Source organism: Zea mays, chromosome 5, assembly GCF_902167145.1.
Source record: "Zea mays cultivar B73 chromosome 5, Zm-B73-REFERENCE-NAM-5.0, whole genome shotgun sequence".
In the NCBI taxonomy this organism is placed as follows: Eukaryota; Viridiplantae; Streptophyta; class Magnoliopsida; order Poales; family Poaceae; genus Zea; species Zea mays.
Window position 1 is genome coordinate 204,465,558 of NC_050100.1, and position 71,354 is coordinate 204,536,911.

Genomic DNA, 71,354 nt, shown 5'->3' on the forward strand with positions numbered 1-71,354 from the left:
ACAGGAAGAAAAAGAGTTGGCTGTGTACAGTCAGGAGGCTGCTTCGGTCTGGAGCACCGGACTGTCCGGTGGTGCACCGGACAGTGTCCGGTGGTGCTCCGGACAGTGTCCGGTGCGCCAGGCTGCCCCGGCCGAAGAGGCCACTCTCGGGAATTCGCCGACGGCGTACGGCTAAAATTCACCGGACTGTCCGGTGTGCACCGGACTGTCCGGTGAGCCAACGGTCGGCCGGGCCAACGGTCGGTCGCGCGATCTGCGCGGGACACGTGGCCGAGCCAACGGTTGGGAAGGGGCACCGGACTGTCCGGTGTGCACCGGACATGTCCGGTGCGCCAACGGCTCCCGCATATGCAACGGTCGACTGCGCTGTTTAAGGAAGGAAATCGGGCACCGGACAGTGTCCGGTGTGCACCGGACTGTCCGGTGCACCCGACGACAGAAGGCAAGTTTGGCCTTCTGGAATTGCTCTCAACGGCTCCTAGCTGCCTTGGGGCTATAAAAGGGACCCCTAGGCGCATGGAGGAGAGTACCAAGCAACCTTTGAGCATTCTTGATCATCCACACTCAGTCTTTGCGCATCCGTTTGTTATTCTAAGTGATTCGAGCTCCGTTCTTGTGAGAACTGTGAGATAGTCTTTGAGCTCGATTCTTGGTCGTGTGTGTGCGCTTTTTGCTGTGGATTTGTGTGTGTTGCTTCCCTCCCTTACTCCGTATTTCTTTGTGAATCTCAAGTGTAAGGGCGAGAGACTCCAAGTTGTGGAGATTCCTTGCAAACGGGAAATTGAAAGGAAAAGCATAACACTGTGGTATTCAAGTTGATCATTGGATCACTTGAGAGGAGTTGAGTGCAACTCTCGTCCGTTGGGACGCCACAACGTGGAGTAGGCAAGTTTTGTACTTGGCCGAACCACGGGATAAATCACTGTGTCTTCTCTGTGTTGAACTTCTTGTGGTTATCATATTGTGCAAGGTCTTCTCTTTAGCCACTTGGCATTAACTGTGCTAACGCTTAATCAAAGTTTTGTGGCTTAAGTTTTTGAAGTATACAGGATCACCTATTCACCCCCCCTCTAGGTGCTCTCAATTGGTATCGGAGCCGTTCTCTTCAAGAAAGGGACTAACCGCCCGAAGAGATGGATCCTAAGGGGAAGGGAATCGTGATCAACGATAAGGAGAAGGAGTCCTTCGTCAACGAGCCAAAGGATGACAAGTCAAACGACTCGGGCTCGGGTCATAGACGAAAAGATGGGAAGAAGAAGAAGACAAGGCGCATCAAGGAGATTGTCTACTACGACAGCGACGAATCTTCCTCTTCCCAAAAGGACGATGACAACGACTACAGGAAGACGGTCAATTCGAACTTTTCATTTGATTATTCTCGTATTCCACATAGTTCGAATTCGCATTTGCTTTCCATTCCTCTCGGCAAACCTCCACACTTTGATGGGGAGGATTACGGATTTTGGAGTCACAAAATGCGTAGTCATTTATTCTCTCTCCATCCAAGCATATGGGAGATTGTAGAGAATGGAATGAAATTTGATAGCTCGGATAGTCCTATGTTTATTAACGAACAAATTCATAAAAATGCACAAGCTACTACTGTGTTGCTAGCCTCTTTGTGCAGGGACGAGTACAATAAGGTGAGCGGCTTGGACAATGCCAAGCAGATATGGGACACCCTCAAGATCTCTCACGAGGGGAACGACATCACCATGCTCACTAAAATGGAGTTGGTGGAGGGCGAGCTTGGAAGGTTTGCAATGATAAGGGGCGAGGAGCCAACCCAAACATACAACCGGCTCAAGACCCTTATCAACAAAATAAGGAGCTACGGAAGCACGCGATGGACGAACCATGACGTCGTCCGCCTAATGCTAAGGTCATTTACCGTTCTTGATCCTCATCTCGTGAACAATATTCGTGAGAATCCCAGGTACACGAAGATGACGCCCGAGGAGGTACTCGGAAAATTCGTAAGCGGGCGGATGATGATCAAGGAGGCAAGATACGTGGACGACGCCTTGAATGGACCGATCAATGAGCCTCAACCAATTGCTCTCAAGGCTACAAGGAGCAAGGAGGCGCTACCAAGCAAGGTGGCGCAAGTTGAGGCGGCCGGGCTAAATAATGAGGAGATGGCCCTCATCATTAAGCGCTTCAAGACGGCGCTTAAAGGTCGCAAGGGACAGCCAAACAAGACCAAGACAAAGGAGGACAAGAGGGAAAAGAAGAAGCACTACAAGAAGGTCAAGGGCGAAGCACATATCGGAAAGGAGTGGGATTCGGATTGCTCCTCTTCCGACTCCGACAATGAAGGACTCGCCGCCACCGCCTTCAACAAGTCATCCCTCTTCCCCAACGAGCGTCACACATGCCTTATGGCAAGGGAGAAGAAGGTGAGTACTCGAGACTCCACTTATGCTTCTTCTAGTGATAATGAGTCTAGTGATGATGATGACATAGACTATTCATGCTTATTCAAGGGCTTAGATAGATCTAAGATAGACAAAATCAATGAATTGATTGATGCCTTGAATGATAAGAATGTGCTTTTAGAAAGGCAAGAGGATTTGTTGTATGAAGAACATGACAAGTTTGTAGAAGCACAAAAATCACTTGCGTTAGAGATTAAGAGAAATGAAATGCTTTCTTGTGAGTTGTCTGCATGTCATGATTCAATTGCTAGTTTAAAGAGCATAAATGATGATTTAAATACTAAACTAGAAAAATCTAGTAAATCAACATCTTGTGTAGAACATGTTGAGATTTGCACTAGGTGTAAAGATTTCGATGTTGATGCCTGTAGTGATCATTTAGTTTCAATTTCCAAACTAACTGAGGAATTGGCTAGTCTTAATGCCCAACTTAAGACTAGCAAGAATGAATTTGATAAACTAAAATTTGCAAGGGATGCCTACACGATCGGTAGACACCCCTCAATTAAGGATGGACTTGGCTACAAAAGGGAAGCCAAGAACTTGACAAGTCATAAGGCTCCCATCTCCGCCAAGGAGAAAGGGAAGGCCCCTATGGCTACTAGTGCTAAAAAGAATCATGCCTTTTTGTATCATGATAGGAGACAAACTAGAAATGCTTATAGGAGTTATAATGCTTACGATGATTTTTCTCATGCTATGTTTGCTTCTAGTTCTTCATATGTGCATGATAAATTTGTTGGTAGAAGGAATATTGTTCATAATACGCCTAGGAGAAATGTTTTTAATATTCCTAGGAAAGTTAATGAGCCTTCTACAATATATCATGCTTTGAATGCTTCCTTTACAATTTGTAGAAAGGATAGAAAGGTGATTGCTAGGAAGTTAGGGGCAAAATGCAAGGGTGATAAAACTTGCATTTGGGTCCCTAAGACAATTGTGACTAACCTTGGAGGACCCAACAAGAGTTGGGTACCTAAGTCCCAAGCCTAAATTTGTCTTGCAGGTTTATGCATCCGGGGGTTCAAGCTGGATTATCGACAGCGGATGCACAAACCATATGACGGGGGAGAAGAAGATGTTCACCTCCTACGTCAAGAATAAGGATTCCCAAGATTCAATTATATTCGGTGATGGGAATCAAGGCAAGGTAAAAGGGCTAGGTAAAATTGCAATCTCCAATGAGCATTCTATCTCTAATGTGTTCTTAGTGGAGAGTCTTGGATATAATTTGCTATCTGTTAGTCAATTATGTCATATGGGATATAACTGTCTATTTACAAATGTAGATGTGTCTGTCTTTAGAAGAAGTGATGGTTCACTAGCTTTTAAGGGTGTATTAGACGGCAAACTTTATTTAGTTGATTTTGCAAAAGAAGAGGCCGGTCTAGATACATGCTTAATAGCTAAGACTAGCATGGGCTGGCTGTGGCATCGCCGCTTAGCACATGTGGGGATGAAGAACCTTCACAAGCTTCTAAAGGGAGAACATGTGATAGGTTTAACTAACGTGCATTTCGAAAAAGATAGACCTTGTGCAGCTTGTCAAGCAGGTAAACAAGTGGGAGGAGCACATCACAGCAAGAATGTGATGACCACTTCAAGACCCCTGGAGCTGCTGCATATGGACCTCTTCGGACCTGTCGCCTATCTGAGCATAGGAGGGAGTAAGTATGGTCTAGTTATTGTTGATGACTTTTCCCGCTTCACTTGGGTGTTCTTTTTGCAGGATAAGTCTGAAACCCAAGGGACCCTCAAGCGCTTCCTCAGGAGAGCTCAAAATGAGTTTGAGCTCAAGGTGAAAAAGATAAGGAGCGACAACGGGTCCGAATTCAAGAACCTTCAAGTGGAGGAATTTCTTGAGGAGGAAGGGATCAAGCACGAGTTCTCCGCTCCCTACACACCACAGCAAAATGGTGTGGTAGAGAGGAAGAACAGGACGCTAATCGATATGGCGAGGACAATGCTTGGAGAATTCAAAACCCCCGAGTGTTTTTGGTCGGAAGCCGTGAACACGGCTTGCCACGCCATCAACAGGGTCTATCTTCATCGCCTCCTCAAGAAGACTTCGTATGAGCTACTAACCGGTAACAAACCCAATGTATCTTACTTTCGTGTATTTGGGAGCAAGTGCTACATTCTAGTGAAGAAAGGTAGAAATTCTAAATTTGCTCCCAAAGTTGTAGAAGGGTTTTTGTTAGGTTATGACTCAAATACAAAGGCGTATAGAGTCTTCAACAAATCATCGGGTTTGGTTGAAGTCTCTAGCGACGTTGTATTTGATGAGACTAATGGCTCTCCAAGAGAGCAAGTTGTTGATTGTGATGATGTAGATGAAGAAGAGGTTCCGACGACCGCCATACGAACCATGGCGATTGGAGAAGTACGGCCACAGGAACAAGATGAACGAGATCAACCTTCTTCCTCAACTATGGTGCATCCCCCAACCGAAGATGTCGAACAGGTACCTCAAGTGGAGGCGCTTGATCAAGGGGGAGCACAAGATGATCAAGTGATGGAGGAAGAAGCGCAACCGGCACCTCCAACCCAAGTTCGAGCAATGATTCAAAGGGATCATCCCGTCGACCAAATTCTGGGAGATATTAGCAAGGGAGTAACCACTCGATCTCGATTAGTTAATTTTTGTGAGCATTACTCCTTTGTCTCTTCTATTGAGCCTTTCAGGGTAGAGGAGGCCTTGCTAGATCCGGACTGGGTGTTGGCCATGCAGGAGGAGCTCAACAACTTCAAGCGCAATGAAGTTTGGACACTGGTGCCTCGTCCGAAGCAAAATGTTGTGGGAACCAAGTGGGTGTTCCGCAACAAACAGGACGAGCACGGGGTGGTGACGAGGAACAAGGCTCGACTTGTGGCAAAAGGTTATGCCCAAGTCACAGGTTTGGACTTTGAGGAGACTTTCGCTCCTGTGGCTAGGCTAGAGTCCATTCGTATCTTGCTAGCATATGTCGCTCACCATTCTTTCAGGTTGTACCAAATGGATGTGAAGAGCGCTTTCCTCAACGGGCCAATCAAGGAGGAGGTGTACGTAGAGCAACCCCCTGGCTTCGAGGATGAACGGTACCCCGACCACGTGTGTAAGCTCTCTAAGGCGCTCTATGGACTTAAGCAAGCCCCAAGAGCATGGTATGAATGCCTTAGAGACTTTCTAATTGTTAATTCTTTCAAGGTTGGGAAAGCCGATCCAACTCTTTTTACAAAGACATGTGATGGTGACTTGTTTGTATGCCAAATTTATGTCGATGACATAATATTTGGTTCTACTAACCAAAAGTCTTGTGAAGAGTTTAGCAGGGTGATGACGCAGAAATTCGAGATGTCAATGATGGGCGAGTTGAACTACTTCCTTGGGTTCCAAGTGAAGCAACTCAAGGACGGCACCTTCATCTCCCAAACAAAGTACACGCAAGATCTGCTAAAGCGGTTTGGGATGAAGGACGCCAAGCCCGCAAAGACTCCGATGGGGACCGACGGACACACCGACCTCAACAAAGGAGGTAAGTCCGTTGATCAAAAAGCATACCAGTCAATGATAGGTTCTTTGCTTTACCTATGTGCTAGTAGACCGGATATTATGCTTAGCGTATGCATGCGTGCTAGATTTCAATCCGATCCTAAGGAGTGTCACTTAGTGGCGGTGAAGCGAATTCTTAGATATTTGGTTGCTACGCCTTGCTTCGGGCTCTGGTATCCAAAGGGGTCTACCTTTGACTTAGTTGGATACTCAGACTCTGACTATGCTGGATGTAAGGTCGATAGGAAGAGTACATCGGGGACGTGCCAATTCTTAGGAAGGTCCCTGGTGTCATGGAACTCTAAGAAACAAACCTCTATTGCCCTATCCACCGCTGAGGCCGAGTACGTTGCCGCAGGTCAGTGTTGCGCGCAACTGCTTTGGATGAGGCAAACCCTCCGGGACTTTGGCTACAATCTGAGCAAAGTCCCACTCCTATGTGATAATGAGAGTGCTATCCGCATGGCGGAGAATCCTGTTGAGCACAGCCGCACAAAGCACATAGACATCCGGCATCACTTTTTGAGAGACCACCAGCAAAAGGGAGATATCGAAGTGTTTCATGTTAGCACCGAGAACCAGCTAGCCGATATCTTCACTAAGCCTCTAGATGAGAAGACCTTTTGCAGGTTGCGTAGTGAGCTAAATGTCTTAGATTCGCGGAACCTGGATTGAATTGTAGCATACATGTACTTATGCTTTTGATCATGTTCCTTTTTGCATTTTATTGCTTATTATGGTGCTCAAGTTGTACAAACACTCCCTGGACCTTACAAGTCCGTTGCAAAGTGATGCACATGTTTAGGGGGAGATATGTTACAACTTGACCCTTTGAGACTAACCATGTGCTTGAGTTTGATGATTTAGTCTCGAAGAAGGATTGAAAGGGAAAAGGTGGACTTGGACCATGAAAGACTTCCACTGCACTCCGATGAGAGGGTAACTAATTCCAAGTTCATCTCATGAAATCTTATTGCCATTTGCTCTTAATTGAAGACTTTGGTGAGGCAATGGGGTTAAAAGGGCCAAGATTGGTCCCGTTTTGGTGCTTGATGCCAAAGGGGGAGAAAATAAAGGCCACAGTGATAAATGGATCAGCTACCACTTGAGAGATTTTGAAAATAGTAGAATAGAGTTTTTGTGTGTCAAAAGCTTTTATTGTCTCTTATTGTCTCTATTGTCAAAAGTTGGCTTCTTGTGGGGAGAAGTGTTGATTATGGGAAATAGGGAGAGTTTTTGAAATCTTTGATCAATCTCTTTTGGAACGACTCTCTTTATGCCTCAACATGTGTGTTTGACATAGAGTTAGAGATTTGAGTTTGATTTGCAAAAACAAACCAAGTGGTGGCAAAGGATGATCCATATATGCCAAAATCGAATCAAAATCAATTTGAGTTTTATTTGAAGGGATTTTGCACTTGTTCTAGTTGCTTTATGTTGTGTTGGCATAAATCACCAAAAAGGGGGAGATTGAAAGGGAAATGTGCCCTTGGGCCATTTCTAAGTATTTTGGTGATTGAATGTCAACACAAGTGCTTTAATGTGAATCAATGCCCATGGATGAACAAAGTGCAAATCAAGAGCTAAGGTATGTTTCTAAGTCTTAGTACATTGGTTTTGTGTACTAATATACCTGTCTAAGTATTGGAAACAGGAAGAAAAAGAGTTGGCTGTGTACAGTCAGGAGGCTGCTTCGGTCTGGAGCACCGGACTGTCCGGTGGTGCACCGGACAGTGTCCGGTGGTGCTCCGGACAGTGTCCGGTGCGCCAGGCTGCCCCGGCCGAAGAGGCCACTCTCGGGAATTCGCCGACGGCGTACGGCTAAAATTCACCGGACTGTCCGGTGTGCACCGGACTGTCCGGTGAGCCAACGGTCGGCCGCGATCTGCGCGGGACACGTGGCCGAGCCAACGGTCGGGAAGGGGCACCGGACTGTCCAGTGTGCACCGGACATGTCCGGTGCGCCAACGGCTCCCGCATCTGCAACGGTTGACTGCGCTGTTTAAGGAAGGAAATCGGGCACCGGACAGTGTCCGGTGTGCACCGGACTGTCCGGTGCACCCGACGACAGAAGGCAAGTTTGGCCTTCTGGAATTGCTCTCAACAGCTCCTAGCTGCCTTGGGGCTATAAAAGGGACCCCTAGGCGCATGGAGGAGAGTACCAAGCAACCTTTGAGCATTCTTGATCATCCACACTCAGTCTTTGCGCATCCGTTTGTTATTCTAAGTGATTCGAGCTCCGTTCTTGTGAGAACTGTGAGATAGTCTTTGAGCTCGATTCTTGGTCGTGTGTGTGCGCTTTTTGCTGTGGATTTGTGTGTGTTGCTTCCCTCCCTTACTCCGTATTTCTTTGTGAATCTCAAGTGTAAGGGCGAGAGACTCCAAGTTGTGGAGATTCCTTGCAAACGGGAAATTGAAAGGAAAAGCATAACACTGTGGTATTCAAGTTGATCATTGGATCACTTGAGAGGAGTTGAGTGCAACTCTCGTCCGTTGGGACGCCACAACGTGGAGTAGGCAAGTTTTGTACTTGGCCGAACCACGGGATAAATCACTGTGTCTTCTCTGTGTTGAACTTCTTGTGGTTATCATATTGTGCAAGGTCTTCTCTTTAGCCACTTGGCATTAACTGTGCTAACGCTTAATCAAAGTTTTGTGGCTTAAGTTTTTGAAGTATACAGGATCACCTATTCACCCCCCCCTCTAGGTGCTCTCAGTATCCCCTGCATTTTGGTTTACCTATTATGTTAATAAAGTTAGTTATATAGTGGGGAAACCTTTTATTCCACTTTCCTCTTTATCTGAGAAGCTGTGTGGTCTGTGTTGGAGATCAGTGAAGATGCTCATCTGTTCAGTGCTGTTGAAGAATTCCATACTCTTTTCTCATGCTGCAAGATTTGCCAGATCAGTTCTGATGTGTGGTTGCATTCTGCAGATGTCAGAGAACAGGCGCAGAGGAGGAAGGCGTGCTCAGCAGGAGCGAGCCGCTCAACAGGATGAGGTGCCCCAGCAGCAGCACCTGCCGCCCCCCGCCCCCGACGTCGATCGAGCAGATGTTTCTGATGCAGACTCAGGCAGTTCAAGCCATCGGTCAGACTTTGGCCGCCATTCAGCAGCAGCAGCAACAACAACAGCAGGCCCCACCTCAGCCTCAGATGCCTCAGATGCCCAGAGACAAGTGTGCTGAATTCATGAGAGGTCATCCACCAACATTCGCTCATTCTTCCGACCCTATGGATGCTGAAGATTGGCTGCGCACTGTGGAGCGGGAGTTGCATACCGCTCAGTGTGATGACAGGGAGAAAGTCCTGTATGGTCCCCGTCTGTTGAGAGGAGCAGCCCAGTCATGGTGGGAGTCTTATCTCGCCACCCATGCCCACCCTGACGCTATCACTTGGGAAGAGTTCAGAGGAAGTTTTCGTCAGTACCATGTTCCTGCAGGTCTGATGACAGTGAAGAAAGAGGAGTTCCTGGCTCTCAAGCAAGGGTCATCGTCTGTCAGTGAGTACCGAGACAGATTTCTGCAGCTGTCTCGCTATGCTCCTGAAGATGTCAACACCGACGCCAAGCGGCAGTACCGTTTCCTGAGAGGCTTGGTTGACCCTCTGCAGTACCAACTGATGAATCACACTTTCCCGACATTCCAGCACCTGATTGACAGAGCAATCATGACAGAGAGAAAGCGCAAGGAGATGGAAGATCGTAAGCGCAAGATCAGTGGACCCCAGCCTGGAAGCAGCAGTCGTCCTCGTTTCTCAGGCAATCAACCTCAGCAGTTCAGGCAGAACCAGCGTCCACCTCAGCAGCATCAGCAGTTCCAAAGGCAGTATCCTCAGCATCAGTACCAGAACCGTCAGAGCAATCAGTCAGGAGGTCAGTTTCAGAGGCAGAATCAGCAGGCACCTTGTCTTCCTGCCCCAGCAAACCAGCAGAACAGTCAGGCAGCACCAGCTCAGGTTGGAAACAGGGCATGTTTCCATTGTGGAGAGCAAGGCCACTGGGTGATGCAATGTCCGAAGAAGGCAGCCCAGCAGCAGTCAGGCCCCAATGCCCCAGCAAAGCAGAATGTGCCTCAGCCTGGAGCAGGCAATCGCTCTCAGCCGCGCTATAATCATGGAAGGCTGAATCACTTGGAGGCTGAAGCAGTTCAGGAGACCCCCGGCATGATAGTAGGTATGTTCCCAGTCGACTCCCATATTGCAGAAGTGTTATTTGATACTGGAGCAACACATTCTTTCATTACTGCATCATGGGTAGAAGCACATAATCTTCCAATTACTACCATGTCAACCCCCATTCAAATTGACTCAGCCGGTGGTAGAATTCGAGCCGATAGCATTTGTTTGAATATAAGTGTGGAAATAAGGGGGATAGCGTTTCCCGCCAACCTTATAGTCATGGGTACTCAGGGAATAGATGTCATCCTAGGGATGAATTGGCTAGATAAGTATCAGGCAGTTATCAGTTGTGATAAAAGGACCATCAAGTTGGTGTCCCCACTAGGAGAGGAAGTGGTGACCGAGTTAGTCCCGTCTGAGCCAAAGAAAGGAAGTTGTTATCAGATGGTCGTTGATAGCAGTGAAGCAGACCCAATTGAGAGTATCAAGGTTGTGTCTGAGTTCCCAGATGTGTTTCCAAAGGACTTACCGGGTATGCCACCCGAGCGGAAAGTTGAGTTTGCCATAGAGCTTCTTCCTGGAACCGCCCCTATCTCTAAGAGAGCTTACAGAATATCTGGACCAGAGTTGGATGAACTTAAGAAGCAAATTGATGAGCTGTCAGAGAAAGGTTACATTCGGCCAAGCACCTCGCCTTGGGCCGCCCCTGTCCTATTTGTGGAGAAGAAAGATGGACCAAGAGGATGTGTATCGATTATCGAGCTTTGAATGAGGTCACGATCAAGAACAAGTATCCCTTGCCCAGAATAGAAGATCTGTTCGACCAGTTGAGAGGAGCCAGTGTGTTCTCCAAGATTGATCTGAGGTCAGGTTATCATCAGCTCAGGATCCGACCTTCGGACATTCCGAAAACGGCATTCATTTCCAAGTATGGTTTGTATGAGTTCACAGTGATGTCTTTTGGTTTGACCAATGCGCCAGCGTTCTTCATGAACTTGATGAACAGTGTATTCATGGATTATCTTGATAAGTTTGTGGTGGTATTCATTGATGACATTCTGGTTTATTCTCAAAGCGAAGAAGAGCATGCAAGTCATTTAGGGATGGTATTGCAGAGATTGCGAGAGCACCAGTTGTATGCAAAGTTGAGCAAGTGTGAGTTCTGGATCAGTGAAGTCCTGTTCTTGGGTCACATAATCAACAAAGAAGGATTGGCTGTGGATCCGAAGAAAGTGGCAGACATTTTGAACTGGAAAGCGCCAACAGATGCTCGAGGAATCAAGAGCTTCATTGGAATGGCCGGATATTATCGGCGATTCATTGAAGGGTTTTCAAAGATTGCGAAACCAATGACATCGTTGCTAGGCAACAAAGTTGAGTTCAAGTGGACCCAGAAATGTCAAGAGGCCTTTGAAGCGCTGAAGGAAAAATTGACTACAGCGCCTGTCCTAGTCTTGCCTGATGTGCACAAGCCCTTTTCGGTGTATTGTGATGCTTGTTACACAGGCTTGGGATGTGTGTTGATGCAAGAGGGAAGAGTTGTGGCTTACTCGTCCCGACAGTTGAAGGTTCATGAGAAGAACTACCCAATCCATGATCTAGAGTTGGCAGCAGTGGTTCACGCACTGAAGTCATGGAGGCACTATTTGTATGGACAGAAATGCGATGTTTACACAGATCACAAGAGTCTGAAGTACATATTCACTCAGTCAGAGTTGAATATGAGGCAACGAAGATGGTTAGAGTTGATCAAAGACTATGAGTTGGAAATTCATTACCATCCAGGCAAAGCAAACGTAGTGGCAGATGCTTTGAGCAGAAAGAGTCAAGTCAATCTGATGGTCGCTCGTTCGATGCCTTATGAGTTGGCCAAGGAGTTTGACAGGTTGAGTCTCGGATTTCTGAACAATTCGCGAGGAGTCACAGTTGAGTTGGAACCTACCTTGGAGCGCGAAATCAAAGAAGCGCAGAAGAATGATGAGAAAATCAGTGAGATCCGGCGACTGATTCTAGATGGCAGAGGCAAAGATTTTCGAGAAGATGCAGAAAGCGTGATATGGTTCAAAGACCGCTTGTGTGTTCCCAATGTCCAGTCTATTCGGGAGTTGATTCTTAAGGAAGCTCATGAGACAGCCTATTTGATTCACCCTGGCAGTGAGAAGATGTATCAGGATCTGAAGAAGAAATTCTGGTGGTACGGAATGAAGAGGGAAATCGCAGAGCATGTGGCTATGTGTGATAGTTGCCGAAGAATTAAGGCAGAGCACCAGAGACCTGCTGGATTGTTGCAACCGTTGCAGATCCCTCAGTGGAAATGGGATTAAATCGGTATGGATTTCATAGTCGGATTGCCTCGCACTCGAGCCGGCTACGATTCCATTTGGGTAGTAGTGGACCGCTTGACCAAGTCAGCCCACTTCATACCTGTCAAGACCAACTACAACAGTGCAGTATTGGCAGAATTGTATATGTCTCGGATCGTTTGTCTTCATGGTGTGCCAAAGAAGATAGTGTCAGACAGAGGAACGCAATTCACCTCTCACTTCTGGCAGCAGTTGCATGAAGCCTTGGGCACGCATCTGAATTTCAGTTCAGCTTATCACCCGCAGACAGATAGCCAGACCGAAAGGACCAATCAAATTCTTGAAGATATGTTGAGAGCCTGTGCGTTGCAAGATCAGTCCGGATGGGACAAGCGATTGCCTTATGCAGAGTTTTCCTATAACAACAGCTACCAGGCCAGTTTGAAGATGTCACCATTTCAGGCGCTTTATGGAAGGAGTTGTAGAACTCCGTTGCAATGGGATCAGCCTGGAGAGAAGCAAGTGTTTGGGCCAGACATTTTGCTTGAAGCCGAAGAGAACATCAAGATGGTCCGAGAGAATCTGAAGATAGCGCAATCGAGGCAGCGAAGCTATGCAGACACAAGAAGAAGAGAGCTGAGTTTCGAAGTCGGAGACTTTGTCTATCTGAAAGTGTCACCGATCAGAGGAGTCAGAAGATTCGGAGTGAAAGGCAAGCTAGCACCCCGCTACATTGGTCTGTATCAGATTCTTGCAAGACGTGGAGAAGTGGCCTATCAGCTCAGTTTGCCCGAGAATTTGTCTGCTGTGCATGATGTCTTTCATGTGTCTCAGTTGAAGATGTGCTTGCGTGTACCAGAAGAGCAGTTGCCAGTGGAAGGTCTTGAAGTCCAGGAGGACTTGACCTACGTTGAGAAGCCAGTGCAGATCCTTGAAGTTGCAGACCGAGTCACCCGAAGGAAGACCATCAGAATGTGCAAAGTCAAATGGAATCACCACTCTGAAGAAGAAGCAACCTGGGAGCGTGAAGATGATCTGATGGCTAAATACCCTGAGCTCTTTGCTAGCCAACCCTGAATCTCGAGGGCGAGATTCTTTTAAGGGGGATAGGTTTGTAACGCCCTGAATTTGGGGGTAGAATTTTTTCTTCTTTTCTCTCACCAAATTCGGGCGTTACTCTCTCTTCTCTTTCCCCGTTTGCTCCTTCTTCCCAATTTCAAACCAGTATAGCGGCAGGTGTCCGTGTCATGTATAAACCAAAACCTAAGTGTCATGGGTGTTGCATCATGCCGAAGCACATTTCTTTGTCTGATGATGAGTGTTCGTCTCGTTCCGTTCCGGATTTCAGTTCGCGATTTGATTCCGTTTAGTGGTCGCGCGCGTCGTGGGTTTTCAATCCGCGAAGTGGCTCGGCCCAGCCCAACTTAGCCCAGCCCAGCCCAGCCGGCCCGGCCCGCCCCGGCCTGCGCGCCCCTGGCGCCCAAACCCCCCCCTGCGCCCCCATCCCCTCTCTCTCCCTCATTTGGATCTCCCGCGCAACAACTTCCCTCTCCCTCTCCCACCTCTCTCTCCCCGTGGTGCCCTAGGGTTTGGAGACGACGATCACCGGATTTTGGACCCCGAGGTGAGCTCCCCTCCCCTCCCCTTCTCCTCTCTCTCTCTCCCTCCTCTTCTCCCCCGCGCGCGCACCCTCCCTCTTCCCCCTGCCCGCGCCCGACCCCGTCCCTGCCCGGCGCGGCGGCGCCCCTGCCCGCCCGCTCGGCCCCTCCCCGCGGCAGCGCCCCTGCCCGCCCGCTCGGCCCCTCCCCGCGGCGGCGCCCCTGCCCGCCCGCTCGCCCTACTGTTTAGCTTTATGCTATTGCTCAACTATAATCAATGAACATGATGAGATTATCTATGATACGCTGTTTTCCCTTCTCTTATTATGATGTTGTACTTGTGGCCTCAAGGGGGCTCGAGCGGTTTCTCGAGTGCCTCTCCGTAAGGACCTGTTCTATGGATGACCGCCCGGGAAAACAGTGCAACCATGAGGGTAGAATGGGGTGCCCTTAGCTGAATAATTAGAGGATCCGGGGTGTAGTTCACTTAGCCGTCGTGCCGTCAATGGGGCTCGGTGTATGCGGCTCGCTCTGCCAAGGTTGATTTGTCCCTTGGGGAGGAGTGAGGTACATTTAGGAAACCTAACGGGTGGCTACAGCCCCGGGGAATCTTTGTAAAGGCTACGTAGTGATGCCCTGCTGGGTCACCTTGGTAGTGATCAATGGAGAGTCATGATCTCCGGGCAGAATGGGAATCACGGCTTGTGGGTAAAGTGCACAACCTCTGCAGAGTGTTTGAAAACTGATATATCAGCCGTGCTCGCGGTTATGAGCGGCCAAGGGAGCTCCAGTGATTAGCGGTACTTGATCAGAGACATTGTGGTACAGGTGGCTATGAGAATCGATGGTTTTGGTTATGACTATGGTGCTGGTAAGTGGTATTCTTTCCGTTTGGAAAGGGTACATCGGGTTAATAACTTGGGTAATGCTAAAACTTGGCTTTCTACTAGTAAGTAATAATCTGACCAACTAAAAGCAATTGCTTGACTTATCCCCACATAAAGCTAGTCCACTACAGCCAAACAGGATGCTTGTTGAGTATGTTGATGTGTACTCACCCTTGCTCTACACACCAAACCCCCCCCCCCCCAGGTTGTCAGCATTGCAACCACTGCTCAGGCGAAGATGAAGCTGTGGAAGGAGACTTCCAGGAGTTCCAAGACTACGACGAGTTCTAGGTGTGGGTTAGCGGCAACCCCCAGTCGGCTGCCTGTGAAGGCCGCAGTTATCTACGTTTCTTTTCCGCACTTTGATTTATTGTAAGAACTATATGGACGTCTCAGACGCATGATGTAACCGACTATTTCCCTTATTAATACTATTTTGAGCACTGTGTGATGATGTCCATATTATGTAACTGCTGTGCACGTGAATAACTGATCCTGGCACGTACATGGTTTGCATTCGGTTTGCCTTCTAAAACCGGGTGTGACAATACCTGTTTATATGAACTGAATATATGTGGTTTTCACATGTGTGCAAGGCCGTGAGGAACCGGTGTGCGCCACCTTGGCGACGGAACTGGTGCTCCGGCCTCTGAGCTGTGATGGAGCAAGATGTTGGTGGTCAGAACAGTCATTCGTAGTTCATCAACAATGATCTGAGGATTGTGCCCGCTGATGAGGATGGGCCATCTCAATCCATTAACAATGATAGCAGTGTTGCCCCTATTAACTTAGAGGAGGGTGCTGCTACCAACAATGGTACTGGAGATGCAAATACTTTAGAAAATGTTGATGGTAAGAAGCATAAAAGAATTTGCACATCTAAAGTGTGGCAGGATTTTGAACCAATATACAATACTGTAGACGGCAAGAGGATCAGGTATGGTGCTAAGTGTCACTGGTGCAAATGTACATTGACTGCTGTGTCTACTAGTGGTACTGGTCATTTGCTTAGGCATCAACGTGATTGCAAAGTTAAGCTTTCTAAGCAGGGCAAGCAGTCAGTCCTTAAGTTTAACCCTGATGGTTCTGTGCGTAACTGGGATTACTGTCCTGATCGTGCTAGAACTCAGATGTGTAGGTTGATTGCTAGGCTTGATCTTCCACTTAATTTTGCTGAGTCACCTGCTTTTGAGGAGTATATTAGACTATCTCATAATCCTGTCTTTAAGAAAGTATCTCATCAAACTACTGCTAGGGACTTTGTCAAGTTCTTTAATGATCGTCGTAAGATAGTTGTTGAGTGCTTGCAATCTGTTTCTTCTATTGCAATTACATCTGATATTTGGAGTGGTAATGCTAAGGAAGACTATCTTAGTGTGGTTGCTAATCAGCGTATTGCTGCATTTAAGGGTTATTGTGTTGCTATGAATGTACGACCTCGTAAATTTGGCATTGACATGCCCGTGAGATGGAATTCTACATATCTTATGCTTAAGCATTTAATTCCTTACAAGGGAACCTTTGGTGTGTTCATGGACACTAACTATCCTAGAAAACCAGGTGAACCTAATCTGTTGACAAATTCACATTGGTATGTGGCTGAAAAGTTGCTCCAGTTTCTTGAACTGTTTTATGATGCTACTGTGACCCTTTCTGGGGTTTACTATCCTACATCTCCACTTATTATGCATAATATTCTTTACATTATCCAGCATTTAAATCAATATGAAAATGATGCATTGCTTAGACATGATATTGCTCATATGAAATCTAAGTTCCTTAAGTACTGGAGGGATATACCTATGCTCTATGCATTTGCTTTTATACTTGATCCTAGAGCCAAACTAAGGGGTTTTAGCAATATCTTAAGAATTTTATCTGATCTATATGGTACTGACTACTCACTTTATTTTACTTGTGTGAAAAGTGAATTGTTTACCATGTTTAATAAATATGATGTTAAGTTTGGTGCAGTTAGGCAACAAGTGCCTCCTCCTCCTCCTGTCACAGGTAAAAGGAAACAAAACTAGGGATTGATTTATGGATCTGATTCTAATTCTGAGTTTTCATATCCTGGTTCTAGTACTCCTAACCTTGCAGTTGGAACATCAGCATCTGATTTGCTTCAACAAGCACACTCTAGTGCTGGCCTTAGTTCACTTGACACAGAACTGTCCTCCTACCTGGACAGTGACACTTTGCAGAAGTTTGATGAGGACTTCAATATCCTAAACTGGTGGCATGAACATAAGTTGTCCTATCCTATTCTCTCTATCTTAGCTAGAGATGTTATTTCTGTTCCTGTCTCAACAATTTCCTCAGAATCTGCATTTAGCCTTTGTGGCAGGATAATTGAGGAACGACGACGTCGCCTAGCACAAGAAATGGTAGAGATGCTACTTTGCATGAAAGATTGGGAACTAGAAGAAGCTAGAGGCCAACACTCTACACAGGACGAAGACCTTGAAGAAGCATTTGAAGGATTTTATCTTGATGACCCTTAGGGCCTAGGGCCCTACACTTTGTAATCTCCTACTATTCTTTCTATTCCTACTCTATTCTAGTGATCTGGACATCTGGTGATGTAAACTGTACTCTTAGACATGAACTTATTAAATCAGAGCTAGGTTGTACTCTTTTTTCCTTTCTAGGATTTTCTCACGAGGAGTGAGTTTTTACCTAGAAAGGTTTTTAATGAGGCGGCCATTGCACAAACAACTCTAATCCTTTATATTACTTATCTTTATATTTCTGTCTTGTGAACTGTGTTAATTTAGAACTGTGTGAACTGTGTCAATTTAGAACTGTGTTTAAATGTGTTACTGTGTCAATTTAGAAGTGTGTGAACTGTGTCAATTTAGAGCTGGGCTTGTTTAAATGTGAACTGTGTCAATTTAGAACTGTGTTACTTGGCGTGTTCGGGCTGGGTCGGGCTCCTTCGTGGGTCGGGCTTTCCGGGCCGGCCCGGCACGGATGAGCCTGTGTAGTGCCGTGCTCGGATAGAAGAGTCAGTCCGTCGGGCGGCCCGGCCCGGTTAACAGGTCGGGCTTAAACAGACCGGGCTCAAATGGGCTCGGGCTGGGCCGGGCTGTGCCGCCCGTTTGGACATCTATACTTATTACCAAGTCGCACAAGAAGTTGATGAATAATTTAACTGTTATACTATATGAAAGGATCGGATAGAGGACATTCATGTACAATGAAGATGGCTGTTAGGAGCACTACTATACGAACAGAGGCGGATCCAGAGGGGGGGCAAAGTGGGCCATGGCCCCCCCTCAATTTTGTACACCCTTTAATACCTAATGATTATTTAGTATTAAGTGTAGAAAAAAATTAAAGTTTTAGATAGTATAAAGTCTTGTTCTAAATCTCTAAAACTATTATGTAGTTGCTAAAATTAGCCGAGAGGTTTAGAATGGATCAACTAATTGTTAGTTATACCCCTTAAATAAGTATTAATTGTTAGATGCCCCAACCTAGCTAAAACCAGTTAACAGTTAGCTCTAAATGTTTAGAACATGGCCTAAAACAACCATGTTATGAGTCTGCTCGCCGGATCCTCTCGTTTCAGTACTTGCATCTACCAGTCTGACTCTAATCTTCCCGACACCACCTAAATCAGTCTGCTCGCTGCCCTGTTTCCGTCGTCGACCCATTCCCGATGCGACGCCACCCGACTTCGCCCCTTCCTAGCGCCTCCGTCCCTTGTCCTGTTTTTCTCGTGACATCGATCCGCTCGACAAATTAGATCTCGCTCTTCGCAACGATTTGACTTATCCCCTGCGGTCAATGGACTTGGCGAACTAGAAAATCATGACTCTCATATGATCTTTTTGGCCCCTCCTGAATTTTCGTCCTGCGTCCGCCACTGTATACGAAACATTTAGCTGCCGTGTATACTCAATCCTATAGAAACATTTAACTGCTTATTTAGCTGTCATAATATCGACTGTCAGACACCAAGCCAATCCGCTGCTAATTAAGCCCGCTGGTTGATTAGCGGTTGGCAAGTGGCAGAGCAGATTTAAGACCATCCGGCGGCCCGGTCGCCGTCGCTAACGTGTCCGCGCCGTTCCGGCACCACCGGGATGGGCTGCGACCGCGGCCTGGCCACCGAAAAGGTAAAAGTGGCCTCCGAGACGGTCCTCACCAAACGCGAACGCGCGTGAGACGGCTGGCGAGCCGGCCCAGCCCGAGCAGCCCGGCCCGGCCCCGGGGGCTTGGCAGGAGGTCGGAGCGGCACAGCGGGCACGTCGTCCGGCCTAGGTCGATCCAACGGTCGATGCAGGCCCGGTGGAAGGCGTGCGCGCAGTTGCCCAGCCGCCGCACCTCGTCCGCCGCCTCCAGCGTGTCCAGGCAAACGATGCAGGCCGCGTGGGTGGCGGGCGACGGCTGCTGCTCGGCCAGGAGCTGGGCGTACTCCACGGCGGGGAGCCGGGTCTTCACCTCCTCGGGCTGGTGGGCGTCCGCCGAGCCGCGCGCGGCGTCGTGCGGGAAGCCCACGGCGGCGAGCGTCAGCAGGACGGCGTCCTTGATGGCGCCGAGCAGGTTGCAGAAGGCGACGACCGGCTTGGGGATGGGGGCGCAGCAGCACACCGGCGGGAACCCCATGGTCAGTGGGTTGGATTGGATCGGTCGGTGGAGTTGGACCGGCCGAATGAAGCAGAGAGCTCTTCTCCGACCTCCGAGAAGAAGGCAGAGAGGTGGTCTCTTATTTGTGGTGGGGATAGATAGAACTGTCAAGGGACGCGGGACGAACTACTAATAAGGAGCAACAATGGCGGAGCGGAGAGTGATATGTATGGTGGACTGTGGACAGGTCAGGGCGAGCTGAAGCGACCCGCTGGTTATATAGAGGAGAGGGAGGCGAGGCGAGGCGAGGCGAACTGTGAAACGGTGGCTGTGTTTCCCGTGGTATTTGCTGCGGATGGTGCGATGAGGAAGCCAGGAAGGTGCCCGGTGCCAAAGACCATGGGCGTGGTGGTGGAACATGCAAGGGACCGGGACCAGAATACCAGCTCAACCCCAGCGTTGACGATGACTCGGGATGTTCGCCTTGGCCTGGCCAAGTTGAATAAACAAATTTGGGGCTGATCTTTTGATATTATTACAAATAAGAACAAAAATATTCAAATCCGTATCAAATTATGTATATCGTTTATCAAGATATATAATAAACTTGTAGTTTACCTTTTATGTACCTTGGCGGGTTCTACTAAAATCAAGAATGCGAACTTCCATAGTAGATCCTATTCACCTGTAGTCGATGGAAAAAGATTAAAAAAAGGTCAATACATGAATAAGCACGTGATTTCATTCCTACTCGAGATAGCATTTTAGGGGTGTCGCTCCTCGCTCGCATTGTTTACTCCGCGGCTCATTTCCTCACGTTTCCTACGTCATGACGAAAGCATCGCTGAGAACGACGCTACGCGAGTGTTGTTTTCACCTGCTCGGAAGAAAGAAATAGGAACCTTGTACTACTCCCGGGCGTGTGATTGTGTCACACACGATGCACGATGTACGTGACAACGTTGCTTACCGTTGTGACTTTTTTTTTATCAAGTTTGACGTGCTCGTCGTGTTCATATTTTTAATAAAAAAAATAAAAAAAAAAACTAAAGTCGTATTTAATTTAAAGTTATTATATGTTGAACCATACCACAGCAGAAATCAGTAGTAGTTATAAATTTTTTTAAATAGAATTAGTCGATCACACTTTAATATGGTGTTTGGTTTGAGAAATAAATTAGTTTATTATCTTTTAACTTCTTATTTTTTTGTTTGGTTTGTCGAAATGAATGAGCTTATCTATTATCATCTTATTCATTATAGTTAGTTAGTTGATACTAACATAAGGAATGGTGTTATCTTACCAAATTTGAAGAATGTACTTATGATGCATCAACTCATCTTGGATGGAGTAAGTCTCCAAACAAAACACCCCATATAACCAAACACCACTATGTAAAAAGTCAAATGATTTATAATAAATTTGGACGGTGGGAGTATTGCCCGCACGTCAATTTAAGTTCGGTGTATTTATAAGCAACCCAACGATACCCATAATTACAGGAAACCCACCCGACACCACGGAACGGAATTACGGAAATACAAAATCAGCTACGGTTTTTCAGCTGTAGTATAATAAATATAAATAGGCGATGATGGTGTATCAATTCGACTACTGTGTTGTCTATGTTGCGTCCGGATCTGACGAACTAGCAATTCGCAAGACGACGAGCCACTCCAATGAGAGGTACCCGTCCGGGCGCACCAGACATGCACGTACACTCTGGCAAAGCCAGATTATTCGGTAAGCTGTCGACCGTCACGTACGATGTATAACTGTACATGTGGGCCCCACAAAAGCATGGTTTACAAAGACACGGCCCGTTAAATCACATCCTTAATTATAGACCGTGCCGTGCCAGTACGTGAATCTAGTCATCGGTCCACGTCACGGCTCACAATAAGTTATGTGTATCAGACCGGCTCAAGTAGCCCAGAATATCTTAATGTGCCAGACCAGAATATATACATACAATATTAATACATAAACAAAAAATATAAAACATATATATGACCAAAATAAAACTAAGATGTTTTATGGCTGCACATTAAAAATATTTGGTCAGAAAAAAATAGTACAACTAGCTCAGAAATAATATACAGTTCTTTGTTCAGTGTTTAGTTAAGTACTACCTCTATTTTTTTACTTGACCCTAGCTAGTGCAATTTTATACTAACCAACGTCAACTATAAAAAAACAGAGGGAGTACTATACAGCCATACAAAATACATATATAATGACCATCATCACTATTTATTATCCACGACTAGATACTAGTTCTCGAAGACCTATTGAAGCTCAACTTTTCCTATAATCAATTTTGTTGTTTGACAACCATCACAAACCTTGTGGCCTAATAAGTTTGCCTAGTCGATTATTTCTCAGGTGCATAAATTCATCTACAACTATTATAAATCGTCTGTTCAGAATACCATAGATTATTCCGGACAGGAGAAGCTTTTTGGAGAAAAAAACACCTAAGCACGGACCGTCCGGGCCCTTGCGGCGGACCGTCCGTGACATCAGGATGACCCTCGGACAGGAACACTGCAAAAACACAAGTTTACACTATGGACCATCCGATGGAGAAGTGAGCACCGTTCGAGACCAAGCGCGGACCGTCCGGCCTCAGGCACGGACTGTCCGGTCGGTGAAAAACTGGAAAAACCCAAAGGTGACGAGTTCGGTAAAATGTATTTTTAGCGTCCTCACGGATCGTCCGAGGTGCACGACCGAACTGTCCGCGACTGCTTTATCTGACATTACGACGCATTAAAGGCTCTATAGCCGTTGATATAGCCGTTACTGCTGACCGTTGCGATTTTAGCCGTTGATGTGCAGGGGCGTACCATCCGGACCAGGGGCGCGGACCGTCCGCGGTCGGCAGAAATGAAGCAACGACTAGGAAGTGGTTGATGGCTATAAATACAACCCCAACCACCTCCATTCACTACATCCAAGCACTCAACTCCTTCACATTCAATACAAGAGCTAGCAATCCACTCTAAGACACAATCAAAGCTTTCAACCTCTCAAAGTTTCACAATTTAGACAAGTGATCATTAGTGATTTGAGAGAGTGACTCGTGTGTTATTTATCGCTCTTGTTGCTTGGTTTTTGCAATCATGCTTTCTTCATTTCTTTCTCAACCTTCTAAGTGAATTGTAAAGCAAGCAAAAGACACATAATTGTGTGGTGATCCTTGCGGGGTCTTAGTGACTCGTGAGATTAAGAAGAAGCACTCAACCGGTACAAGTGACCGATTGAGAGAGGGAAATGGTTGAAATAGACCCGGCCTTTGTGGCCTCCTCAACGGGGACTAGGTTCTTTGGAACCGAACCTCGGTAAAACAAATCATCATGTCTACTCGCTTTGATTCTCGCTTGATTTGTTTGCCCTCTTTCCTCTCTAACATTTTCTTGCTAGTATTAATTTGAGCTTGCTCCCATACGTCATCCGCACTCTTTGAGCAACTCCTTGCAAGAGAAATAATCTTTCAGACTTGAATTTAATTCTAACGCTAACCTCGATCTTTAGTGTGTGTTTAAATCTATAAATTTCAGGTTTCGTCTATTCACCCCCTCTAGGCGACTACCAGCTGGTCCTGTAGATTTTGACCAGCCTTAATTAAATACTGAGTCTATATTTAGTGGGCTTCGATAGACCTAAGTTAAATGAGCTGTGCTAAATCGGTCTGTGGGCTTGACTTGAAACTAAGATACGACCCATATATTATATTGAGTCGTGCTATAAATTATTCGCGTGATTGGATGCTTGTATCCGGAAGCGCAGGCTCAGATGGCCCTGGCTGACCCGATATGTCAGTTTTCTACGTACGAGTGGATACAGCCAACTGGCTATAAAATAGTTTGTTTTGCATCCGCTCATACAGCCCGTATCTCCCTTGTGCAGTTAACTAAATAGGAGCTCAGACAGAGTCAACGTATACGGTGGTCTAAGGCGAGACGGTGCGGGTAACCAAACATCTGATATGTGTTTTAGATCGGCTTATAATGGACGACGTAAATGTACACCTATAGTACGATGGGTCGCACGTCTCCAGTGGCGCGGGCACATCGCTTTTGCCTTTCGCGGCGTATCTATCGGCGAGAAGAGAAGGCTGCGCCAGCACAGGCGGCGTCAGCGACAAGGCCAGTCATTAAGGTTTGGCCGGTCAAACGCGTAGCCTCTGTGATAGTGAGTGCACGTTTGGAGTCGGCCGCTGCCAGCCGTTCGCGTCGCAAGATAAGGCTGTCTCCAACAACACCCTGTAAAGGGTCCTGTCCGCTAAGTTTAGCGGTTTGTCAGGTCCCCTACGGCTCCAGCAAGGGACTCTAAAGCGTCCTCTAAATTTTAGAGGATGTGGCAGACACTCTAAATGTGGAGGCCTCCGAGAGTGCGCTATCCGCGCTACTCCTCCACTAGCCGCCGCGAGGAAACTTCCGCCTCCTCCTACCCCGCGCTGGAGACTGCATCTCCCGGGGCCGAGCCCTCGATCCGGCGTGCTTCGCCGCCGGCATCGAGGCAGGTGGGCGAGAAGCGGGCGTGCAGTGGCGGGTCTGGCGGCGTAGAGCTCGCACCACTTCGAACCGAGGACGCGCGACCCACCGCAACTGAAGATCCAAGCGAGTTTCCCCCAGCTCGTCGCTGGAGAGTCGCCATCGGCAAATGGCTTCATCGTCCGCCGACTTCGTCCAAGGCTGCCGGCGAAAGGAAGAGAAGCTCGTCGCCGCTGTCGTCTTCCTCTTCGATTCGGTCCACCGAGGCAGATCCGCGAAGACCGAGGTAGGATCTACACAAATCCATTGCGTATAGTACTGATTCATTACCGTATTGTATTGTGTGTATTTGGGGCATGGAAGTTAGGGTTTGCGGGATGTTTTCTCCCAGATCTGGAGCATTCAAAATAATGCGCTTCAATTTCATCCATGAATGTCTTATTGCTGTGTCCGGATTCTTTAATTTAGACCGGATTTGGGGCTAGCCATTTCGAGTTTGGGGGGTTGTTCCTCCTAGATCTGGAGCATTCAAATTAATCAACATGAAATCTTCAATGGAGTCCTGTTTTGTCCCTCGTTTTGTCGGGTCTCGCAGATCATGAGGCTTTTTTATGCGAACATGGTAACTAATCTGCAAATTGAAAACAGGTTGACATTTAAGATAATTGTTTGCAGAAAATAACATAGATGGAATGTACATTCATGGTTTAAGGGTTCATTTGAACTGTGTAGTCATAGTTTGGAATCCCTTATATGCAGTAGTTTGTATAATGAGAGCACCTAGAGGGGGGGGTGAATAGGTGATCCTGTGAAACTTGAAAACTTAAGCCACAAAACTTGGTTAATCGTTAGCACAATAATTGCCAAGTGGCTAGATAGGAATCCTCAACAAAACACAATAACCAATAAGGATCAATCACAGAGATGGCACGGTGGTTATCCCGTGGTTCGGCCAAGACCAACGCTTGCCTACTCCACGTTGTGGCGTCCCAACGAACGAGGGTTGCAATCAACCCCTCTCAAGCGGTCCAAAGACCCACTTGAATACCACGGTGTTTTGCTTGCTTTTTCTCAATCCCGGTTGTGAGGAATCTCCACAACTTGGAGTCTCTCGCCCTTACACTTGAAGTTCACAAAGAAACACGGAGTAAGGGAGGGAAGCAACACACACAAATCCACAGCAAAATGTGCACACACACGGCCAAGAATCGAGCTCAAAAGACTATCTCAAAGTTCTCACTAGAACGGAGCTCGAATCACTGATAATGACAAACGAATGCGCAAAGACTGAGTGTGGATGATCAAGAATGCTCTAAGGTTGCTTGTTCTTTTCCTCCATGCGCCTAGGGGACCCTTTTATAGCCCCAAGGCAGCTAGGAGCCGTTGAGAGCAATCTAGGAAGGTTGATCTTGCCTTCTGTCGACTGGCGCACCGGACAGTCCGGTGCACACCGGACACTGTCCGGTGCCCGATTTCCTTCCAAAAATGGCGCAGTTGACCGTTGACAGCCTGAGAGCCGTTGGCGCACCGGACATGTCCGGTGCACACCGGACAGTCTGGTGCCCTCTTCTAGCCGTTGGCTCGGCCACGTGTCCCGCGCAGATCGCGCGGCCGACCGTTGGCTCACCGGACAGTCCGGTGCACACCGGACAGTCCGGTGAATTATAGCCGTACGTCGCCGGTAAATTCCCGAGAGCGGCCACTTCGCTCGAGCCATCCTGGCGCACCGGACACTGTCCGGTGAACCACCGGACACTGTCCAGTGCACCACCGGACAGTCCGGTGCTCCTAGACTCAGCAGAGTCTTGGCTGCTCGAGCCAAGACATTTACAATTGGATTTTTCCTGTTTCCAGCACTTAGGCACAATACATTAGTCCATAAAACAATGTACTAGGTCTGAGAAACATACCTTTATCCTTGATTTGTACTTTGTCCACCTTTTACACTTAGGCACTTGTGTTGGACACTAAATCACCAAAATACTTAGAAATGGCCCAAGGGCACATTTCCCTTTCATATAAGATAGCTAATTTGTAGTTGGTGTTAACTAATAGAACACTGTGTTTGATGTAGCCATGGAATCGGAGAACGAAAAGCTCCGTAAAGCACTGGCTACTCTGCTCAGAGTTGTTCAAAAGCGTAGTTGTGACATCGTTGATGTCGTCAAATCAGCCTTCCAGCCTTTCAACTCACCTTTGGTGGACGAATTGAACCGAGCACTAGTTGAGATTGACGACCTCGCCAAGGATCTTGAAGACGTAGCAGTGCAAACTCAGTGGGAGGTAGAAAATATGGCTAACTGTGAAGTAAACGAACATCCACGACAAGAGGAAGCAGTAGAGGAGGTTCTGATAGAAGATGGTTCAGAAGACGAGCTACTGATAGACGAAGAGTCACCAATTAACTATGAAGACCTTGTGGGCTACGACGATGGTCGTGACTGCTCAACCGACGACACATATCCCTACTAGTGTCTAGGTTTAACTTAAGTAGAAGTATTGTAGCATGTACGGTAACCACGTCTGTATGACGAAAACTAGGAATGGTGGCAGGGTTGGTATGATCATGCTTTTGGGGGATTTCAATGTTCTGGTCTATGTAAACTGAAACCATTTCAGCTACTACAATTATTATTCTGTTATGTTGGACTATGTTTGCGTTACTTTATATCATGTTACATGTTCAGTACATGCTCATTTATATCATGTTTGATCTGCCTCTGTTGCATAGAATGGGGAGTGATTGGAACCAGGTGATGTCTCAATATGGAAGCTTCCTTAGCCAGATTGACGAGCAGCCTATCGGAACACAACATTCTGAATTTCCAGTTGATGGGCAACCCGAGGGCTCAAGAACACCAGCTGTTCCTAAAAAGCCAACTCAAAGAACAAAGCTAGCAAACTTCACTGCTGATGAGGACACTAGGGTATGCCATGCTTGGCTTGCTGTTAGTTGCGATCCCATTATTAACACAGGGCAGAAACGTCAAGGATTTTGGAGTAGAATTACTGAAGCATACAACTCAAGACGAGGAACATTGCCCGAAAGGTCCACAAAATCTTTGATGAGTAGATGGGATACTATCAAAACACAGTGTTCCACTTTTGCTGGTTACATGATGGCAGTCCTCCGACAGAATCCTAGTGGACTCAGTGACGCAGACAAGGTACATCGTTAATGTAACATTTTCACATAACTATTGTAGGTATGTAAGTATGTTCCTGCTGTAACCAGTTGTTTTATGTCGCAGACATCACTGGCGGCCTCTAGGTTTGCAGCAATTGAGAAGAAGCCTTTCCACTTTTTACATTGTTGGGCCATTCTTAAGGACCAACCAAAATGGATGGACAACCACATGGGCCAACAAAATCAGCATGGCAACGCTAATCCCACCCATTCTAACACTGTCGATGTGGATGCAGAAGAATCTGTACCATCTAGCTTCACATCGAAGAGGCCACTGGGTCGAGATTCTTCTAAGGAAAAGGCATAGAGGACTAAATCTGTGGACACATCTTCATCAGATTCTGAGTTCATGACACGCATGGGAGATCTTTCTTTGGAGCGCCTGTCAGTGTACAAAACAGCTGTTACAACTGAGGAAAAGAAGTTGGATTCAATGAACAAAAATGAGAGGCAGAAATTGCTCCTAGAAAAGAAGAAGTTGAACCTAGAGAAATTAAGGCTTGAAAGGCAGAAACTAAAGGAGGACAAGGAAGAGGAGATCATGATCTTAAGCATGGATTTGAGCAAATGTAACCCTCTACTCCGCAAGTACTATGAAGCCAAGCAACAAGAGATATTGGCAAGGGTTACTGGGTCAACTTCATCTGGCCTGTGATGGTTGCTTACTTAATTTGTTTGTTTATCATTTCTGAATGAGGCGTAGTCGGACTTGTTTGTGTGAGCTTGCTGTCGTCAGACCCAAATCTGGTTTGTACCAGATTTTTTTAGTACTTGTTTGAACTATTTGTTTTGAAGTATTTGTTTTGAACTATTTGTCATGGTTTGTACCTGAATGTTTTACTATATGTTTTTGAACTATTTGGTTTGATTAACTGTGAGCTTGCTGTACTTTTTGTTTTGCATTTGTACACACATGTGGTTGCATGACAGTAGTACTTCTTGTTATTGAATTCAAAGAGCAGCATGAGACACTACGACAGACAGTACAGACACTTCAACACTAGATAAGAACAGACATGACACAACTTGTTTCATTGCTTCCTATGCAACTCCGGATCCATGTCGCGCCCAGTGATGGTGTATCAGATCAACCTGAAGCTGAGTATATTTGTTGCGGTCTTTGAGTTGGTTGTACCTTTGATTGACGAAGTCGTTGCGCTCTTCCATTGAACCTTGACTTGTGTCTGCCAGCACTCCGATGTTTTCAAAGGTTGTGTTCAAAGACAATGGACCTTCGTCTTCTACTATCATGTTGTGCAATATTATGCATGTTTTCATGATGTCCCCAATGTGTTCAGGACTCCAACCGTAAGCAGGGCCACGGACCACACCCCATCTCTTCTGGAGTACACCAAAAGCTCGTTCAATATCTTTTCGAGCAGACTCTTGAATTGTTGCAAAGTGTTGGGTTCTAACGTCGTAGGGATTACGGATTATCTTCACAAATGTGGGCCAGTCAGGGTAAATCCCGTCTGCTAGGTAATATCCCATATTGTACGTGTGACCATTCACAGTGAATGAAACAGGAGGTGTGTCACCGCTCAGATGCCTTTTGAAAAGGTTTGAACGGTGCAGAACGTTTATGTCGTTGCAACTACCTGGCAGACCAAAATATGCATGCCATATCCACAGGTCATACGACGCAACAGCTTCCAAGATCATGGTAGGATGTTTACCACGCCCTGTAAACATGCCCTTCCATGAACTTGGGCAGTTACGCCACTCCCAATGCATGCAATCAACACTACCAAGCATACCAGGAAACTCACGTGACTCGCCAACTTGGAGAAGGCGTGCGATATCTTCTGCATTTGGTGCACGAAGATAATACGGAGCAAACGCGGTTTGGACGGCCGTGCAAAAGTGTTTCAATGCCTCATGAGCCGTGGATTCACCAATGCGTACGTATTCGTCAACGGCATCAGCCGGAATACCGTAAGCAAGGATTCGAACAGCAGCAACAACTTTCTGTAGAGCAGAAAGACCAATCTCACCCGCACAGTTTGGACGCTGAATAAAGTATGGATCCACTTGTTGCACAACATCAACAAGGCGCTCAAACACATGGCGACGCATGCGGAACCTACCATAGAATTCATGTATCATAATAGGGGTCATGAAGTTATGTACATGGTAAAATGAATGTGGTATTTTTAAATACCTCCTACGAAATTGAGCATCCGTGTACACCGGGTGCGCTCCAAAGTAGTCCGCTCGGATTCTTGCATCGTCGCTCATGTGATCACGATGAATCCTAACACGCCCTGGAATCGAACCACCATGACGACGCTCGTTGCGTGCACGCCGCCTCCTATTGACCATGTGCCTCGCCAACTGCAACTCTTCTTCTTCCTCTTCCATTTCTTCCATCAACCGTACAAGAAAATTGTTTTCTAAGTAGGGGTTCATGGTTGTGGAGTTTGTAAAGGCAAGGTTGAGTGAAGTATGCAACGCTCACTCGGTATTTATAGAGGAAGTACGCTTCGGAGACAAGCCATGTGGTTGCCGTGCAAGGGAAGCTAGTCTATGGCTTCTCGAAGAAGAGTTGTAGCTTACGGTGCAAGCTTGTCAATTTGAAAACATATTTTCGTACCGATATTATACTATGTGGCGCGTTATCAACAACAATTACACAACAACAAAACAAGCAATGTAATTAATATTGATAATTCAAATTTATGAATTTAAAAATTAATAAATACATTTTTTACGCATCATTTGTGCAGCGTGAAATGGGAAGAAAACAAAGAAAAATGAAAAAAATGGAAAAAGGGAATCTGTTAAAACTGTAGCTTTAGGGGACAAAATTTAGAGGACACTGCTGGAGACTGAGAATATATAGATGACAGAATCTTTTAGAGTGTTCTGTAAAGGACAGAGAATATTCCTTTAGGGGACGGAATTTAGGGGACGCTGCTGGAGACAGTCTAAGACTAGCTCCAACAAGGAGCTCTAAATGCTCCTGTACCCTAAATTTAGAGGATGAGGACGTCCTCTACCCCTCCAACAATGTCCTCTAAACGGTCCTCTAAATTTAGAGGACGCTGCTGGATCCTCTATGTATAGAGTTACTCTAAACGGTTCTCTATCTATTTGAATACTTTAAACAACCGTTTTAGTAAAACTAAAATATGTACAATACATTTGAGAGTATGACAAACACGTATGTACAAAAATTTAAAAATAAAAATGTCTTTAATATAGGTATTTACATATAGGGGACGTGATTTAGAGGACGTTGTTGGAGAGGAAATAGATATAGGGGGTAGAATCTTTTAGAGAAGACTGTAAAGGACGGATATAGAGGATGTATATAGAGGACGTTGCTGGAGACAGTCTAAAACTAGGTCCTCCTCGGAGTCTCGAATCTCCGGGCAAGAGTAGCAATCTGCACTAGCCAACAAAACACTTCTTGACGCTGAATATCTAGCAGGAGCAGGAGCAAATAATTGGATCAGGTCACGCTTATCCATGAGGGAACGGGACCGGGCATGAGCATGAGCAAGCAGTTGGATCGGATCATGCTTTATCCATGACACTGTACTACAAGCAAGACGGGCATCGCATCACTGTACAAAGCCCACAATTCTTTGTCCTTTTATAAGGGCTAGACTAGATAGACTGCAATTATCAGTTTCCGTACAATGATGATACAAGGTGTTGGGTTAGACAATGCGTGCACAAAATCCAGCCCGTTATCTGAAAGTTCGGCGGCCCAACCGAAGCAAGCCACTTTTAGACCATCTCCAGCACTATTCCACTTCATATATCACTAACTATTTTAAACATCACTTTACAAATTTGAAATCTACAATATAAAATAGTATTATATACCGCCGTTTACATGGCCTCGCTGGAGATGATCTTAGTGCAGATTTTCTCATGTACAGCACGAGAGTGCCAGTACTATGCTCTGGCCTTAGAAAATCCTGTAAAATCCCACATCATCCTGTGCACACTTGTTTGGGAGAAGGGAAATAAAGAGACTCAAATCCTCTTACTAATCAAAATTGAATATTAATGAGATTTTGGTCCCTTCAATCTGCTTACCTCCAAACATTTATTTGGTTTCCACCTCCTAAACTTCCAAATACAAATTCTATAGACTAAAGTTGACTCCTTAAAGTTGAGGAGCATGACTAAAAGAACCCAACACCCACTTTGGGTTAGTTTAATAACTCTATTTTCTCAAGAAAAATAAACTAGTTATTCTAAGAAAACTAAACCAATTTTCCTTGGAAAAATGAAAATCGCTTGAAAAAATAGGGTTGTCAAACAAATCCTTAGTAAAAGCTTCCTGATAGTCGCCTAGAGGGGGGGTGAATAGGGCGCAACTGAAATTTACAAAAATAATCACAACTACAAGCCGGGGTTAGCGTTAGTAATAATGAATGAGTCCGCAAGAGAGGGCGCAAAACAAATCGCAAGCAAATAAAGAGAGTGACACGTGGATTTGTTTTACCGAGGTTCGGTTCTTGCAAACCTACTCCCCGTTGAGGAGGCCACAAAGGCCGGGTCTCTTTCAACCCTTCCCTCTCTCAAACGGTCCCTCGGACCGAGTGAGCTTTCCTTCTTCTCAATCAACCGGGAACAAAACTTCCCCGCAAGGGCCACCACACAATTGGTGCCTCTTGCCTCGGTTACAATTGAGTGTTGATCACAAGAGCAAAAGAGAAAGAAAGAATGCGATCCAAGCGCAAGAGCTCAAATGAACACGGCAAATCACTCTCTCTAGTCACTAGGGTTTTGTGTGGAATTGGAGAGGATTTGATCTCTTTGAATGTGTCTAGAATTGAATGCCTAGCTCTTGTAAAGGTTGAGAAGTGGGAAATCTTGGATTGCAATGAATGTGGGGTGGTTGGGGTATTTATAGCCCCAACCACCAAATGTGGCCGTTGGGGAGCCAGTCTGCTCGATGGCGCACCGGACAGTCCGGTGCACACCGGACATGTCCGGTGCCCCTGCCACGTCATCAGTGCCGTTGGAATCTGACCGTTGGAGTTCTGACTTGTGGGCCACCCTTGATGTCCGGTGGCGCACCGGACAGCTCCTGTTCATTGTCCGGTGCGCCAGTATGGGCAAACCTGACATCTGCGCGCGCTGCGGCGCATTTAATGCCTCTGCAGGTAGCCGTTGGCGCGGGATAGCCGTTGCGCTGGAGTCACACCGGACAGTCCGGTGCACACCGGACATGTCCGGTGAATTATAGCTGACGAGCCGTTGGCTTTTCCCGAAGCTGAAGAGTTCCTGAGGCCGCTTCTCCATGGCGCACCGGACACTGTCCGGTGTACACCGGACAGTCCGGTGAATTATAGCGCGAGAGCCCCTGGAAATTCCCGAAGATGGCGAGTTCGAGCTGGAGTCCCCTGGTGCACCGGACACTGTCCGGTGGTGCACCGGACACTGTCCGGTGGCACACCGGACAGTCCGGTGCGCCCAGACCAGAGGGCCTACGGTTGGCTCTTTGCCCTTTTGTTGAACCCAACACTTGGTCATTTTATTGGCTATGTTGTGAACCTTTGACACCTGTATAACTTATACACTAGAACAAACTAGTTAGTCCAAAGATTTGTGTTGGGCAATTCAACCACCAAAATTATTTAGGAACTAGGTGTAAGCCTAATTCCCTTTCAATCTCCCCCTTTTTGGTGATTGATGCCAACACAAACCAAAGCAAATATAGAAGTGCATAATTGAACTAGTTTACATAATGTAAGTGCAAAGGTTACTTGGAGTTGAGCCAATATAACTACTTACAAGATATGCAAGGAATGTTTCTTTCTTATATAACATTTTGGACCACGTTTGCACCACATGTTTTGTTTTTGCAAAACCTTTTTGTAAATCCATTTCATAGATCTTTTGCAAATAGTCAAGGTAAATAAATAAGAGTTTGCAAAAGCATTTTCAAGATTTGAAATTTCCTCCCCCTGTTTCAAATGCTTTTCCTTTGACTAAACAAAACTCCCCCTAAAAGAGATCCACCTCTTAGTGTTCAAGAGGGTTTTGATATACCATTTTTGAAATACTACTTTCTCCCCCTTTTGAACATAATAGGATACCAAATGATAAAGACTTTTGGAAAGCACTAAGTTTTTGAATTTGGTGGTGGTGGTGCGGTCCTTTTGCTTTGGGCTCATTTCTCCCCCTATTTGGCATGAATCGCCAAAAACGGAATCATTAGAGCCCTTTAAGTGCAATCTTCCCCTTTGGTCATAAATAAGTGAGTTAAGATTATACCAAAGACGAAGTCCTTTTGCGTTTGAGCTTTTACTCTCTCCCCCAAGGATGAAGTCCTTTTCCTTGATGCTCATTTCTCCCCTGAAGAAGAGAGAGTTGCTCGGAGTGGTGGCGAAGTATGAGTTACGGAGTGGAAGCCTTTGTCTTCGCCGAAGACTCCAATTCCCTTTCAATATACCTATGACTTGGTTTGAAATAAACTTGAAAACACATTAGTCATAGCATATAAAAGAGATATGATCAAAGGTATTTAAATGAGCTATGTGTGCAAGCTAGCAGAAGAAATTTCTAGAATCAAGAATATTGAGCTCATGCCTAAGTCTGGTAAACGATTGTTCATCAAGTGGCTTGGTAAAGATATCGGCTAATTGATCTTTAGTATTAATGTAAGAAATCTCGATATCCCCCTTTTGTTGGTGATCCCTAAGAAAATGATACCGAATGGCTATGTGCTTAGTGCGGCTATGCTCGACGGGATTGTCGGCCATTTTGATTGCACTCTCATTATCACATAGCAAAGGAACTTTGGTTAATTTGTAACCGTAGTCCCGCAGGGTTTGCCTCATCCAAAGCAATTGCGCGCAACAATGTCCTGCGGCAATGTACTCGGCTTCGGCGGTGGAAAGAGCGACCGAATTTTGCTTCTTTGAAGCCCAAGACACCAAGGATCTTCCCAAGAACTGGCAAGTCCCCGATGTGCTCTTCCTATTGATTTTGCACCCCGCCCAATCGGCATCCGAATAACCAAGTAAATCAAATGTGGATCCCCGAGGGTACCAAAGCCCAAACTTAGGGGTATAAGCCAAATATCTCAAGATTCGTTTTACGGCCGTAAGGTGGGATTCCTTAGGGTCGGATTGGAATCTTGCACACATGCAAACGGAAAGCATAATGTCCGGCCGAGATGCACATAAATAAAGCAATGAACCAATCATCGACCGGTATACCTTTTGATCCACGGACTTACCTCCCGTGTCGAGGTCGAGATGCCCATTAGTTCCCATGGGTGTCTTGATGGGTTTGGCATCCTTCATCCCAAACTTAGCAAGAATGTCTTGAGTGTACTTCGTTTGGCTAATGAAGGTGCCCTCTTGGAGTTGCTTGACTTGGAATCCTAGAAAATACTTCAACTCCCCCATCATTGACATCTCGAATTTCTGTGTCATGATCCTACTAAACTCTTCACATGTAGACTTGTTAGTAGACCCAAATATAATATCATCAACATAAATTTGGCATACAAACAAGTCATTTTCAAGAGTTTTAGTAAAGAGTGTAGGATCGGCCTTGCCGACTTTGAAGCCATTAGCAATAAGGAAATCTCTAAGGCATTCATACCATGCTCTTGGGGCTTGCTTGAGCCCATAAAGCGCCTTAGAGAGCCTATAGACATGATTAGGAGACTCACTGTCTTCAAAGCCGGGGGGTTGCTCAACATAGACCTCTTCCTTGATTGGTCCATTGAGGAAGGCACTCTTCACGTCCATTTGATAAAGCTTGAAGCCATGGTAAGTAGCATAGGCTAATAATATGCGAATTGACTCAAGCCTAGCTACGGGTGCATAGGTTTCACCGAAATCCAAACCTTCGATTTGTGAATACCCTTTGGCTACGAGTCGAGCTTTGTTCCTTGTCACCACACCATGCTCATCTTGCTTGTTGCGGAAGACCCATTTGGTTCCTACAACATTTTGGTTAGGACGTGGAACTAAATGCCAGACCTCATTCCTCGTGAAATTGTTGAGCTCCTCTTGCATTGCCACCACCCAATCCGAATCTTGGAGAGCTTCCTCTACCCTGTGTGGCTCAATAGAGGAAACAAAAGAGTAATGTTCACAAAAATGAGCAACCCGAGATCGAGTAGTTACCCCCTTATGAATGTCGCCGAGGATGGTGTCGACGGGGTGATCTCGTTGGATTGCTTGGTGGACTCTTAGGTGTGGCGGTCTTGGTTCTTCCTCATCCTCCTTTTCTTGATCATTTGTATCTCCCCCTTGATCATTGCTATCATCTTGAGGTGGCTCGTCTTCTTGATTTTGCTCTTCATCATTTTGAGCCTCATCCTCATTTTGAGTTGGTGGAGATGCTTGCATGGAGGAGGATGGTTGATCTTGTGTACTTGGAGGCTCTTCGGATTCCTTAGGACACACATCCCCGATGGACATGTTCCTTAGCGCGATGCATGGAGCCTGTTCTTCACCTATCTCATCAAGATCAACTTGCTCTACTTGAGAGCCGTTAGTTTCATCAAACACAACGTCACAGGAGACTTCAACTAGTCCAGTGGACTTGTTAAAGACCCTATATGCCCTTGTGTTTGAGTCATAACCAAGTAAAAAGCCTTCTACAGTTTTAGGAGCAAATTTAGATTTTCTACCTCTTTTAATAAGAATGAAGCATTTGCTACCAAAAACTCTAAAATATGAAATGTTGGGCTTTTTACCGGTTAGGAGTTCATATGATGTCTTCTTGAGGATTCGGTGAAGATATAACCGGTTGATGGCGTAGCAGGCGGTGTTGACTGCTTCGGCCCAAAACCGGTCCGGTGTCTTGTACTCATCAAGCATGGTTCTTGCCATGTCCAATAGAGTTCGATTCTTCCTCTCCACTACACCGTTTTGTTGTGGCGTGTAGGGAGAAGAGAACTCATGCTTGATGCCCTCCTCCTCAAGGAAGCTTTCAATTTGAGAGTTCTTGAACTCCGTCCCATTGTCGCTTCTTATTTTCTTGATCCTTAAGCCAAACTCATTTTGAGCCCGTCTCAAGAATCCTTTTAAAGTTTCTTGGGTTTGAGATTTTTCCTGTAAAAAGAATACCCAAGTGAAGCGAGAATAATCATCCACAATAACTAGACAGTACTTACTCCCGCCGATGCTTATGTAAGCGATCGGGCCGAATAGATCCATGTGTAGGAGCTCCAGTGGCCTGCCAGTCGTCATTATGTTCTTGTGTGGATGATGAGTGCCAACTTGCTTCCCTGCTTGGCATGCGCTACAAATCCTGTCTTTCTCAAAATGAACATTGGTTAGTCCTAAAATGTGCTCTCCCTTTAGAAGCTTATGAAGATTCTTCATCCCAACATGGGCTAGTCGGCGGTGCCAGAGCCAACCCATGTTAGTCTTAGCAATTAAACATGTGTCGAGCTCAGCTTTATCAAAATCTACTAAGTATAGCTGACCCTCTAACACACCCTTAAATGCTATTGAATCATCACTTCTTCTAAAGACAGTGACACCTATATCAGTAAAAAGACAGTTGTAGCCCATTTGACATAATTGGGAAACAGAAAGCAAGTTGTAATCTAATGAATCAACAAGAAAAACATTGGAAATGGAATGGTCAGGTGAAATAGCAATTTTACCCAAACCTTTGACCAACCCTTGATTTCCATCCCCGAATGTGATAGCTCGTTGAGGATCTTTGTTTTTCTCATATGAGGAGAACATCTTTTTCTCCCCTGTCATATGGTTTGTGCACCCACTGTCGAGTATCCAACTTGAGCCCCCGGATGCATAAACCTACAAAACAAATTTAGTTCTTGACTTTAGGTACCCAAACTGTTTTGGGTCCTTTGGCATTAGATACAAGAACTTTGGGTACCCAAACACAAGTCTTGGAACCCTTGTGCTTGCCCCCAACAAATTTGGCAACTACCTTGCCGGATTTGCTAGTAAGCACATAAGATGCATCAAAAGTTTTAAATGAAATGGCATGATCATTTGATGCATTAGGAGTTTTCTTTCTAGGCAACTTGGCACGAGTTGGTTGCCTAGAGCTAGATGTCTCACCCTTATACATAAAAGCATGGTTAGGGCCAGAGTGAGACTTCCTAGAGTGAATTCTCCTAATTTTGCTCTCGGGATAACCGGCAGGGTACAAAATGTAACCCTCGTTATCCTGAGGCATGGGAGTCTTGCCCTTAACAAAGTTAGACAAATTTTTAGGTGGGGCATTAAGTTTGACATTGTCTCCCCTTTGGAAACCAATGCCATCCTTGATGCCAGGGTGTCTCCCATTATAGAGCATGCTTCTAGCCAAATTAAATTTTTCATCTTCTAAGTCATGCTCTCTAATCTTAGCATTTAGTTGAGCTATGTGATCATTTTGGTTTTTAATTAAGGCTAGGTGATCATGGATAGCATCAACATTAATATCTCTACATCTAGTACAAATGGAAATATGCTCAACATTAGATGTAGAGGGTTTGCAAGATTTTAGTTCAACAACCTTAGCATGTAACATATCATTTTTAGTTCTAAGGTCGGAAATAGTAGCATTGCAAACATCAAAATCCTTAGCCTTAGCAATCAGTTTCTCATTCTCATTTCTAAGGCTAGCAATGGAAACATTTAACTCATCAATCCTAGCAAGTAAATCAACATTATCATTTCTAGGATCAATGCAAACATGAGAATCTACCTTAGCAATTAATTTAGCATTTTCATTTCTAAGGTTGTTAATCATCTCACGGCAGGTGCTTAGCTCACTAGACAATTTTTCACATTTTTCAACTTGTAGAGCGTAAGCATTTTTAACCTTAACATGTTTCTTATTCTCCTTGATTAGGAAGTCCTCTTGGGAGTCCAAGAGATCATCCTTTTCATGGATGGCACTAATTAGTTCATTTAATTTTTCCTTTTGTTCCATGTTAAGGTTAGCAAAAAGAATGCGCAAGTTATCCTCCTCATTTTTATCATCATCCTCATCACTAGATGTTTCATATTTAGTGGAGGACCTTGATTTTACCTTCTTTTTGCCGTCCTTGGCCATGAGACACTTGTGGCCGACGTTGGGGAAGAGAAGGCCTTTGGTGACGGCGATGTTGGCGGCGTCCTCGTCGTCGGAGGAGTCGCTTGAGCTTTCGTCGGAGTCCCACTCCCGACAAACATGGGCATCGCCGCCCTTCTTCTTGTAATACTTCTTCTTCTCCTTTCTTCTTCCCTTCTTGTCGTCGCCCCTGTCACTGTCACTAGACATAGGACATTTTGCAATAAAGTGACCGGGCTTACCACACTTGTAGCAAACCTTCTTGGAACGAGGTTTGTAGTCCTTCCCCTTCCGTTGCTTGAGGATTTGCCTAAAGCTTTTGATGATTAGGGCCATCTCCTCATTGTCGAGCTTGGAGGCGTCAATTGGTTGTCTACTTGGTGTAGATTCCTCCTTCTTCTCCTCCGTTGCCTTAAAGGCCACCGGTTGCGCCTCGGATGTGGAGGGCTCGTCAAGCTCGTTGATCTTCTTGGAGCCCTTAATCATGCATTCAAAACTAACAAAATTCCCGATGACTTCCTCGGGGGTCATTAGTGGATATCTTGGATTACCACGAATTAATTGAACTTGTGTGGGGTTAAGGAAAATAAGAGCTCTTAGAATAACCTTAACCACTTCGTGGTCATCCCACTTTGTACTCCCGAGGTTGCGCACTTGGTTCACCAAGGTCTTGAGCCGGTTGTACATGTCTTGTGGCTCCTCCCCTTGGCGAAGACGGAAGCGACCGAGCTCCCCCTCGATCGTTTCCCGCTTGGTGATCTTGGTGAGTTCATCACCTTCGTGCGCCGTCTTGAGAAGATCCCAAATCTCTTTGGCGTTCTTCAACCCTTGTACTTTGTTGTATTCTTCCTTGCTTAGAGAGGCAAGGAGGATGGTTGCGGCTTGGGAGTTGAAGTGCTCGATTTGGGCCACTTCGTCCGTGTCATAGTCCTCATCCCCTATTGATGGTACCTGTACACCATACTCAACAACATCCCATATACTCTTGTGGAGAGAGGTTAGATGAAATCGCATTAAATTACTCCACATAGCATAATCTTCACCATTAAAAGTTGGTGGTTTACCTAATGGGACGGAAAGTAGAGGTGTATGTTTAGGAACACGAGGATAGCGTAGGGGAATCTTACTATACTTCTTACGCTCTTGGCGTTTAGAAGTGACGGACGCCGCGTCGGAGCCGGAGGTAGATGTCGATGAAGTGTCGGTCTCGTAGTAGACCACCTTCCTCATCCTCTTGTGCTTGTCCCCACTCCGATGCGGCTTGTGAGAAGAAGATTTTTCCTTCTTCTCCTTGTGGTGAGAGGAGGAAGATCTTTTCTCCTTCCGTTTGGAGGAGTTCTTCTTCTTCTCCCTTTTCTTGGTGCGGGACTCTTCCGATGAGGTGCTCCCTTGGCTTGTAGTGGGCTTGTCGCCGGTCTCCATCTCCTTCTTGGCGTGATCTCCCGACATCACTTCGAGCGGTTAGGCTCTAATGAAGCACCGGGCTTTGATACCAATTGATAGTCGCCTAGAGGGGGGGGGTGAATAGGGCGCAACTGAAATTTACAAAAATAATCACAAGTACAAGCCGGGGTTAGCGTTAGTAATAATGAATGAGTCCGCAAGAGAGGGCGCAAAATAAATCGCAAGCAAATAAAGAGAGTGACACGTGGATTTGTTTTACCGAGGTTCGGTTCTTGCAAACCTACTCCCCGTTGAGGAGGCCACAAAGGCCGGGTCTCTTTCAACCCTTCCCTCTCTCAAACGGTCCCTCGGACCGAGTGAGCTTTCCTTCTTCTCAATCAACCGGGAACAAAACTTCCCCGCAAGGGCCACCACACAATTGGTGCCTCTTGCCTCGGTTACAATTGAGTGTTGATCACAAGAGCAAAAGAGAAAGAAAGAATGCGATCCAAGCGCAAGAGCTCAAATGAACACGGCAAATCACTCTCTCTAGTCACTAGGGTTTTGTGTGGAATTGGAGAGGATTTGATCTCTTTGAATGTGTCTAGAATTGAATGCCTAGCTCTTGTAAAGGTTGAGAAGTGGGAAATCTTGGATTGCAATGAATGTGGGGTGGTTGGGGTATTTATAGCCCCAACCACCAAATGTGGCCGTTGGGGAGCCAGTCTGCTCGATGGCGCACCGGACAGTCCGGTGCACACCGGACATGTCCGGTGCCCCTGCCACGTCATCAGTGCCGTTGGAATCTGACCGTTGGAGTTCTGACTTGTGGGCCACCCTTGATGTCCGGTGGCGCACCGGACAGCTCCTGTTCATTGTCCGGTGCGCCAGTATGGGCAAACCTGACATCTGCGCGCGCTGCGGCGCATTTAATGCCTCTGCAGGTAGCCGTTGGCGCGGGATAGCCGTTGCGCTGGAGTCACACCGGACAGTCCGGTGCACACCGGACATGTCCGGTGAATTATAGCTGACGAGCCGTTGGCTTTTCCCGAAGCTGAAGAGTTCCTGAGGCCGCTTCTCCATGGCGCACCGGACACTGTCCGGTGTACACCGGACACTGTCCGGTGTACACCGGACAGTCCGGTGAATTATAGCGCGAGAGCCCCTGGAAATTCCCGAAGATGGCGAGTTCGAGCTGGAGTCCCCTGGTGCACCGGACACTGTCCGGTGGTGCACCGGACACTGTCCGGTGGCACACCGGACAGTCCGGTGCGCCCAGACCAGAGGGCCTACGGTTGGCTCTTTGCCCTTTTGTTGAACCCAACACTTGGTCATTTTATTGGCTATGTTGTGAACCTTTGACACCTGTATAACTTATACACTAGAACAAACTAGTTAGTCCAAAGATTTGTGTTGGGCAATTCAACCACCAAAATTATTTAGGAACTAGGTGTAAGCCTAATTCCCTTTCACTTCCGCCTTTAGTCAATTAGGGCTATTTTAGGAGCCATAAAACCAGAGAGAATTGGAGAGGCTAAAATTATGTTCTTATTTAAAATTGAATAATGAGGAGATTTTAGTCCTTCAACCTGGTTTTTGGACTCCTAAACTAGCGCTTAAGGTGAGATTTCACCCATGAGTCCATGATCCAATTGCAGTACTACCCTTCACATGTTACTGTCCGGCTGGCTGCTAACAGAGGCTTTCAGTTTTCAACCGTTTATCTTCAATCTCGAATTTCAGCTTACGCTCTTTCTTCAGCTACTAGCTTCATAACCTCTTGTATGCTGTAGCCATTTGCATACGAAACTTCTATCTCAAAAAAAAAACCTTGTTCGGTTATAAGGAATAAAATCTTATCATGAATTTAATCCAGATCTAGATTAGATGAATCCATATCTCACATCTAATCTCATGATGGGATCAAATCATCCATCATTTAATTTATGTATCTCCCAAAACTAGTTATTCTTTTAATCCATTTAATTTATGTATGTCCCAAAACTATTTATTCTTTTAATCCATAGATTTTAATATAAACTTGCGCAATGTTTTTATGAATCTATGTCTTTCATAGTTTAAATTATTTTCAAGATTATAATCTATGATGGGTTTATCCGTATAAAAAAATTAAGTAGACTTAGATTATTTTAGAGTATGGATTGTGACATGGATTTAATTCCAATCTATATTAATCCAGAGTTGGATTGATCTAAACTAACAAGGCCTTGATTGCAAGGTTTTGTGTACCTCATACCAGGTCAAGTAAACAGCTTCAAGATCGCCTATGATGCATTGGCATTAAATCGTCACAAGATCAAACCTATGGTACATGACAGTTCGTTTCGAAGGGATAATAATCTATTAAATCAAGATTACATGGCATTACATGAGAACCAGTGCACTTGGCCTAAACCTTGACGAGTTCCATTCACAGGAAGTTGAAGTTCAGAAACAAAGTAACGGAGCAAACTGGACTACTGGAGAGCAGAACAAGGCCGAAACAACAGGAATGGCCAGATGATGTTATAATATTAGGCCAGTTCGGAAGTGAGTCAAAGTTAGTACCTCTATATATTTCTACATTCACAGGAAGTTCAGAGATAAATCTGCTAGCACATGTAGCATTTGCTGAGATTTAAGACTTCATTCGCTAGACAAAGAGGTAGCAACCTGGAACAGATATGATTCCTTGCTTGCCGGAGCTTAAGTCAAGAGGTTTGCCAACACAAGATTACAAGCAGATGGTTTCCAAAGTCCCAGGGCTCCACACAATCGAGCTTTCTTCAGAAAATTTCTGCATCGCAAGGAGGAGCTTTTTCATGTGAAATATATAGGATATTAATCAGCAACACCATTTCTTTAGGAGCACTAAGGCAAAGGATAGCTGAACGTAAGTTCTTAAGAACTATTTCAAATGCCTGGCAGTTGAAAGAACAATGTTCAATCTTGTGAAAGTTCATCATCATATGATAAATGCAGCCATTAGTGATTGCTGTTTTCAGGAAACAAATTTAAATACCAATGGAAACACCGGGTAATACGAAAGGTTGCCAACAGTACAGCAACCGTAACTAAGAGGTAAACAATATGAAAATGCAATATCATATAACAATAATGTAATATAGATGGACAAACTAACCTAGGAATCAATAATAAAAATCTTATCTTAAGAGCAAAGGGCCAGATGATTGAATTTCACAAGACAACAGAGGATTAGGTTCAGGATTTTGTAATTATAATCTTCAGTAAGGGAAGGAAAATTATAGCCTCAAATGGGACAGTCCTGACGTAAAACATTTTCATTGCTGGAAAAGTGGGAATGGTTGTTTTTTTAGAATTTCCTTTACAATTTCGACAAGTCCCAGAGCTGCAGTTGTATTTTCAGAATATCTTTTACTGTCTTATCTAATCTGATCATGAATAGATGCTGGGGCAGAGGATACTGACACAGCAACAGCTACAGTATGCAATGTGCAAAGGCAGGTCTGTTGAAGTGCTTTCATGCTAATTACTACTATACAAACCGTGACACAAACGAGCAACGCCGTTTGTCCACGTCACCGTTTTTATTCTTAGCCACCGGATCCTATACCAACGGCTATCACACGCACTTCGCATACCGGATACAGGAATAGCCTCTCCTTGACTAGCCATTTCCCGAAGCATCCGTTGACAGCTCCCAAGGGTCGCGTTGCTAGAAATCTGCTCCCTTGCTCTCACAACGCTTCATCGCCAACACCGAGGCTTCTGTGATTCCTCGGCACCAACGCCGAGGCCTCCGTGAATCCCCGCAGCAGGCACCATGGAGGAGGCGGCGACCAAAGTGGAGGCAGAGAAGCTGGAGGAGCAGCAGGGACGACACGCCGCCGGGGGCAAGATTGTCGCCGTTCGCCCACAAGACTAGGTGCGCCGCGCAGCATTCCCAGGAGCGAGAGGCGGCATGCCGGGCAACGATTCATCTGTGCGTGGTTCATGTGGGGGTCGGACGAGCGAGGGTGTGTCGTGTACGCGTACACCGTACGTGTGTACAGCGGCGCCGCTATTGCACATTTGCGCTTGATGTTGCAAGGGCCGTTGAGTACCTTACTACCTTCCCAGCCTTGCCCAGCAGACCTTTATCCACATAGACTTGAATCCATCAAACATACTGACATGAAAGCCATGGTGGCGAACTTTAGATTGGTTAGTCTTACACCAGATGATGGGAAGTGCATCTCCGTAGACCATAGACACAAGACTTGCTGGCACTATTGGGTACCTTGCGCCAGAGTATGCAGGTGAACATTCTATATTTTCTTACCAAGTTCATAGATGCCATGTTCAATTCAGTTGACAATCTAGCACATTACATCTAACCTACAACTACCTGTAATAATATCATTTAAGGGTTAAATATTAATAGCTTTCATGTGGAATGATTTCATTTCAAAGACCAAGCAGTCAAACACAATACATAAATGCATAATAATATAATGAAAACTTGCATATTACCATATTTCCTCTAAAAATGGCAATTTTGTAGTGATGATTATATTGTAGAAATCAGCTAACTTACTACTGTATTTTTCTTCCCTGGACCCTGGTGCATGTGCACACCCTTATAATTTGGCATCGCTCCTATGTGTAAGTACGTACTATTGGTACTTCGTACTTTAACCTTGAAAAAAAAAAGTTTGGTCTTCTCTAAGACTAGAAATTTATTGATTCTGTGCATGGAACTCAGCTCCTACATACCACATCAATGTAATATAACATTTAGACTGCTCATTCTATTATATTTTCAGTCTGAACTATCCTGATACTATAAACAATTATAAATTTAGAAATTTTAGCGCTTCTATGTGTATATATGTACATATACATGTTTGAAACTACACAATTCTATATCTTTTATAAACATATCAAGCAACACCTTGCGCGGAGCGCGAGCAATTTACTAGTTGACATTATGTTTAACCTATTTATGGAACCATTTACCTTCATTCAGCTAGCACAACACTAGCCTGAACTTCCTTGGTGAAAACTGGACCTTTTTCTCAAGTTCACAAAAAGAGTGTTCAATTCAGGACTGCATGTTTGCATTGGAAAGTGATAACATAGATCACCAATTATATATCGATTTAGCTTAAGTTCCAAGGAATTTTCAAATAAAGACGAACTTATTCTAAATTCCTCATACATGCATTTACTAAATACTGTATTTAGCACTTATAATCAGCACATACAGAAAAAGAAAGCAGCTCGTGTCCTTGTGGATAATTCATAATAGATGCGCAAAAAATAGCAACTTCCAGGCTTCATAGGACTAAAAAAATTAGGTTACCATATATGGTAATACTGACAGAGTTAGCTCTGTATGAATCTTCAGTAAAGTTGTACAATTACACTACCTCATGCCAATGTGTAACAATGTGCGTGATAGTCTTTATACCCCTTTTGGATGTAGATGTTCAAGACTGGAATTGGAAATAGGAATTCTAAATTCTGCTGTTTGGCTGGCTAAAGAATTCAGAGCTGGAATTAAAGTTCAATTCCTTGGAATTGAACTTTAACTAAAAAGTGTCTCTCACAATTCAGATCCAAGATTCTAGGTATTGTATGGAATTGCAATTCCAGATACACCCAAACAACATATTTGTATTGAACCTCATTTCCAATACTAGACAGATAAGGTATTGGATCTAATTCAATACCAACATCTCCAATATCTACATCCAAACAGACCCTTAGTTAAATCTAAATTTATTGACATAATCAACAGAAACTATATAGAAATGAAAGCATCAAACCAAAGATCACCATGATACCAACCTTGTCAGACCCTAAGAAGCTGGACCTTGTTCTCAAAGGCGATGGCCATCCAGTCCGGGTGCGCGGCCGCCCACTGAAGTTGGTTTATTTCGGCGCCTGCATCGTACACTAGCACAGGATCAATCCCCTCGGCGGGTACAGCCGCCGCCGTCTCAGGCAGTTCCCAGATCAATGCTTGCCCGTCGTCCCCAGCCGAACAGAGGTGCCTAGTGGCTTGCGGCGCCCACGCGACTGCGTTGGCGCACGCCCGGTGCCGGTGCAGCTCGGCCACCGGCACCCCGGGCGCACGTATGTCGAGCACGACGACGGCGCTGCTGTCCATGAGCAGCGCGGCCATATAGCGGAGGTCAGAGCGGTTCCACGCCAGCCTTAGTAGCGGCGTGTCGGGGCGGGGGCTCTCGTAGACGATGGTGGAGTGCTCCTTGTCCCGAAGGTCGAAGACGCGGACGGAGCCGTCGGCCGATACGGAGGCGAAGACCCCGGCCTCCCCCCAGGCGATGTCGTGCACGGCCTTGTCGTGCGCGATGAGCTGCGTCTCCACGACCCCGCGATCGATGTCCCAGACGGTGCAGGTGGTGTCGATGGAGGCGGTCCCGATACGGCGGGGCTCGACCTCGTTCCAATCGAAGGAGGTGAGGGGTGCGCAGAACTCGGAGGAGGCCTTGCGGTTGTCGAGAACGGAGCGGAGCTCGGGCGCGGGGGCGGTGTCGGAGAGGTCGTCGAGCGGGGTGTGCCAGATGCGGAGCGTGTCGGCGGAGGAGGCGAGGAGGGACGGCGCGGCGGCGCGGGGGTTGAACTGGAGCTTGGTGGGTGGGTAAGGGTGGTCGAAGGAGAGCGCCGGGAGGGCGCGGAAGGAGGCGGCGGAGGGGCGGACGGGGTCGAAGGAGAGCAGGGAGACGCGGTTGTGGAGGTCCTCGAGGAAGCTGCCGGAGGCGAGGACGGGCGCGACGGGGGAGAAGGCGAGCGCGTAGATCGAGTGCGGGAGCTCGCAGGTGAAGGCGTGCGGGTTCGGCGTCTCCGGCCCCGACGACGAGGCGACCGAGGACGGCGGCTTGGGTGGGTCCATTGAGTGGAGAATTCGGGTCGATAGATGTGGGGGCGAAGCTGCGCGGGGGCCGATCCTGCTGGGACTTGAGAGGTGATAAAAGGAGCGACGCGCGCGTGCGAGCGGTAGGTAAACGGCGGCCGGGCACGGGGGTTGAACGATGCGGGCGGCGGCTCGCCGGGCTGAGGACTGAGGTTGTGCCGTTGTGGTAGAAGTGGAACTGGAACGTGGGATGACGTGGGTAGAGTTTACCAAAAACCAGTAGTCAACGAAAACGGTTTACCTCTAGGAAACCGACGGTTTTTGCTAAAACTGAACGATTTAAATTTTAAATTAAAAAACTTTCGAAAATCTGTAAATCAACAAATCAGTAAATAGTTAAAACCCGGTTTTCGTCAGTTTCTAAATTTTTCGACCGGTTTATATTCTTCAAATTAAACAAAAAAATGCTGATTAATTTTTTACCGGTTTTTCGTTGTTTTTACAAAAATGCTGATTAATTTTAAAAAAATAAAATTAAATATAAGATGTACCAGGAGAACACGTGGTTATATCATATTTTTTATTTTTTTATAAAAAAAATAAAAAAATACGTTTTGGACGAATTTTTAAAAGTCGACTCGAAAACGTTACCGATAATGGGAATCTCGACCGGTTTTTGTAATCCTTCCCGGCGACGAGTCAGCCGTCGTCTGGTCAAAGTTTGTTGCCCATGTCACCGGATCCCTGGTCAGGTCATTTCGTGGACTGGGAATCTTTGGTTCGTTTCTAGCGCCGGGGACATGAGTTCGTCGACGTCGACTCCATGGTTCATTTCTAGCGCCGGGGACATGCGCATCTCATCCTGGCAGGATGCGCATGCTCAGATAACTTTGATGAAGAGCACGTAATCGACGAATAACAACAACACATCCTTCACGATATTCGATAAGGCTTGGGCAACAAACAGGCATAAGAAGCATACAACATTAAGCGAAACAAACCACATGATGAGCATAAATTAACATCAGAGCCACTTAAATAGAGCACGTTTCTCTATTACTAAAGCAGATAGGTGTACAAGAAACCTGAGTCTATAGGCAGACTTTTTTTTTGAATAACCAAGCATCAAATGTCATTGTATTCCGACAAGTCAAAAAACTCATGGCGACATTACTCTCACGAGCGATCTTCGAAACCATCTCCTTATTCATGTGATCTTAGCGCTGGGAAGTGAACAATGCGCGGCTGACAATACCAGTGGCCTCAATGTAGCGGTCAACACAACGTGATATGCAGCTGCTCTCGCTTCCACTCAAGCTTGATCCTGGCTTGGTCACGCACTTTTCAAAGCACTTGTTCCCGACGGTCTGCAAGACAGATCAACACCACCTGTGAGCTTAAGAAATTTCACCATATGAAATGGCAGGAATTTCCTAGATTCATCCTTTTGCGCTTTCGTGTGTAATCTTTGTTTATTTAAGTTTGTAGAGGCAATCAGCATCATCCTATTTGTTTTTTAATAAAAACTTGGCAACATGTGGAAAAAAGACTGGCAATTTCCTAGATACATCGTGTTGTCCCCTCAGGGCTGTGAATCTTCCAAGGCAACTAAATAGTTTTTAAATTCGCTCATGTGACCCCCAAAGAAGAACTAGTCAATTGTTCGGGCTCAACACATTGCACGTGACCCAAGGCGAAAAATTAATACTGGTGGCACAGAAACAAGGAAGAAACTTCCAATATAATTGGCTAATTGCATGTATACTGCTTGTTATGTCATCGTTTCAGGCTGAAAGCACCGCCTCAACAAAAAAATACATTTTCCTCAAAAAAAAATACATTCACTCCATTATTAAACACAGCTGAAGAAGAATCAACCATGGCCAAAAGGTAAACCAAGCTGATATCAAAAGGATAAAGGCACACAGAATGATAAATGCCTCCGATTGGGACTTGGGGGACAATCGGTAATTTTGGATCTCATAATACTTGGGGGTTTGTTTTGTTTCCAGGTTTTGTGTGAGCACTTTCAAAGATGCATAACAAAATGTCAATTGGAATTGAAACCTAACACCATCAAAGCTTAGGCTATTCTCCCTGATTTTGGTTATTGTTGTAGCTTTGCCATCCTGTTGAACTAGAATTTATTTTGACCCAAATCATCACGCAGGATGCATTACCCAAAGTCAAGGATGGACAATCCGGTACTATCATGACACAGGACTTCAGATATGGTGGTATATGTATAATGTATAATAAAAAAAAATTAAAAAGAAGTTGATTGAAAGGTTATTCTGCAACTTGATTTGCTCGCTATTGATTTAATAAGTCTCAGAATATACCTGATTATTTGAACCTATGTATTGTCAGGAACAAATGGGGTGCGTGCAGTGGGTGGGTTCATAGAGGTAATAAGGGTTCAGGATTCAGAGGTCTGCAAAGAATCTAATCTAAGAGTAAGTGGTGTCAACAAAAGTACCAGAACTATTTTATATTTTTATTTATTAAATCATGAAAACGTCCTATACATGTCTGAGTATCTTTTCCTGACAAGGGAGGAGTATCAATTTTCGAGAATTTGGAAGTATCCGCATATCATATATGTTAGCCAAATGATGAGGGTTCCTAGATTTAGCTTAGTATCTCATCGCAGCACTTCTCTTGTACTTCTGCTTGTAAAGATAATCCTATTGCCGTTTCTCTAGAATGAAAGTGACCAAATGTTGCCGTTCTCTGGAATAGAAATGGCCAAATGTTGTCGTTTCTCTGGAATGGAAGTGGCCAAATGGGCCAAGGTTCGGTTCAGGAAAAATAAGGATGACAATTTAAAAGAAATTAAATTCCTAACAAACCAATTGTTCTCTTGGGTATCGTTTCGGCAGAAGTGGAAGACACTGCTCATTATGCCACCACTACAATGGATGAATGATTTTGTGTTATGGACTCCATGAGACTGGCGACCGGTCCTAAACTTGTTTGATCTGTAGCAATTGTTGGTGGTTAGTGTGGTTGATGAGTGGACATCTATGTAAATTTGTTCAGTCTTTGCTTTATGCTAATGGGGGCTTCATGAGTAGGATGCTACCGATAAGCTATAGTTAGCTAGTAATCCAAGCATGTATAAAAAGAATGTTGTAAAACTCCTTATTGGCTTTGAATACGAACAAAGAAATATCATATTCCAAAAAAAACAATGGCATAAAAAACACAGCATGGAGTAAAAATAATGCTGCAAAACTCTTTATCGGCTTTCAATATAAGCAAGGATAAAAAAATGGAGGCACACAGAGGTAGAAGCAGTGTTATTAAAACAACGTTTAAACGACAAAACTTTAATTAGAGATTGAATTCATGTTTTAGCGTTTTGGCGTTCTAAACTGTAAAACGCAGTGTTTCATGCGTTTTAGACCATTAGCTACTTTTGGGTTCAGTCTGTTATCTACTTTTGGGGTCCAATCCGGCTCATGGGTGAAGTTTTGGTAAGCCACTAACCTCTTTGTTTTGATATTTAACTTAATGTTATTGTCTCAAATTATGATATATTGGTATTTTTCCTGTGTTGTTTAAAACTACGTTTAAACATTGTTTAAACGTTTAAAAGTCAAAACTTCACCCATGAACGTTTCAACGTTTTATCGTTTTAATAACCTTGGTAGAAGAAAACAATGTATTTAAGCAAAGTATGTATTAGAAAACAAACAACATGCAAAACATCAACATATTAGAGGGAGGGCAAGTACAAAACTCGGCTGGAAGGGGGAAAGACCGCCCCCACGGTATTATATTAAGAAGAAGCTCAATTAGAGCCCCGGCCGAGAAAGGTCACGAAAATTGGCTCCCCGTTCAGCATGAGGGTCCACCTCCTATAGGCCAGACTATGGAGACTAGGGGGTTGAAACAATAAGCTTATGTCTGACTGTAGGTGACTGTTTGGGCCTTTTTTAGCATGCGCTAGTAGTTGCACTTAGTTAATGTCGTTAAATGTCTGCGAGAAAAAAGAGAGGGAACTGGAAAATTGACTAGAATTGCACCAGAAAGGAGCTGTTACTTGTTCAATTAAATGTCAGCCTAGCTCTGGCTACCATCAATAGTCACTACAGCAGCATATAAGCATTACTTCACCATTTTTACCCTAAACAAGGTCACCCGTGAATTAGGTTTTCAATCCAATGAAATCACCCCCAATTAATATCTTGAGTACTTAGCTTAAATGAGAGGCCAGCTGCTCAATAGAAACATAGAGCTTGACATTTTTTTCCTCGCATTGATAACAGGGCACCTCCCTCCCTCCCTCCCTCTCCCTCTCTGAGTGCAAGTGCAACCATAATAGCTAAACTGCTATTGCGCCCAATCGCTCCATACAATCTAACAATAAAAAAGAGCTAAACTGCTATTGCGCCCAATCGCTCCATACAATCTAACAATAAAAAAGTAGTAATGATTACAAGAAAAAAACAATGATCCCCAGATCACTCCCCTCAAGCAAACATAGGTATCATATGAGAAATCAAGAATCTCAGTCCATCAGTCAGAGCAACCACAATCTAACCATCCATTACATATTACGAATAGCAAAGGTGGCGTCAACAGAAGAAAAGGTTGCGAGAGATTTGACCTCGAGAAACTCCTGCGCGTAAGCCTGTGCGAGCTGCGTCTTGATCTGTTCCATAACAACGTCCGGGTTAGCGCCGGGACCTGACGACGACGGCGAGGACGAGAAGGAATCCATGGCAGGCCGCTTCGCCTTGCTTGCTCCCCAAGTCCTGCGCTGCGCGGGTGGTCGGTGGCTGGCTGCACGCTCTCTGTCGCGGAGGACTTTTTGCCGAGACGCGGCTGGTTATACTTGTCAGGGGCGGCGGGGGAGCAGCGGAGCAAAACCCTAGCAAGATGGTCGGGTTCGGCGTAAGAAAAGAAAGGTTCGGCCCATATTCACGAAGAATGCTCGGCCTACGGAGGACCGTAAGGCCCATGGGACTTGGGTGTGATTCAACTATGCGCAGGCCGGTCTATTCAGATATACATACCCATTTCCATTTGCACGCTGTGGGTATGTTGTCGCCTTACCTTTGTTTTGTTTTGTTTTGTTTTGTTTTGAGACCGCCTTATCTTGCTTCAGTCTGAATGTTCTGAGGCATGAGCAGATTTGTAACGAGGGTATTTACAAGAAATAAGCCGCTACTTTGGACTGTAATTATCGTATGCCCTCGGATGACGGTCTACTCTCACCAGTGCCTCCGTTGCATCAAGTGGTACAGGTGCAGCGAAGTAAAATTAAGGGCGCGCACGAATGAGTACAAGCTGGTGGGGGCTAACACACGGCTGCAGACTGTCGCGCCCGGCTGCGCCGCTGTCCTCGCACCTGCCTCTGCCCACGGTCCACCTCGAGCCATCCAAATACATCGCTCAAGCGTCCGTGCAGGTGGGCAGAGGAGCATGGGGACGGAGGAGGACGTCGTCTCCAGTCCCCCTCAATCATGGCAGCAAACAGTGTGGGCGTCGTCTCCACCCACGGCCGGGTCGCCGTTGCCACTCGCTACCCACGCACAGGGAGAGAGAGAGAGGAGCAGCGCAGCCGGCGACAGCTACGCCTCTTCGTGCAACGAGCCAACGCCGCCCGGGTCCCACCGCCTGCCTGGTGCGGCTGCTGGTGGGCTTCAGTTTGCAGCATTGGGCTGATCTGGGCCGGCCTGCTGCCCCGCTTGCCTTGGGTTCTTCTGCCGATGGGCCTGCCGGATAACTGTGCCAAGCTCATTGTCACATCGACGAACTCGTTGCCGTCGTTGTCAAAAAGGAAAAAAACGAAGGGAGCTTCGGTCCGGAGATGTGTCTATCTCTCCGCGCGCGCGCGCTCAGTCAGTTTTCCACTCGAACTGGACTGGCTTTTCATCTTTCTTCGACCAGCGCGTGGCGAGGCGGCGCCATCATACCCGTTCGTGCGCTCGTAGGACACAGCCCAACACCTGTCTGTCAGCAGCTAATACGGTTTATATGTCCGTGTCGACTACATGCGTGATGGGTTCTAGATGCGCCGCTATGCATCTACCACATGTCCAATCAAGGAATGGATGGATCAAAAGGAGACCAAAGCGGACGACAGCGTCCACACGTCGTCCCATCTCACTCCTACCTTCACCAGAAGGCCGTTATCCTCTCTTGGATCAGCACCGCACCACCAGGCTCCAGGGGAACAGAACAGGGTACCCTGTCCTAACGGACGGCACCACGTAGTAGTACAATGAATGCATCGACGGCAGGCATGGGCAATTAAATAAAGTTCGTTGATGGATTGGAGGGAGGGAGGGAGGGCGACGAAACAAAAGCATGGGCAGGTTTTTGCATGCATGCGACGCTCTGCATCAGATCTGCCGCTGCGCCGCGCGGACAGACGCGACTGGCTGCTCCTCGCTCTGTTGCAACAAGGCTGCGCTGCGTGCTCGAGCCTGCGCTCGAGACTACCTGTCGTCGTTGACATGCACTGACACCTCGTTCGTTTTTTTGCAGCGTTTGTTTCTCCTTTTTCGTTTCATCTTTAAGGCTACTTCTGGCCAGCAGGTTATTATTGCACTATCAGGGTTCTCAAATATTTATCACCGGCTAATTCATTTTTAACTAAATCGCGACAAATAAAAAAGAGCGGAAGAGTAATTATTAAGCCCGGCTGAATGTTGTAAGATCTACATATATAATACAATTAAAGGCTCAGTTTGTATCTATTATAGGTAATAGTTAGCTGTAAAAATTACATGTAGACATCTAAACAACACAACTAGTAATTTAGCTATTAGCTATAGTTGGAGACACCCAAACACCTCTAGTTAATAGTCTAACTAACTATTAGCTACAGCCTCAACCAATAGTTAGCCAAATATTTATTAGTTAGCTAACTCCACTAGCAACTTTTTAGCCATCTGACTATTATATTAGCTCTAGTGCATTCAAATGGACCTAATTCTAGTTGCCGTTTTAAAAAATATATATAACTGATGTACACTTCTACTCATTATAAAAATTGTACTATTCAATGAGATCTACTCCCTTCGTCCTAAAATAAGTTTTCTTCTCGTTTTAGAAATCAAACACTTTTAACGTTGATCAAATATATAAGAAAATATTAATATTTATAATATATAACTAGCATTATTGCGTAGATCATTAAATCTATTATCATAATGAAATTATTTAGGAATGTAATTATTGTTATTACTTTTTAAATAAACCTAGTTAACCGTAAGAAATTTTGACCAGCACGAATGTTATTGGGATTGTTGACGCCTTTTTGGAGGCACCAATTACTCAAGAGAACCAGCGGTGGTGCTCTCTGCACAGGGGCGGACGGTCCGCGGCCTGGTGCGAGGCGGCGATGCTCTCTGGTCAGGGGCGGACGGTCCGCGGCCTGGGGCCGGACGGTCCGCAGCCTGGTGCAGGAGCCCGGGTTTCCTGCCTGACGGCCGGGACGGTCCGCGCCCTGGGGCCGGACGGTCCGCGCGTACGCAGGGGCGGCGGAAGATCGCCGACGACGCCTGGATCTCGCTCCCGGGAGGGAACCCGTCGGGGAGTAGAGATCCTAGGAGTTGTCTAGGCTCGGGCAGGCCGACCTAGACTCCTCTAATCGACGTAGAGTCGAGGAGAGGCGGAGAATTTGGGGATCGAGAGGCTAAACCTAAACTAGACTAGAACTACTCCTAAGATAAAATGTGAAATAGAAGTTGTATTGATTCGATTGTTGGGGGTTCAATCGGTCGTAGCCCTTCATCTATATAAATGGGGAGGTCTGGATCCGTTTCCAACTGTTTCCCGAGTTAATCCCGCGGTTTTAGGTAACAAATCCCGCGAGAAACTAGGAACTCTAACTGACTCTGCGCGCGCGCGGACCGTCCGCGCCACCACCGCGGACAGTCCGGACCGCGGACCGTCCGTGCCACCACCGCGGACAGTCCGGACCGCGGACCGTCCGGCCTTGGGGACGGACCGTCCGCACTGCTCTTTTTAGAGGATTTAATCTCGGACAAACATAGGCCTAGATGTTTCAAAGCTAATTAACAATTACTTTCTCTCTTTACTCCTTATATATTTTCAGAAGCATCTTCATTGGAAGCAGAACAAAATGATACAGTGAATAGAAATGGTTCATTTTGCCTAATGCGAAGTCTAAATACAAAGATAGAAGTCAGTTGTCTCCCTTTGTTAAGATTATCGAACGAAGTCACTAGAAATACTTCACTAAGAGCCAAAGACAAAATGAACGAAGGTAGATCAATTCACTCATAGGACATGAAGCTTGTTTGAGGAAGTCTACATGCCAAGAAGAAACCTATAGAACATGTATCTAGGATAAACTGACTAAACTACTCTTCTATATAAAAACAATAGAAATTAATTAGCTCCTAGGTATTTTATACTTTGTATAGCAAACAACAATGGTGACACCCTATATCAATATCCATCTGACATGTACTATTTTTGTTTAGGGGATAGTGGAGAAACTCGATCAAGTTCATTCTATTACCTTGATGCTTGTGTGAATACTTTCTCTGACATTTGGCGCCCATCGCTTGTGTGTGTTCACGAAACTACATAACCACAAGAGCATAATGGATAGACCCATGAACAAAACAACACCAAAGAGAAAATAATTTACCTTGAACTAATGAAGAGCAAAGCCTTAATCAAACTCCTTCAGATCTACTCAAACAATGCGGGGAAGTGCAACTTTAAGAAAATAGGTAAAACAATGAGGTTCAAACATTTGAATAAGTAGCGCACACCTATTGTAATGTCTTTAGCACTTTGGTTCAGTCTCTAACTCAGTGTTTGCAGAAGGTGCATATTTGGACTTGTTTTGAGCAGAAACAGAAAACCTCAAAGGGAGATGAGCTAAAGGTATGAACCTATGACTTAGGCAAATTAAACATACTCTAAATATGTTTGTCTCAATTTATATATTAGTTCCAAGCAAAGCCAATTCGACTTCACGAAGAATTGGAGAAAGTTGCAATTTTTGCAAATGCACGGGGGCACCGGACCGTCTACAGTACTGGTCTGGTGGTACACCTAACAGTCTGTGCAGAGGCTCCCTCAAAAGACTTTGAAGTCTAGCGCAATGGACCCTATGTCTGATGCATCAGACCCTCCGTAGCAAACTGCTCGACTTTGAGGTTTTCCACTAAAAATCATCGAACCATGGTCCATTGGTGCACCGGACCTCGCGGGTAATGGCTACTTCGGGCTTCAACTGACGACCACCAGCTAGCGGACGTGAAGGATGGTCCGGTGGTGCCCCGGACCGGTCCATTGCTAGTCAGTTATGGAAGCTGTCAATCAGATCTCGGGGTACGTGCTACTGTTCCCGGTCCGGTGGGCACCATACCAATCCAGTGTGCCACTTCACGGTGTAGTTTTTGGAGCAAACAAGCAATAGCTAGTTGGGGGTTTTTGGGCTGTAAATAGCCCCCTAACCAGCCCACTTGACCAGACAACATTCTCAAGAGCTACACATCTCTCCTATTCACTTATGCAACACCGTCATTCGATTCTAGAGATATTCTAGCACCCATTTGTGTTGAGATAAACATATTTGCGAGTTGTGCTAGTGTTATTGGTGTTGTATGATATGTGAAAGTCGCCTAGAGGGGGGTGAATAGGGCGAATCTGAAATTTATAAACTTAAGCACAACTATAAGCTGGGTTAGTGTTAGAAATATAAACGAGTCCGAGAGAGAGGGTGAAAAACAAATCGCGGGCAAATAAAGAGTGAGACACGATGATTTGTTTTACCGAGGTTCGGTTCTTGCAAACCTATTCCCCGTTGAGGTGGTCACGAAGACTGGGTCTCTTTCAACCCTTTCCCTCTCTCAAACAGTCACTTAGACCGAGTGAGTTTCTCTTCTCAATCAAACGGAACACAAAGTTCCCGCAAGGACCACCACACAATTGGTGTCTCTTGCCTTGGTTACAATTGAGTATGATCACAAGAAGAATGAGAAAGAAAAGAAGCGATCCAAGCGCAAGAGCTCAAATGAACACAAATGTCGCTCTCTCTAGTCACTATTTGATTTGGAGTGATTCCGGACTTGGGAGAGGATTTGATCTCTTTGGAGTGTCTAGAATTGAATGCTATAGCTCTTGTAATGTGTTGAAGGTGGAAAACTTGGATGCCATTGAATGTGGGGTGGTTGGGGTATTTATAGCCCCAACCACCAAAATGTGGTCGTTGGAAGGCTGCTGTCGCATGGCGCACCGGACAGTCCGGTGCGCCACCGGACACTGTCCGGTGCGCCAGCCACATCAGCAGGCCGTTGGGGTTCGACCGTTGGAGCTCTGACAGGTGGGGCCTCTGGGCTGTCCGGTGGTGCACCGGACAGGTCCTGTAGACTGTCCGGTGCGCCAACTGCGCGTGCTTTGTCCTCTGCGCGCAGGCACGCATTAAATGTGTCGCAGTCGACCGTTGTGCGCAAAGTAGTCGTTGCTCCGCTGGCACACCGGACAGTCCGGTGTGACACCAGACACTGTCCGGTGCTTCACCGGACAGTCCGGTGAATTATAGCGGAGAGGCCTCCCATTTTCCCGAAGGTGAGGAGTTCAGCTTCAAGTGCCCTGGTGCATCGGACACTGTCCGGTGGCACACCGGACAGTCCGGTGCGCCAGACCAGGGTGCCTTTGGGTTGTCTTTTGCTCTCTTTGTTTGAACCCTTTCTTGGTCTTTTTATTGGCTTATTGTGAACCTTTGGCACCTGTAAAACTTATAGACTAGAGCAAACTAGTTAGTCCAATTATTTATGTTGGGCAATTCAACCACCAAAATCAATTTAGGAAAAGGTGTAAGCCTATTTCCCTTTCAATCTCCCCCTTTTGGTGATTGATGCCAACATAAACCAAAGCAAATATAGAAGTGCATAATCGAACTAGTTTGCATAATTGTAAGTGCAAAGGTTGATTGGAATGAAACCAATATATTCTCATAAGATATGCATGGATTGTTTCTTTATATTTTTATTATTTTGGACTACGCTTGCACCACATAATTTGTTTTTGCAAATTATTTTATAAATTCTTTTCAAAGTCCTTTTGCAAATAGTCAAAGGTAAATGAATAAGATTTTGAGAAGCATTTTCAAGATTTGACTCCCCCTGTTTTAAATGCTTTTCCTTTGACTAAACAAAACTCCCCCTCAATAAAATCCTCCTCTTAGTGTTCAAGAGGGTTTTAGATATTAGTTTTTGAAGATGGTGACCCAATTTGAAATTCTATCAAAACTAAGATACCAATTGAAAAATTCATCATTTAAAGATCTTTTCTTAACTCAAATTTTGAAAATTGGTGGTGGTGCGGTCCTTTTTCTTTGGGCTAATACTTTCTCCCCCTTTGGCATGAATCACCAAAAACAGATACTTGAGTGAAATATAAGCCCTTTGTAACTACTTTCTCCCCTTTGGCAAACAAAATATGAGTGAAGATTATACCAAAGACGGAGAGTTGCTCGGAGCAACGACGAAGGATGAGTTATTGATGGAGTGGAGTGGAAGCCTTTGTCTTCGCCGAAGACTCGAATTCCCTTTCAATCTATGACTTGGTTTGAAATATACTTGAAAACACATTAGTCATAGCATATAAAAGAGAATAGATCAAAGGTATAATTATGAGCTATGTGTAAAACATCAAAAGAAATTCCGAGAATCAAGAATATTTAGCTCATACCTAAGTTTGTTAAAAGTTTGTTCATCTAGTGGCTTGGTAAAGATATCGGCTAATTGTTCCTTGGTGTTAATATATGCAATCTCGATATCTCCCTTTTGTTGGTGATCCCTAAGAAAATGATACCGAATGGCTATGTGTTTAGTGCGGCTATGCTCAACGGGATTATCTGCCATGCGGATTGCACTCTCCTTATCACATAGAAGAGGAACTTTGGTTAATTTGTAACCATAGTCCCTAAGGGTTTGCCTTATCCAAAGCAATTGCGCGCAACAATGGCATGCGGCAATATACTCAGCTTCGGCAGTAGAAAGAGCTACGGAATTTTGCTTCTTTGAAGCCCAAGACACCAGGGACCTTCCCAAGAACTGGCAAGTCCCCGATGTGCTCTTTCTATTAATTTTACACCCCGCCCAATCGGCATCCGAATAACCAATTAAATCAAATGTGGATCCTCGAGGGTACCAAAGCCCAAACTTAGGAGTATAAACTACATATCTCAAGATTCGTTTTACGACCGTAAGCACTACCGGACACAGCTCCTTTGCCGAGTGTCTCAGACACTCGGCAAAGGCTATTTTACACTCGGCAAAGGCTTTGCCGAGTGTAACACTCGGCAAAGAACGCTCGGCGAACTGTACATCGGCAACGGCCTCTTTGCCGAGTACTTTTTGTCGGGCACTCGGCAAACCATTTGACATTCGGCAAAGAAAATTCACCGTCACGGCGCCAAGTGACAGTGACGAATCCTTTGTCGAGTGTCTTCTTTGGCACTCGGCAAAGAGACTAATTTTGCCGAGTGTCTGCTCTCGCGGCCCTCGGCAAAGACGGGTCCAGTGGGCCCCACCGCCAGGCCCTGTGCCGAGAGCTCTCGTAGGCACTCGGCAAAGGAGGCTTCTTTGCCGAGTGTCTAGTGGACTGGCACTTGGCAAAAAGTCCTCCAGTGGGCCCCTTTGCCAGTCCCTTTGCCGAGTGCCCTAGCAACAACACTCGGTGTTGGGGCGAAGGCAAAGACGCCACCCTTCGCTCATCGTCTCTCGCTGATGTCGCTGGTTTGACGAAGACAAAACGGGCAGGGACACCCTTCGCTTCATTCAGCACCAGACGAAGGCCTGCGGTGACGTCTCCCCGTAGCACGGCCTCGTCCTGCTCTGAGGCCCACGTGTGATCTGGCCCATTGTAACGGGCCCCGCGTGGCCGCCTTTGTGTTACGGGCCTAGTTTGTAAAGGCATTCTTGTAATTACGGCTTGTAACCCCGCTTTATGGGAATATTCTGGGGATAAACTAGGTGTCTGAGGGCACATGCGTCCTTAACACAAGGCGCTGGGCACTCAGATACCTATAAATACCCCCGCACAGTGCCCGTGAGAGGCTAGATCAACAGAGCTATTGCCCCCGTGCACGTAACCCTGTTGTCACCACCGTTCACCCTTGTTGGCTTCCTTGCTGCTGAGAGCAAGTTCCAACATTTGGCGCCCACCGTTCGTGCTACGACAAGACCACCCGCGATGGCACCCAAGAGAGCTAACCCGAAGGCTGACGAGGCTGCGAAGGCAGCACTGCTGGCCGCAAGAAAGGGCAAGGTCGTCGCCCTCACCCAATCCACCCACCAAGAGCCCACCGAAGACAACATTCCCCGCACCTGCGAAGACGACACCTTCCGCACCTGCGGGCCCGAAGGACAATCGCAGCCGCCCCCAGGCTTCGCCCCAGTGCAGGGCGCGGATCTCACCGAGGACGGCGAGGTCCTCGGCGTCTCAACAGAAGAACAGTTACAGCTGCGCGCCCTGCGCCTCAAGAACCGCAATCTCCAGAGGCAGAAAGAGATACTGGAAGCCAAGCGCCAACATGTGTCCGCACTAGCCAAGGTGCGGCAGATGATACGCAACGAGGAGCAGAAGGCCCAAGACCTCGAGCGCGAGATCGCGCTGATGCAGCGCGAAGGCCACCTCGGTCTACAGCAAGAGCCACCCCTCCAGCAGCGCGCGCAACCGGAGGACACGCGCGAAGGCCACCTCGGCCTGCAGCATGGCCCACCCCTGCAACACCGGGCGCAGCCGGAGAACCCGCGCTTCCCCCAACATGACTACGCCTTCCAGCACGGCGCGCCATTCCAAGGGGTCAACTACCTCGACGAGCGCAGTCCCCTGGCGCCACACCTGCAAGTGACGCCTTGGCCAGCTAACTTCCGAGCAGGGGCATATCCCAAGTACAACGGCAGCACCGATCCGGCGCAATACATAATGAGTTATCAAGTCACCGTTGCATCCGCCGGAGGGGACGACGCCACAATGGCGAAGTCTTTCATCATCGCCCTAGAGGGCCCAGCACTCACCTGGTTCACCAGATTGCCTCCGCTGTCCATTGATTCGTGGAGAAGTCTCCGGGACAAGTTCCTTCTCAACTTCCAAGGGTACCGTCCAGACACCGACGCTTTGGCCGAGCTCTCGCTCTGCAAACAGCTGGAAAAGGAGACTCTGCGGGAGTATTACCGCAAATTCCTAACACTCAAGTCACAGCTGCCCTCCGTCGATGATCAGATCGCTATCCACTACGCCATCAGTGGCCTTCGGGCCGGCGTCCTCTACAGCCACTGTATCAGAGATCCACCCAAGAACCTTCAGGAGCTATATCAGCTCTTTGAAAAATATGCCAAATCCGAAGAGCTCCACCAGCGCAAAGTTGAGCCACAGCGGAAGCCCAAGGATGCCCCGTAGTCCAGCCGCACATGGACGAGGACTCCGCAACCAGACTCCGGTCGAGATGGCCGCGGTCAACAGCAAGTGCACAACATCGCAAACCAGCAGCCTGCTGCTGACCCCCCTCGTCGCCAGGAATATCCCCCCCAAGGCCGCGGAAACAGAACTCGTGGCAGGGGCCGAGGGCGCGCGCAGCCGCCGCGCCGGTTCTACTGCCTTTTCCACGGCGAAGACTGCGCCCACCAAACCAAAGACTGCCCCGAAACGAAGGCCACCAGAGACAGAATGGCGCGGGCGCAGCCAGCCGACAATCCCAGAATTGTCGCGCATAATTACCAGCCACCCCCTCCACCATATATCCACGCTCCCGCTCCGCATCCACCGCACCACGCTTACCAACACCATCAGGAAGTACAAATCGTACCTCCTCCACCCCCACCACCACACCAGCAACACCAAAACATCCCCCATGCCCCAAAGCAGGAAGACTTCGCCGATCAACCATATCGCGGAGTCATTCACATGATAACGGGGGGTCCAGCACTGACTTCGACACCAAGCGGCAGAAGCGGGACCACTACCGCAGCATCAACCATGTCGCGGTCACCGGCCCAGTCGTGCAGACGAAGTGGTCCCACATACCGCTAACCTTCGATGCACGAGACGTCGACCTGCGCAGCGCCCCCCACATCGACGCTATGGTCATCAATTGCAACGTGGCAGGCTGGGACTTGCACAAAGTCCTAGTCGACAACGGCAGTCAGGCGGACATCATCTTCCTCCATGCCTTCGACCGCATGGGTATAAGCCACAGCCTGCTCAAGCCTTCGGACAATCCGTTGTATGGCTTCGGCGGCAAAGGCACCTTCCCCGTTGGCAAAATAGAGCTTCCCCTCTCCTTCGGTGTAGCACCCAATGCCCGAAGTGAGCAAGTAACCTTCGACATTGTCGACATGGTATATCCGTACAACGCCATCATGGGCCGGGGCTCCATCAATAAGTTCGAAGCCGCCATCCACGGACTGTACCTATGTATGAAGATACCAGGTCCGCTAGGCGCTATCACGATCTACGGCAACCAGCAGACGGCGCGCAACATAGAGCGGGACTTCGTGCCTGGTCAGAGGAACGTACACTGTCTCACGACCCAGCGCGAGGTCCCCGCGCCCGCCAGCCCAGCCGACAAGCAGCACGAGAAGGCACAGTTGCAGAGCCAAGATGGAACCGGGACTGTTCCCCTTGATCAGGCCACGCCCAAGCAGACAGTCACTATCAGCGAAGACCTTACGTCACATGAAGAAGAAAGGCTTCTCTGCTGCCTGGCCAAAAATAAAGATGTCTTCGCCTGGTCCGCCCTAGACCTGGTCGGAGTCAGCCGATCCATAATTGAGCACAGCTTGGGAATTGACCCTTCGGTGCGACCAAAAAAGCAAAGGCTCCGCAAAATGTCCGACGAAAAGACAGAGGCCGCCAAGGCAGAAGTGCACCGCCTCCTAGAAGCTAAATTCATCGAGCCAGTGGCTTACCCCACGTGGCTCTCCAATGTCGTAATGGTGCAGAAAAAAAGCGGGAAATGGCGAATGTGCATAGACTTCACCAGTCTCAATAAGGCCTGCCCGAAGGACAATTTCCCGTTGCCGCGGATCGACAAAATAGTCGATAGCGCGGCCGGATGCGAGGTCATGTCACTCCTCGACTGCTTCTCCGGTTATCACCAGATATACATGAAGGAGGAAGACAAGGCTAGCACTAGCTTTATAACACCCTTCGGCACTTATTGCTTCATCAGGATGCCGGAGGGACTCAAGAATGCGGGGTCCACCTTCTCCAGACTCACCAAAACAGTACTCGAAGGGCAGGTCGGCAGAAACATATTTACATATGTGGATGACATCGTCGTCGCCAGCAAGAATAAGGAGGACCATCTCGCCGACCTCGCCGAGACATTCGCGAACATGCGAGATGCACGACTCCGCCTGAACCCGGAAAAGTGCGTCTTTGGTGTTTGCCAGGGCAAGATATTGGGTTACCTGGTGTCACACCGCGGCATCGAGGCCAACCCAACCAAGATCCAGGCCATCGTCGACATGTCGCCTCCGTAGTCCGTTAGGGACGTCCAGCGTCTGATAGGCAGATTGGCCGCTCTCAACAGATTCATCTCCAGGTCCGCCGAGCGAAGTCTCCCCTTCCTCAAAACACTTCGCGGTGCGAAAGACTTCGCCTGGGGGCCGGAGCAAGCAGCGGCCTTCGCCTCATTAAAACAGTACTTATCGGAGCTGGCCATCCTCACAAGCCCCGACTCCTCGCTCCCCCTATTGCTCTATGTCGCGGCTTCGCCGCACGCGGTCAGCGCGGCACTAGTACAGGAGCAGACTATTGAAGGCACAGTCAGACAGTGCCCTATTTACTATGTCTCCGAAGTCCTGACACCGTCCAAATGCAACATGACAGAGCTGGAGAAGATCGCCTACGCAGTTGTTATGTCCTCGCGCAAATTGCGCCATTACTTTGAAGCATTCAAGGTCCGAGTCACCTCCGACAGGGGGCTTGGCGAACTATTCAGAAACCCGGAGGCATCGGTGAGGATTGCCAAGTGGGCAGCCGAACTCTCCGGCTACCACATCAGCTTCGAGCCCAGGACAGCCATCAAGTCGCAAGTCCTGGCAGACTTCGTCGTCGACTGGACTGGGCCAGTAGCACAGCCGGACCCGTCCACAGAAAAGGTCTGGACCATCCATTGCGACGGCGCATGGTGCCATGTGGGGGCAGGCGTCGCTGCAATTGTCACCTCACCAACCGGAGTCAAACACAGATATGCAGCACGCCTCAGCTTCGCTCTGGAGTCCGACAGATGCACAAACAACATCGCAGAGTATGAAGCGGTTATCCTCGGCCTCCGCAAGCTAAGGGCCCTCGGAGTCACCACATGTATCATCAAGACAGACTCCAAGATAGTTGCCGGCCAGATCGAGAAAGATTATGCAGCAAAGGACCCCGCGCTCATGCAATACCTCGCGGCTATCCGAAGTCTCGAGAGACAGTTCAAGGGATTCACCCTGCAGCATGTGGATAGGGCCAAGAACGAGGAGGCCGGCGCATTGGCCAAGGCTGCCGCCAGGGGCGAGCCCTTGCCCTCCGACGTGTTCTTTCACACCATCGGCACGCCCGCCGTCCGGAGCCCCGAAGGGCTCCAAATAACTAATGATAGCGAGGGCCACCGTATAGTCAACCTAATCATGACCGAAGACTGGCGGGCGCCAATAACCCTGTTCCTACAGGGGTACTATCATCCAACTGACGTCAGTGAGGCAAAGCGCCTCAGACATCGAAGCAGGGACTTCGCACTGATTGCGGGCCAATTATACAAGAAAGGGGTCAGTCAGCCAATGCTCAAATGCGTCACCGAAACCGAAGGCATGCAGATCCTACGCGAAGTCCACAGTGGCACGTGCGGCTCGCACGCAGGGCCGAGGGCCCTGGCTGCCAAGGTGATCCGACAAGGGTTTTACTGGCCCGCAATGATCTGCGCCGCAAATCGGGTCACGAGGTCCTGCGAAGCCTGCCAGAAGTTCTCTCCTCGGTCAGGCAACCCCTCGCAATATACAAAGCTGATTGCCCATACATGGCCTCTCCAGCGCTGGGGCCTGGACATCGTCGGGCCTCTGCCCACCGCTCAGGGGAACCTTAAGTTCGCCTTCGTAGCCGTCGAATACTTCACCAAATGGATTGAAGCGAGGGCTGTCTCCACAATCACATCAAAGACTGCCCAATTCTTCTGGCAGAACATCGTTTGCCGCTTCGGAGTACCGTCCGAGCTAACAGTTGACAACGGCAAGCAGTTCGACAGCCAAGATTTCAAGGATTTTTGTTTTTCCATCGGCACCAAGCTTGCCTTCGCTTCAGTCTATCATCCGCAGTCCAACGGGGTCGTGGAGCGTGCCAATGGGAAAATATTCACAGCTGTCAAAAAGATGCTCCTCGATGAAAGAAAAGGCAGATGGACCGATTTATTACCGGAGGCAGTCTGGGCGCTAAACACAACTGAGTGCAGGGCGACCGGGTTCACTCCTTTCCGCCTTCTATACGGATCGGAGGCAATGACCCCGCAAGAAATAAAGCATGGGTCCCCGCGTACAGTTCCGTCAGCCGTCCCCGACGTGGATGAGCCAACTTCAAAAGATCTCATTGACGGAGACCGGGTCTTCGCCCTACAGGCCCTAAACAAATATCAAGCCCAGACCAAAGCATGGCGCGACCACACAGTCATCCCGAGGGAGTTCAGCGAGGGGGACCTCGTACTCATCCGGACGGCTCGGACGGAGTCCAAGGGCAAGTTGGAGCCCAAGTGGGAGGGCCCCTTCATAGTCAAGTCAAAAGCTTCCCCCAGCGCTTACAGGCTCACAACGCCAAACGGCGAGGACCTGGAGCACTCCTGGAACATCGACAACCTTCGCAAATTTTTTGTTTGACCCATTTAGGGCTGATTTCGCCCTTGTAATTCGCCGCAAACAATCTTGTACCGGCCCGCACTCTTTTCCTCCCGGGGGGGTGAGGTTTTTAACGAGGCGGAGCCATGTAATATATGTGAGAAAAATCCCCCGCAAAAACACGTGTCGAAAAAAGACCGCGACAACGGTCTTCGGCATTCGACCAATTCGAAGTCACCGCGAGGCTAAGCGCTAGCCACCCTCGCGTGCGACAAGTCCGCGCAGAAGTCGCCTAAGGGTGCAGCCGGACTTAGCACAACAAGTGCGAAAAAATTCCGATGTCTATCGCGAAGACTATCCGCGCAGAAGTCGCCTAAGGGTGCAGCCGGACTTAGCACAACAAGTGCGAAAAAATTCCGATGTCTATCGCGAAGACTATCCGCGCAGAAGTCGCCTAAGGGTGCAGCCGGACTTAGCACAACAAGTGCGAAAAAATTCCGATGTCTATCGCGAAGACTATCCGCACAGAAGTCGCCTAAGGGTGCAGCCGGACTTAGCACAACAAGTGCGAAAAAATTCCGATGTCTATCGCGAAGACTATCCGCGCAGAAGTCGCCTAAGGGTGCAGCCGGACTTAGCACAACAAGTGCGAAAAAATTCCGATGTCTATCGCGAAGACTATCCGCGTAGAAGTCGCCTAAGGGTGCAGCCGGACTAAGCACATCAAGTGCGAAAAAATTCCGATGTCTATCGCGAAGACTATCCGCGCAGAAGTCGCCTAAGGGTGCAGCCGGACTAAACACATCAAGTGCGAAAAATTCCGATGTCTCTCGCGAAGACTCCGCGCAGAAGCCGCCTAAGGGCGCAGTCAAACTAGTACAACAAAAGCAGAAGCGACAGCGCTAAGACCGACCATAATCACACCAGCACAGCATAGCCAACCATGCCACACAAAGTACACAGCGCCCTCGCAGGCACAGGCACGCGAGGGCACACAACTTCATCTTACAACCTTTCACACATATACAAGCGAGGGCACCACACTCTACATCGGCTCCACCTTAGGAATAATCCCCATCTCCCTATAATTAAATAACATTATCCTAAGCTCCTCACCCGCAAAAAGACTTCGCAGTTCCCCTTCCCCTGTGCTCGTGGCGGCAGGCAAAGACAACAGTTCCTGCCGACCGCCCCTACTCACGCGAAGCCGAGCCCCTTCCTCCGCACTAACCCTACGCTTTGCAACCGCCCTTCGTCGTCGGCGCCCGGTGCTAGGACCCAGCACGTCTGGCGCGTCCGTGGCGTGTGGCGAAGCCTCCGCCGCAGCCACGTCCAAGGCCGCAAAATAATGCAAGTCCTCCTCCGACGACTCCTCAGTCCACTCAACCGAGCTCCCAGAATCAGTAAAATCAAAAAACTCAGATACAGACCCACCATATTCATTTCCATCTTCCGCGGTCGAAGCCGCCAAAAACCCAGTAGTAGCGGTTGCGTGCGCAGGCCCAAAATCTTGAACCTGCGCAGCAACCAAAATTCAGTACAACATCCAAAAAGTCCCCAACCCTAAACACCCACTACGCCACCTGCGAAGGCCCTGCCGCTGCGGGAGCCTCCGCTGTCTCTTCCGCCGCTGTTTCCGCCACCACCGCCGCGGAATCTTCAGCGCTCGGCGCAGCAGCTGCGGGGGCGTCAGGCGCGCCTTCGGCCACCTTTGGGGGCAGGTCTTCGCCGGCCACAGCAGAGGTGGGCACGCTCGGCGCGTCTTCCGCAGGCTCCGGGGTTGTTTCCAGGGCGACTCCAGTCGCGGCCTCCGCAGGGGTCGGCTCCGGGCCAGGCAGCGCGCTGTTCAGTGCCCCGAAGTCGTCCACCCGCTCGCCACGCTCCGCCTAAGACAACACACACAAAAATTCAGCAAGCACACGCACAGAACACATCCAGCAAACACCGAACAAACGACAACGTTACCTGAGCCCTCGCAGCCTCGGCCCGTTCCCTGACCACCTCACGACCGTACAGACCCCACATTCGGTCATAGAGGGCCCCGGCGGACTCCTTCACCACGGGGTCTTCGACCTCATAGATATCTCGCCCAAAATCTTCATCTACCTGGTCGAGGGCCTCAAAGTGCCGGCACCCTTCGCGAGAGAGCGCGTTCATCGCCCCCTCGCAGGTGACCAGGGAGGCGTACGACATCAACCCCCCTACGACGGCTGGAAGTTCCAGCAGCTCCTCTTGCACCCACTGCAGACAGCGAAGGCCGGGCTCTCGGTCCGGCACTTCGAAGTCACTGGTCCGCGCACCCAGCTCACGATATGTATCCATAAGCTGCGTGCGCGTCCGTTCGGCCTCCGCACGCACTGCGGCCTCGGCCTCCTTAGCGCGGCCCTCCAGGGCGGTGAGCCGCTCTTGCAGATGTTCGGCGAGCTCCTTGGCAAGATTGCCCTCCGCTCGCGCCAGCTTGGCCTCCGCCTGCGCAGCTTGCCCCTTGGCGACGGCCTCGTTAGCTTCCCTCCTCTCCGCCGCCAGTTGGCGCCGGAGGTCAGCCTTCTCCCTCTCCAGGGCGGCCACCCTGTCCGTCAGCTTACGACACTTGCTGTCGGAGGCCGACTTCTCACCGACAGCGTCAGCATGTTGTGTCCGAAGTCTCTCGACTTCGGCAGACACAGCCGCCGTGAGGGCCCCCGACGCAGTACGGCTGGCGAAGTCAGCCACCTGCAGGGCCGCGACGCAGTACGTAAGGCCGTTACCCCAAAAGAGGTGGGGGAGAGAGTATAGCTCAACGGACCTGACTCAGCGCCTCCGTCGCCTGACTCAGCGCCTCCGTCACTCCCTTCAGCCGGCGGGTCGCTGCGCCCGCCTCGCCCCTGACCACGGCGAGGGCCGACACCTCGCCTCCGGCGTCAAGGGCCTCGCCCCTCGCCTTCGGCACTATGGCCGCCGTCGCGATCTCCGCGCCAGGCGCAACCATAGCAAGCTGGCCCTCGTCCGACCCTGCAACGCATCTTCGAATAAAAAAAAATAATAACAATAACAATAATAGGCCAGCGACTTACCACCAAGATAGTCATCCACAGTAATGTCGGTGCCGAAGTCGGCAACACGTTTGCCCGCCAGCGGCAGCGCTCGGGCCGCCTTCGAAGCCTCCGCCACTCCGCTGGCCGGGGGCACCACCTTCGCTGACTTGGAGCCTCCGGCGCCCGCCGTTGCCTCCGGCGCCTTGCTAGGTGCAGAGGCGCCCGCCTTCGCCGCCAGCGGCGGCTTACCTCCGCCGGAGGCCACAGCCTTCGCAGTTCCCCGCGGCCTTTTCGGTCGAGCTTCGTGAATCCTGACAGTCGCCTGGCGTTTTTGCGCCGCCCCTTGGCGATCCTTGTCCATCACTGTCCACACAACAGCACCGATATTTCACCCGTAAGGAAAAACTCTCCACCGATGAACCATACGAGATGTAAAACAGTCCTCCTCAGCCGCGCAGGGGATAGGAACATTTTTCGGCCAGCAACCCCCGGTAACCCTCAGCATTCGAGCCGAAGACTCCCGGAGCTCGGGCGAAGACATCCTTTCCCCCGGGGCCGCACACGTCCTCATTAACTCTCTAGCAAAACTATCAGACACCCCAAGTCCCCCCATCGCAGTACCTAATTTTCTCTTTTTTGAGGAGGGGGCGGCCGCCAGCGCAGGGTCGCCTCCAGTCTCCACCGCCGGTTTCTTCCCACGGCGGTCCGCTTCGTCTTGACTAGGATAGCCGTCGTACGGCAATTGATTTAATTCGAAGACCCTGTTCAAGCGCTCATTTGACCCGCGGATATCAAAGCTGCGCTGGCCTTCAGTCCTCGGCACGTAACGTCCCACGAGCCGCACCGCCAAGTCCTCCGCATCACGCACAAAGGCGGCCGGGTCACGATTTCGCAAGTTCAGTGCGAAGGCAGGACTTCGCACCACCCTTCCACCGTGAAAAGGCATCTGGCGAGGGCACACTTCGCCCAACGCCCAGCCGTGCGCCAAGGGCCAGACCCCGTATGCCACGAACTCTTCAACTAAATCACGCCCACTGCTCTGACCGGCGGCGCATCGGAGGGCCCCTTCGTCTGCATCCTCTTCTGCCACTTCAAAAGGCGGATACGCAGAATAATAATGAGAGCACATCTCAGACACGGGGAGTCCCTGATGGCCTTCGACAGTACCCTCAGCAACGTAAAACCAAAATTCATTCCAACTGCCCCACTTGTTACGGGCGCACGGAACCAACTCCACTACTGGCATTGTGGTCTTGCCGGTCTTCGGCGTGAATGTGCATGACCCGAACTGGGCAACTCCATCCCCAACCATCCTCTTCTGCCAATGCAAACAATAATTCTTCGCAAAAACTTCAACAGACGGCTGCCCGCCGTACGAAGTCGTCGCCCAGACATACTTCGCCAGCGCCACCATGGCATTCGGTGTCAGCTGATGTATTTGAACATTGAATCTACGCAGGACTTCACCAACAAACCGGTGCGCAGGCAAGCGGAGACCGGCGGCGAAGAACGCCTCAAAAACGACCAACTCACCCTCCGGCTCGGGGACTTCCTCCGTCCCCGGAGCACGAGCAACTCCGCCGCCAAAGTAGCCCAACCGCTGCATATCTTCAACGCGGGCTGACGTCATCCGTGACACACCAAAATCAACAGAGTCGCCGGCGCGCAACTCCTCCACCACCAAGCTACTCAACGTCTCCTCAGACGAGGCGGCCGCCGGCGGCGTGGTGTCGGCGGAAGAAGAAGAGGACGGCATTGCTACGTACCGTCGGCGGCGGCGGGCGGTCTGCTTCACTCGAGCCAGATCTCCGGCGATCAAGAGCACGACGGGCAGACGAACAGCAAGTCGGCGGGCGGCTAGGGTTTTCGCGGTGCGCGGAAGGCAAAGTTCAAAAAGCACCGACCCCTGCCCCCTTTTATAGGCAGGGCGCGGCTCTTCGGGAAACCCGCAATCCGACAAGGCGCGGCGCTTCGGGAAACCCGCAATCCAACAGTACGCCGTCCATCAACGGTCATGTCGAAAACCCCCGCGGAACCACTTCGAGCGAGGGCAGCGTCTCCGCCATCTAGCGACGTCTTCGGCACCAGGTGACTTTGTCGAACTGGTCCCTCGGAGGGCAAATGTTGGGGCGAAGGCAAAGACGCCACCCTTCGCTCGTCGTCTCTCGCTGATGTCGCTGGTTGGCGAAGACAAAACGGGCAGGGACACCCTTCGCTTCATTCAGCACCAGACGAAGGCCTGCGGTGATGTCTCCCCGTAGCACGGCCTCGTCCTGCTCTGAGGCCCACGTGTGATCTGGCCCATTGTAACGGGCCCCGCGTGACCGCCTTTGTGTTACGGGCCTAGTTTGTAAAGGCATTCTTGTAATTACGGCTTGTAACCCCGCTTTATGGGAATATTCTGGGGATAAACTAGGTGTCTGAGGGCACATGCGTCCTTAACACAAGGCGCTGGGCACTCAGATACCTATAAATACCCCCGCACAGTGCCCGTGAGAGGCTAGATCAACAGAGCTATTGCCCCAGTGCACGTAACCCTGTTGTCACCACCGTTCACCCTTGTTGGCTTCCTTGCTGCTGAGAGCAAGTTCCAACACTCGGCAAAGATGGCTTTACCGGTTCCCAGGTTTCCTTCTTTGTCGAGTGCCATGGTCAGCACTCGGCAAAGATGGCTTTACCGGTTCCTAGGTTCCCTTCTTTGCCGAGTGCCAAGGTCATAGCACTCGGCAAAGCTACCCTTTGCCGAGTGTTACACTCGGCAAAGTGACCAGGATGTCCCTTTTTTATTTGTTTTTGCTGTTCCATCCAAACAAACAAAAGATATATATCATTCACATCACATTATATATCAATCGCATCATAGAATGAACACCTTTATCATCAACACCATATATATCACAAAGTCTCACAAATATAAGTCAGGATCATCACAAAACAGATATAAGTCTGGATCATCACTAACATCACCAAGTATCTCACAAGACCAAGTATAACTAACATCACCAACACTCACAAATATAAGTCTGGATCATCACAAAACAGATCATCAATGAGGTGGGCATCTGGACTGGTTCGGAGAAGGGCTGGACGAAGCGTGAGGGTTGTTCGACGCCGCCGATTGACCCTGCACAGAGAAGAGATTGCATGTGTGAG

General features: G+C 47.7%; 4 protein-coding genes across 4 annotated transcripts; all 4 read right to left on the bottom strand.

Moving 5' to 3' along the window:
• Window positions 1-18,683: 18,683 nt before the first annotated feature.
• LOC100281962 (E3 ubiquitin-protein ligase RHA1B) lies at window positions 18,684-20,070 on the bottom strand. The gene has a single exon (XM_020538637.3). It carries the CDS (start codon window positions 19,488-19,490, stop codon window positions 19,026-19,028), a length of 465 nt encoding a protein of 154 aa, XP_020394226.1. The 5' UTR covers window positions 19,491-20,070; the 3' UTR covers window positions 18,684-19,025.
• A 7,995-nt stretch (window positions 20,071-28,065) lies between these two features.
• On the bottom strand, window positions 28,066-29,571 carry LOC103627555 (protein ALP1-like). The gene is made up of 2 exons (XM_008647839.4): window positions 29,300-29,571; window positions 28,066-29,221 (listed from the first exon to the last, which is right to left on the bottom strand). Exons 1-2 carry the CDS (start codon window positions 29,545-29,547, stop codon window positions 28,180-28,182), a joined length of 1,290 nt encoding a protein of 429 aa, XP_008646061.1. The 5' UTR covers window positions 29,548-29,571; the 3' UTR covers window positions 28,066-28,179.
• Window positions 29,572-42,171: 12,600 nt separating this feature from the next.
• Window positions 42,172-46,612, bottom strand: LOC103627556 (protein TRANSPARENT TESTA GLABRA 1). Its single transcript, NM_001323373.1, has 2 exons — window positions 45,343-46,612; window positions 42,172-42,325 (listed from the first exon to the last, which is right to left on the bottom strand). Exon 1 carries the CDS (start codon window positions 46,406-46,408, stop codon window positions 45,347-45,349), a length of 1,062 nt encoding a protein of 353 aa, NP_001310302.1. The 5' UTR covers window positions 46,409-46,612; the 3' UTR covers window positions 42,172-42,325; window positions 45,343-45,346.
• A 745-nt stretch (window positions 46,613-47,357) lies between these two features.
• On the bottom strand, window positions 47,358-51,153 carry LOC100285351 (pale aleurone color 1). Its single transcript, NM_001158243.1, has 2 exons — window positions 50,985-51,153; window positions 47,358-47,736 (listed from the first exon to the last, which is right to left on the bottom strand). The coding sequence occupies exons 1-2, from the start codon at window positions 51,096-51,098 to the stop codon at window positions 47,587-47,589; spliced, it is 264 nt and encodes an 87-aa protein (NP_001151715.1). The 5' UTR covers window positions 51,099-51,153; the 3' UTR covers window positions 47,358-47,586.
• Window positions 51,154-71,354: the final 20,201 nt, after the last annotated feature.

Excerpts from the sequence above, each read along its gene's own strand:
- LOC100281962 (XM_020538637.3), bottom strand. The coding sequence starts at position 19,490 with ATGGGGTTCCCGCCGGTGTGCTGCTGCGCCCCCATCCCCAAGCCGGTC.
- LOC100285351 (NM_001158243.1), bottom strand. The coding sequence starts at position 51,098 with ATGGATTCCTTCTCGTCCTCGCCGTCGTCGTCAGGTCCCGGCGCTAAC. Across the intron at positions 47,737-50,984 it reads ACGCGCAGGAGTTTCTCGAG|ACCGTCGGGAACAAGTGCTT; the intron begins GTCAAATCTCTC and ends TCTGTCTTGCAG.
- LOC103627555 (XM_008647839.4), bottom strand. The coding sequence starts at position 29,547 with ATGAACCCCTACTTAGAAAACAATTTTCTTGTACGGTTGATGGAAGAA. Across the intron at positions 29,222-29,299 it reads GATGCTCAATTTCGTAGGAG|GTTCCGCATGCGTCGCCATG; the intron begins GTATTTAAAAAT and ends ATTCTATGGTAG.
- LOC103627556 (NM_001323373.1), bottom strand. The coding sequence starts at position 46,408 with ATGGACCCACCCAAGCCGCCGTCCTCGGTCGCCTCGTCGTCGGGGCCG.